Here is a 71,552-nt window from a genome sequence, read left to right on the forward strand (position 1 = left end):
TCCAGCTGAGAATCCACAACCAGAAGACTTCAGTGTGAATGAGACATTCACTTATCCAGGTAAGATATTGTGCTGAGATGTAAAACAAACAAGAATCATGTCAAAGAGAAAAAGATGCCATTATCTGTAATGATTATGGTCCAAGTTACATATTACATGTTTGTGATTTTTTAATCACAGAGTAAATCCATACCATTTTATTCAGAAAAAAAGAAAAAGTGGCACTTATTACCGTCAGGCACACACCACAGGTTTTTGTACACTGCTATGGTTCTTATATTGCCAGATTCCAGACAGTCTCCTTTCACAGATAAGTAAAGATATCCGTAATGTAAGGTTTCTGTGGTGAGAAACATATAAATATATTTTTTGTTTAGACGCAACATGTTTTTTTGTTGATTAAAAAAAAAATTACATTAAATTAACATAGTGAATTAAACACATTACACCAGATTCTAATAGCCCACTAAAAAACTCCTACAGTGAAAATGAGTAAAAATTGAGGTTGCCTCTATTATGCTGATTATGCTCCCCCACTGTTATATTGCAGGCTGTGCGGCTGCTGGATGCCAGACAGAGCTGACGATGGATGACATCGAGAAGATGGAGGATGTTTTGAGACAGAACACAGCAGAGCTGGTTGATCTTCGGAGCAAGGCTCTGGACACACAGTTCAGCCAGGAGGCTTATTAAAAAAATGAAGACAAGACAAAGTTCTACACAGGGCTCCCCAACTTCTTAGTTTTAATTCAGATTTTTGAACTGAGCGAGCCCTATATCACCTCGGGACCTATGTCTTTGTTGTCCAAATTTGAACAATTCATACTAGTTTTGCTGAGGCTGAGACTAAATCTGCCCCTGAAAGATTTAGCTTTCAGGTTCAATATTTCTCTGTCCACTGCTTCTAGAGTTTGGCATAAAGTAATTGACATACTTCATAAAAGGTTAGAGTTCCTAATTGAGTGGCCAGAGCGACATGTTCTTCAAGCTACGATGCCACTGAGTTTCAGACAGGCATTTGGATGTAAAGTGGCTGTGATTGTTGATTGCTTTGAAGTCTTTATTGAGAGACCATCTAATCTTCTTGCACAAGCTCAAACTTGGTCCAACTACAAGCACCATCACACTGTAAAATTTTTGATTGGTGTTGCCCCCCAAGGCTACGTCACTTACATATCTTCTGCCTGGGGAGGGAGAGTTAGCGATAAGCAGATCACAATAGAGAGTGGCCTCCTAAAGAACTTGTTACCTGGAGATATTGTCCTTGCAGATCGTGGGTTCAATATTGGCGATAATGTGGGGTTTTACTGTGCTTCACTACAGACACCGGCATTCACTAAAGGGAGAAAACAGCTGTCAGCCTATGAAGTGGCAGAGACAAGGAAAATAGCCAATTTACGTATCCATGTTGAGCGAGTCATAGGTTTAGTCAGGAGGAAATATCACATTCTGCAGAGCAGGGCTATGCCAATAGAGAACATGTCCACAAAGCCAGGTGAGACACATGCATTGATCGACAAGATTGGGGTAATTTGTTGTGCCTTATCAAATCTCTCCGAGTCTGTTGTCCCACTGGAGTAAGGGGGGTGGGTGGTAATCAATCAGTTAAAAAAAATTAAATGTCTTGTCACTGTCACGGCTCACAGAAGGGGGTGGAGAGGAAGAGTAGTGTCCAGTATCTGCTGCTTGGCTCTGGTGATAAGTAGAACAGGGTAGAGTAATAGTAGTACCTAAGTCCTGACTCCTGATTAGTCTGTAAATGTTTTCAAATGAAATATTTTTCTCCAACTGTCATATTGTGCTGGCAGTTTGTACAGTATTATACTGTGAGATGGATTGCAATCTATTTTGTTTATTTGTTTAAAAGTCTAATCTTGTAAATAAACCACCAATGTATTATTATGCTGCCTCAATAGCATTTAATCATTGTGTAGTGTTACACAACACTTAAATGACACAATTAAATGTACAATAAAATTAAATGACAATTTGTGCTCTAATGCTACGTCAGAGCAAATACAATAGCCAGAACTCATAATGACTACCATCAGGTCATAACAATATTCAAAATGTCATTATGTTGTCGTCCTTTTATCACATTACACATGTATGTTTGTAACTTGCTGTCCCAGTATTTCTGGGAGTATACTGTTTCTAAAAAAACACTCAACTTTAGGAATCGCATCATCCCAAAACTCAAGGTCAGGCAAAATCCTTTCAACAAATATGTCATTGCGGTTCCACACAACAAAGTCACAGTACTCTGCATTTGCAATGTGAAGCTGTGCCTGAATTTGGTAATAGTAGTCATGAGTTGGGTCCAGTGTGACATTATCCCCGTCACTGATGAGGCAGAAGCCCTTCTCCCCAGCACGCATGCGCAGGTTGACCGCATCTTTCTGAGAGTGTGGGCACTAAAATCACAGTGATGAGAACAACAATCAAGATTTATCTGATGAAACAGTGAAGAAGCAAAGATGATGGGTGTGGTCTGTGTTATCATAATCTCTCATTGCCCAAAACAAATGTCTATTTGAGACAGACAATAAAGCCTCATCTTATCTTAATTGAACAATAGATTAGAAATTAGAAAAGGTATTTCCTGCATTTTTACTCAGTTCACTGATTCTTATGGAAAGATGTCACACCTATGGCCTTGACTACAACAGAGTCAATACCTTAATCTCGCAGATGCCAGTTCCATGACAGTCACAAGTGACTATCCCATCAGGGGAGGACCCCATGTATGGCCACTTGGGGTTCAGCCAGAGACCGCTGTCCATACATGAGAAGCCTGCATGCTCCTGGCTCATAAGCTTCTCATATGCTCCTCTGGCTTGTGCTTCATGTTTGCATCCATAACTATAAACAGTACACATGCCAAACATGAAAAGGAAATTATTACTTAGTATTGGATGTGTAAAACAGTAAAGTGATGTATTATACAATATGCCATTACCCTAAACTATACTTAGTTCTTACCCTGTATAACCCTAGCCGTATAAGCCTATAACTAACCTCCATCTTCATAACACTTTTTTAGTTACAGTTATGGACAGTTTCATACCCCAAATCTTAACTCTGCCTTACCCTACATCAAACCCTAAATACCTTGTAGCAGCTGTGGTGAACCTATATGCCTCTGGATAGCATATGGCCTTGATCAAGCTCTTTGATGGTTGCTGGGGGTTGGTCTTAAGAACTTGTTTCAGCTTAGAGGCAGTTACGCGTCCAGCTCTTTGCCTAAACCAAATACTGCTTGCACTCTGACTTCGAGTCGCCCTCTCTACAGCCTGGACTTGGGACAGGGTGAGCTCTTCAAGCTGGAAGTCCAGGCATAGCTCTTCAAGGTCTTTGGGGGGGAGCTGCAGTGTCTCTGGTGTTCTGTACTCAGGCACAGTTTTAGGAAGCATGCTAGACTGGGGGACAAATTCTTTGTGGTAAGGTTCCCTAGACATCAGTGCTGCACTCCTTGGACAGTTTTTGCTTAAACTCTCAAAAAACCTACAGTATGTCTCTGAATCTCTCTGCACTCTTGGGCATGGAAGTGATTTCCCAACCTTTTGTGTACTTGTGCAGCCATCAATGGAACACTCAAGCTTTCGTTTTTTTGACTTTGCTGAAGAGAAGTCAATCAGAGTTACTGGGCAAGCAGGAATCTGGAAAAATTAAGCCAAAGAAGATCATTAAAATTTAAAAAGCTCTTTTCCAAAACGCTATATATTCGTTTCCAAAAATATTCGAAATTGAACAGTGATGGCAGTGGAGTGAGTATGTGTGTTTTAGGCTGGGTATAGTGGTTGGTTGGCAGTGAAGTGTGTGTGTGTATGTTGGGTGGGGATGGAGGTGCCATGTGCTGGGTATAAAAGGAGTGGAAAGTAAGCAGTTCCATGTTGATGAAAATGTGGTGTGAGGAGTTGTGAGTATTGAGGAATGCATGAGAAATGTGAATATATAAAGTGCTGCAGTCAGGTGTGTGTGTGTGCGCAGAAAACAAGTGCTAGGGTGTTGAGGCATGCATGAGAAGGGTGTGATATACAGTATACGGTTCTGCAGTCATGGTTATGTTAGTCATGAAAAAGGAAATGGCTTTTAAATGCTGTTATAGCGTTTTGGAATAGAACTCTTCATTTATTAAAGTACTGCCTTTTGTCTGACCCCTCACCTGCAACCTGCCCGGCTTGATTAGATCTACCAGGAGCTTGAAGCCCCCGCCGGTATAGCCTACAGGGTCATTGAGGCACTCAAGCTTCCCCACCACGACAAGGTAGCAGTATAGGGGAAGATATTTTATCCTACTGTCACATGAAGTCCCAATATAACATTCTTTATCCTTCATTTTGCTTTTTGGCTTACCTTTTTAACATGAGATGGCATCAGCCACTTGCACTGCTCTGATGTGCATGTCGCTCTCATTTTCACCCCAGCTTCAACTGCAAAAAGAACAACTCCAACGTGCGAGCATGATTCTGATAGTCTGGAAATAGAGCACATAATCTTTTTAACATGAAATGCAATATTTACAGTACATTTTGATGATGCATAGCTTACTAATACTAATGTGCAATGGCACTTTATTTGAAGTAACATGTTTATTTATTAACTCTTTCTCAACAGCCTATAGAGAAATCATTATCTAGGTGATGACATGACTGAATAGTTCTACCCTCTATCTGAAAAATGCATCTGAGTGTCATGAGGGATCTAAGGCAATCACACAAATTCTTAGCTGATGAATTCTTAGCTAAAAGAAAACACTCTCTCCCCACTACTACTGAAGTACACCTGCAAAATGCTAGCAGTGCCCTATATATGTGTGTGTGTGTGTGTGTGTGTGTGTGTGTGTGTGTGTGTGTGTGTTCTCATTGCAATAACATCCTACTTAATTAGGCTACTAACCCTGCCATACAATTGCAATGAGCTGCAATCACTTCTCCATCCTCCTTTGCAATTACCCAAGTCTTCAGAGGTGTCTCGTTAGACCTCTGGGAATGGTTTACCTTGAAACAAACAACTGTCACTCTAACGAAGTCCTAAGGATGTGGCATGTTTGTTGACGTTAAAGCCGCTACCGCTAACTGTTAGCGTGTTTAAGATAAAGCAATATAAGAACAAACACTCACCCTTGCAAACACCAAACTGTATCCATCACGGAGACGTTTTGTTCCAAGGTTGTGGACCCACCCGCTGACAAAAAAATTGTACGCCTCCAGACTCTTGAAAGCTTTCATTTGCTGCCTAGTGTAGTAAGAAGTCTGGAGGACCAAGTAGTTGGTGATATCCACAGCCTCGATAGTAGGCAAATCCTTTACTTCTGTGGTGTATTCGGACATTTTCAAAGAATACGGATCACGTCCGATATATTTTTTAACTATCTGTTTATATCTCTCCCGAGAAACGGGGTCTAAAGTTGCACAATAGCTGCTCTCCTGACTCTCCACAGTGTCCTCCATGTTTACTTCCGCCCTCCACTCAAAAATCGCGCTGCCTCCGCACGTCATCAGAACCACGTGACCGCAACCCAACTATTCTGGACAGGAGAGGCAGACAGTACCTAGTGATGCTAACGAGCTCTAGATTTATTTATGCAATACTTATATATAAAACTATGTTAGTTAGTCCAATTAATTTTAATCCTCTGAAAATATAAGACTAGGTAATAAGAAAGGTGTAATTCTTAAACAGTTAATGCAGTGGTCTTGTTTAACCCTTTGATTAAGTCTGCACACATGGACCTGACAGTATAGAGTACATACTGGAGAGTAGCACACCAGTACAATATGACAGAAGACCCAAACTTGAAGGCCATTAAATGTTATGCATTTGTATATTGATTTTCTGTCCCAGTCCTGTTCTAGGACACACAGCTTGATAGCAAGCGTGAGCCCAACCCAGCAGACACAGAGGACGGCCCCCAGGTAATGGCTGAGAGAACGAGGAACTGTTCTCAACTTCTTAAATTTAAAGAAACGAAAACAAAAACTAATCTGACAATGTTCAAACAATCAAACTGGCTGCAGAAACAAACCAACATTAAACGTGAGCTAAAATGATGATAGCTGTGGATATAAGTCTGGTCTCAGCCCTGGAACAGAGCATCCAGCTCTATGACTTTACTCTTGATAACTGACATCATTGCTCACATTTAAAGACTGCAGAAATTAACAGCTTCAGAAAGGCAACACACACAAGTCAGGATAATAAAGTTAGAATTTTATTTTATTAACACTTAATTACCATTATTATAGTGAAGACAAACGTGGGAGCATTTTGTCCGTGGATGTTTGTCTCTGGTAGACACAGAGTCTGAGCTGTGCACTCAGGTTTACTTGGTCAACAACATTCTGCCTCCTTAAGTCTCAGCTCTTGTCAGGTTGGTCCATGTCATCGGCTCTGAAACTGAACGGTTTGTCGTAGCCCATCAGATGATTGTAGTCGTGCGGGACGGGGAAAATGTCCGGGTTTACCAGGAACCCCACCTGCCCGGCGTAGAAAGTCGTGAACATCTTACTGACAGCCGGGATCCTCACCTGGCTCTGGTGGAACACGCTCTTTTTCTCGGTGAGGAACACGCTGTAGGTGACTGCTGTGTAGACATCTTTGTCTGGGTTGTGGTACAGGCGGATTATGTAACCCTTGGTGATGATGTGAAGAAGGATGGGGGTAAGGAAGGTAAAAAAGCCAATGACTCCACAGAAAGCTGCCTGCAAGGCAAAACTCTGGACTCCGAGTCCAGTTTTCAGGAGTATTTGTGGCATGAGGAAGAGGCTGGCTGCACTAGTGCTGTACGAGAACATCTTCACCCCTGCCAAAAAACAAGAGTCACATAGCCCGTGTTACTTCCAACAACAGTCCACATGTCCACACGTCAATGTCTAAGTAAAGCATGCCCCACTATCAGAGCCATGTTCAAAATATAATTCTACATGTTACATACTTACTTTCACAATTCAGTTTTATTAGTGTGCTACTATTGTGAATTACTGTAAAGACCCTGCAAAAGAAAGACGACAGACAGACGACCCAGTCTGGACAAGCATTCAGAGACAGCGGGCAGAAAGAACTCCCTGATAGGAGTCTTCTTCAATGCGTCCCCTCTTTGTCAGCATCTGTGCCAACATTTCCAACACAACAAACAATAGTGCGTACGCACTGTATACAACAGAATCAAGGCGTGATCAGCAAAGGTCCTGTAGGAGCTGACCAATCAGAGCAGAGTGGACTTTTTAGTAGGTGTCCACCTGGCTTTTTTCTTTTTTTAAAGAAAACATATGTTGAATGGATTAAGATTTTAAAATAAATCTCAATAGCTCTTCACCAACAAACTCACAGGTTTACTAACCGAAGTGTTTCAACAGCTTATATAACTCGATGTCATGGTTTCCTGGAGTAAAAGAGGAAAAGTCAGTCTTATTATCCTTTCTGACATTAGTCACAATGATGAAACATCCACACCAAGACTCAAACTTTGCCTAATGAGGGCTTGAAGACTAACATTTTGGAACAAGAGTTTAACTGTTTGTTTTTGTCTACAAGCTTACAGTTATTGGACGCACTGAGGCCTGTGGTGAACAACAGCTGTTGTTGTTATGATATTTCACAACAAGATGCAAGTGACTGACCCCGAACAGCTAAACCCAGGCTGCCAGTATAAATGAGGTTTCCGTGCTCGGAGGGTGGCGCCGTGGAGATGACACGGGTGGACGGACCGTGGGACTGCATCTGGTCAAAAACAACAAAAGGAACAAAATGTGTTTGGCACTGGGAGACGATTTTACAACTACAATTCCTCCAAAAATGGGACGTCGTGCAGGATGTAAATAAAACCAGAATGCAATGTTTTGCAAAAATCATAGCCACATATTACATCCACAATAGTACATAAAATGTTAGAGAAATGTTTCATTTTATGAAAAAAAAAGATCATTTTGAATTTGAGGACAGTAACACATCTCAGAAAAGTTCTAAGAACTCGGCCCGGTCCCTTACACACAGGTCTGTGCAGACTGTCAGAACCATCTGAGCTCTTTGTCCAACTTTACTTCTGAGAAACTTATTTTATAGGTTTATTTTTTTTAAATATATTAAATATATATATATATATATATATATACACACTGCCAGTCAAAAGGTTGGACACACCTTCTCATTTAATGGTTTTTCTTAATTTTTACGACTTTCTACATTGTAGATACAAACTGAAGACTAAACCATATTTAGAGTTATTTATCATTGTTTTCTTTGCTCATGGAGAGAGTGCATATATATATATATACACACACACATGAAAATACACATAATATATCTTGCTTGATATATTTGATGTCTTCAGATCGTGTACACACACACACACACACACACACACTCTCTCCATTTAAACATCTGATATATTTTCTATGTTGTACTGTCAATAAAACATTTATGACGTATAGAAACCGCCACTTGTCTTTCTTTTGAAACTGTTCATTTTTTTATTCGAACCTGGATTATACTTGTGTGTAAATATTTGCACTTCATTACAAAGAGCCAAAACACATCAAAGTATTTTCTACAGGCGATGGTCAAATATTTCTAAGAACATAAGGACGACCACTCTTCAAGAACAACACAACTCAACGAACTAAGGGTCCTAACATGTATCAGCTGATTCTGTAAATCTAATGAAGTGGTTACCGGATACTCAGACATGCTCATGTCACCGTTTATCTGTCTGTATTTATTGATGAGTGTAGTCTCCACGTGCTTTTGTCTGTTATGACCTCTGTAAATGTTCACCTCAGCACAATCTGTCACATGCTTCTGTCACCATCCAGCTGACATTACCCTCCCAGGGACCGCCCACGTCACTGTACGGCTCAGCTGACACATTTACGTCACTCACGCTTAACCTTTCAGAACAGCGGTGAGCATGTTACTGTAGAAACGCCGGTTAGCTGTTAGCTGGAGCAGTGCAGCACTGTTACTCATGACATCATCAGCGTAGCTTAAACGTATGCAGTAAAGCGTCACGATGCTGATGCAGCGCCCATGTGTCGCATCTATCCGTGTACCTGACGGTGAAATACCTCGTTGAGAGCCAGGAACGAGTGCCTGAGAGTTCGCTGCTTCCTCCTCGCTGCGCTCACACAGCACACGGAGAATGGCGCGCGATGCTGCGCGAAATTTAACTGACTGTTACTGAAAATCCGGGGAAGAGCGCGAGACCGTAACCGCAGGAAACGCACAGACAGCATCTTTGACGTTTTTCTTTACTTTCTTTTTTATTACTGCTAAAAGCGGCCCTGACTCTCTGACCTACGAACTCCACACACGCTGCAAATCTCGCCTCCGTTTCTTCTTCTTCTGTGAGGTTTAATGTGTCTGCTGCTGCATTAGCGCCATCCTGTGGAGACTAAGAGTATGTCTCCTTCTTTGTGGTTATCACAGTAAACACAGAAGCCTTTTCTCGATATATTTTCTTTCATAAATTGGTTTGTTGTTCAAATACAGATTTACTAACAAACTGAAACAGCTTCATGTGTGTTAACACAACACTTCATCACATTCACAGCTTGTTGTCTAACATTCTCAAACTTTTCTCAAAGATGCTCTCAGATGTTATTAGCAGTTCTCAATATGCTGATTTGGGTTCAAGTGGTCCCCTTTCTTATAAGTTTGATACTAATTACTAAGTTGATGTTGTTACCACGATCGTGACAGCTTTGACTGGCAGCTGCAGTAACAGAGAAACTTGCAACTGCAGATACAGTACAGCCACCATCCTCTCGCTATATCGGAGTTCCAGGGTTTTAAACAGTGTTTACTTTGTTGTTCTTAATACAGAAAATCCCAGTTCAACATGCAGGCTCTACATTTTCATTTCTTGTCTTCATTTTATGCACAAGACTGTTCATTTCAGATTAATCCCTTTTAATCCAGTTATATAGAATTATTTCTCTTTAAAACTGTTTGTTAAGCACAATTTACTCAATAATATCTCCTTTTTACCAAGTCATACACTTTAAAGTCAGACATTCAGAGATCAGAGTGTCCTGTGTGTCGACTCATTCCTCACACACACACACACACACACACACACACACACACACACACACACACACACACACACACACACACACACACACACACACACACACAGCTGTTTCTACATACAATGGGTTTCAGTTAGGCCTGAATTAAGCCTGTCTTAGTTTATATTTCCTTATTTCTTATTTTATTTAAAATAAGTCTACACACACAGGGCTAGACTGGGACATAAAATGGGCCCGGGCATTTTGACTGGAGACCGGCCCACCAGGTATTAAAGCCATAAAGCCTTTGAAGGAAAACAAACGCTGTTGTGACAGTGATGTACAGTCTTGTTGGTATATGTATGATTTCTATACATTTTACGTCAGATAAAAACTTTGGTTGTAAGAGTCAGATAATTATTTATTAAAAGCGAGACATTTTAAGTGAGAATAAGAAAGTATGTCTTTGTGCCCCCCTTTCCCTGTTAATGCCCTACCTGCCCCCCTGGCAAAACTTTGCTAGCCCCGCCCCTGCACAGTTACCAGCTGTCAGCTACTTAGAAAAGGATCCTGGTGTTATTTGTCTCTCAGAAACAGTTCATAACTTCAACTCATTCATGTCACCTAAAAGGTAAACCTGTTTCTCCATCACCTGTTCAGCTCTGATGGTTCAGTAAGGACATCTCCTGGTTTCATCTTCATGTTTCCCTCTCACCACATATCCAAACCGACATCATGACCAGCAGCTTTACAGCTGTGGCTCCAACAAACATCAGCTGATACTAGAAATTAATATTAAATACATTCTAACAACAGCTGATCAAGCTTAAACGTGCTGCTGTTGTTTAGCGCGACATCCGCTGGTTTCCTCTTTCTGGCGCAAAGTGGGCGATAAACAAACGAGAGACGATCAGCTGATCATTGATCAGTTTCATGATTGAAGTAGAAACAGGAGAGAGAGGGGGAGAGAATGAGAGGAGGAGAGGCAGCTGTGCAGCAAAGACAGAATGAATCCAGCTTTGTTTCATTGTAGCTGAAGTCCGGGACAAACTGTGTTCCTTTTCAGCTCAAAACGAAACGCGTAATATTTTCTCTGAATGCGAGACGATTCCGTTTGTACAGGACGGTTGGCAACTCTACTAACTAACCTTATGAATAAAATAAAGTTCACTATCAGTAACATCATAGCACCCACCCAGCTGTATAGAAACTCCGTCATGCTAGCTAGTACGCAGTACGAGTTATTGTAACTGACTGTAAAAAGTCAGCACAACGAAAATAAACTCCACCTAAACTTGGTTTATATCTGACCCAGATAGACTGCAGGTCATAACTTCTTACCTGAAGTTCAGTTCACCTGACACTCGGACCGGCGGCCGCCTCGGGTCTCTCCTCCTCCTGCCTCCCCTTTCTCTCATCCACCTGCTGGCCTCTGTGGAAGCTCCAAATAACTGAGTTATTTTTACACATCTGCCAGCATCTGGCCAATCACTAAAATAGAGGATGAGGATGTATGTTGCTCATTGATTTTTATATGGCTTTCAACTCTATTTAGCACCTGTTGATCTTTTAGTGTTTAAAGCTTTTGGATTTTGTTGATAAATTTAGAAACATTTCGATCTCACTATGAAAATACTAAATTCTTGCTTCCTTAGCTGGAGGTACTTTACAAGCATAATCAAACATGGAATTAAACAGGGCTGCCCTATCGCTCCATTTCTCTGTATAACAGCTGCTGAAATGCTCTCAATTTCTATCAGAAATTCGGCTATTGCACCATTGAATGTTCTTGGTTGTACATTGCCAACCAATCAAACAAAAAAATTATGAAACACCTTTCTGAATTACCACAAATTTTAGATGCAGTTTGCATCATTTACTCAGTTGCAGAACAAGTTCTCTCTCCCTGCGTCCCATTTTTTTCATTATTTACAGATAAGAAACTATGTTCGTCAGAGTATCCTTAATTTTCCATCTCTTCCGGAAGAGGGGTCAATTTTTACACTCCTTCTGAGTTCCCCGGATTCTAAAAAGTTGGTTTCTGGTTTTGTGAAAGCTTTTTCAGAGTATTTAAATCTTAAATCTGACTTTTTGAAGATGGCATGGGAGGAGGAGCTTGGTTTGCAAATTGGAGCTGAGGTGTGGGAGAGGAGTCTGTGTAGGATCCATTCTTGCTCTATAAATGCAAGGCATCAGTTAATTCAATTCAAAGTGCTTCACAGACTTCATTATTCAAAAACTAAACTGCACAGGATTTTTCCTTCTATTAGTCCGACATGTGATCGTTGTAAACTTGGAGAAGGCTCTCTCACTCATTTATTTTGGACTTGTCCTAAATTGCATAACTATTGGTTGGACATTTTTAAATGTTTTTCTGATATCTATAATTGCACATTAGAGCCGGACCCAATAATTGCATTGTTTGGATCTTCCTCTTCCCTTTTACACCTCAGCTCTGCTGCACAAACTACAGCTTTGTTCGGAAAGGTAATTGCTAAGAAAATTATCTTGACTCTCTGGAAGTCGGATATTGTACCTCAATTCAAAATGTGGCTGACAGAACTGACTGCTTTACTGCATATGGAGAGAATTAGGTACACATTAGCAGACAAACTTAGTAATTTCTTTGATGTGTGGCAGCCATTTTTAGACCATGTATTAAAACAAAGTCCTGTTTGATCGATCACCAATAACTCAGCTTACCACCTTAGCGTTTTATTTCTGTTTATTGTCAGTGTTGAAGTAGTATTTTTGTCGTTGCAGTGTAATCTTTTGCCTTATTTGTGTGTTTTTGCCCTTGCTGTTGTGTTGTCTGTTGTTTTTTTTTTGTTTTTTGGGGTTTTTTTGTCTCTTTTTTTCCTTATATCAAAAAATCTCAATAAACATACTTAAAAAAAAAACAAATAAAAAAACCCTCTGTGTTTGTTCGAAATCACCACCCTTTCAGCTTGTTCGTGGCCAAAAGTGGCCACCAACAGATTAGGTCTGTTGGTGGCCACTTTTTTGAAGATTTGAAGACAACCTCAAATCTCGCAATTTTATATAATTGCATTGCTACTGAAATTTCTTGTATTATTAATAGTAGAGTCTGGGACATGTAATTGATTCACATCAACATTGATTATAATGCATTGTTATTTTTTTGCAGGGAGAGCAAAAACATAAAAACTCCCTCTCAGCTTGTTCGTGGCCAAAAATGGCCACCCCTTGTTTACATTTACAAAATGCTATAAAATTCATATATATTAAGAAAAAATTCCACTTTTTTTGACTTGACTGAATTTTTTAGATTAGCATCTGTGCTGTTCATCAAGACCAAAATTTCAATCAAATCCATAATTTTAACCCTTTAAATACCAGTTAAATCACATAATTTTAATGATTTACATAGGGATAAAAGCATAAAATCCCCATTTCTTTTCCTAAATAATACATGCAGACTGATTTATTTTCTAACCATGATGGAGGTTAGATGCGTAGCAATAATTAAAATATCAATGAGTTTTATGCATCTTTGTTTTTTTTTTGTGCAGTAACAGAAAAACAAAAAAACTCCCTCTCAGCTTGTTCGTGGCCAAAAATGACCACCCCCTGTTTATGTTTACCAAATGCTATAAAATTCATATATATTAAAACATTTTTCTACTTTCATTGACTTGATTTTTTAAATTAGCACCGCTTCTAGTCATAAAAACCAAAATATAATTCAAATTCAGATATTATACCCTTTGAATGCCAGTCAGATTATGTATTATTATAGTAAAAATAGTAATAAAGTTCACATCTTTTAGCATATGAATGATGAAACCTAATACTTTTTTGATCATCGTTGCAGGTCAGTACCAGTAACAGTAACAATGATTTATTTTTACTTTTTTTTTTTTGGGGGGGGGGGGGGGGGGGGGGGGGGGGGGTATGAATGGCCAAAAAGAAAATCACACATGGTGTGTTAATGACCAAATAACCACTGAAATGACCAATAAAATGATCAAAATTTATATTCCAGTGTGTGTGCTTCTGTGTGCATCCTCATTAGCAGCAAGATGTGCTAACCACAGTAGAGTGGTCTTTGTAGGCACACTTTCTACACCTGGTAGAAGGGGCTGCTGTTCCAATTCTGGAGGTGCGCCTTTTGCATCTTCTTTTCATTTTTGCATCTTCTTCTCATTTTGTTGGTGGGGTGTGGGTCACACTCTGGTTCAGACTACTGTATCTTGAGATCAATGGCAGAAGTGGCTGAGAATCAGGGACAAGGGTGTCTTGCAGTTGTTGAGGTCACCAGCATGTGCCCCAGCTCTCCCAGGATCACTCTTCATTTGTTGGTTGTAGAGGACTCCCCCACTTCAGTGAAGTTGTTTCCAGCGGGACAAAGACATCGTTTCCCAAGACATCCAGGAAATTAGAGAAAAGAGCCAGCAGCCATCAGCTGCTGTTGCTAACAAGCTATTTCTGAAGAAGAAGTACTTCCGGTGTGAAATGAAGGAAGGAGAACATCTCAATGATCATTTAAAAAGGATGAAGGAACTTACTGATCAGCTAGGGGCAATAGGTTCTGTAATTGAAGAGGAAGATCAAATTGTCATCCTTCTAGGTAGTTTGCCACCCAGCTATGCAACTGTTGTTACTGCTTTGGAGACAAAGATCGACAGTCTGACACTACAGTTTGTTCAACAAGCCTTGATAAATGAGGAACAAAAGCGAGTGCTTACTGACAACACTACTGTGTCCAGTAGTGTATCAGCTATGTCATCTCAGATGCATAGAAATGAGCAGAGTGGATCAAAAACAGTGGGAGCAAAGAGCTCCGACTCATGGAGATGTTACAAATGTGGGAAGGAAGGACATATCAAGCGTGATTGTCCAAGCATTAAAAAGAAATACAAAGCCCACAAGGCTAAAAACGCGGTGTATAAGGACAAAGAGGACTCATATGAGGGAGCTTTTGTTTTAAATGAGTCATGTCAAAGTTATGCACAACAAGAAGAATGGTTAATTGATTCAGGAGCGTCAAAACACATGACATGGAATAAAGAAGCTCTACAAAACTACCAAGAGTTTTCAGAACCACAAACAGTGAAACTCGGTGATGGCAGAGTAGTCGAGGCTTTAGGTCTGGGCAACATAACAATGAAAATGTCATTCAGAGTTAGTGATGGAAAAGATGTCACAATGTTTGATGTGCTGTATGTTCCCAAATTATCAATGAACCTTTTCTCAGTGGGAGCTGCTGCCAAGAAGAGAAACACAGTGAAGTTCAAAAGGACTCATTGCTACATAAGAGGAAAGAATGGAGCTCTCCATGGAATGGGAACACAACGATCTGACGGATTGTATCAGCTGGATATCGAGGGAAACTGCACAACTTGTCATGGAGCGTCAACTGCATCAGTTCCAGCAAGTATGTGGCATCAGCGCCTAGGTCACACTACAAATCTGAAAAAACTCAAAAACTTGGTAAAAGGAGTTAGCTTTACAAAAGAAGAGGAGGACATTTTTTGTGTTGAGGGCAAATTATCAAGAAAGCCTTACAAATCAGTGGGAGAAATACGATCAAAACGCAAGTTGCAATTAGTGCATAGTGACGTTTGTGGTCCTTTTCAAACTGAGTCACTACACTGTAAAAAAAAAAAATCCTAAAAAAACAGTAATATTCCGGCAGCTGGGGTGCCAAAATAATACCAGAAAATACCAGAAAATAACTTTCCCATGAAAATACGGTTATTTTCAGTAATGACAATACAGCTTGTTGCCCTAATTTTACATGGGATTTTGCCTTTAACAAGTGCTTTTAAACATTAAATTAGGAACATTTTAATGTGATTAAACAATGAAATTACCTATAAACAAGGTCAATGAATGCGGCAATATGAATAAAAATACTTAAATGTACAGAAATATACAGTTAACAGTTGGTTTAAATAATAATGGATTGCATTTATATAGCGCTTTTCGAGACCCTCAAAGTACTTTACAATTCCACTATTCATTCACTCTCACATTCACACACTGGTGGAGGCAGCTACATTTGTAGTCAGAGCTGCCCTGGGGCAGACTAACAGAGGCGAGGCTGCCATATTGCACCATCGGCCCCTCTGGCCATCACCAGTAGGTGGAAGGTGAAGTGTCTTGACCAAGGACAAACGAAGGAGAGTGTCCGAGCATTTTCCATAGCATTACATTTGAATTTAATAGTTCAATCTTTCAAATAACGGACAAATATTTGTGAAATTATGATACATTTGTGAATGTATTTTAACAATCTAAATATGCATATGTACAGACAAATACATTTAAAAAACAAGAAAATTATGTTTTATTACATTTACAGTGATTTTACGTTAATTTACATTTGAAATGTGAAATCACAGTCTATTTATGTAAATTTAATGAGATTCTAGAAGAACAGAACAAAACTGTAAAATACACAGTAAAATACTTTTATATTGCATTTTTTTTTACAGTGTAGGAGGAAAAAAGTACTTTGTAACTTTCATTGATAACTACTCCAGATGTTGTAAAGTCCATTTCATAAGAGAAAAACGGAAGTCCTGAGCAAGTTCAAAGAGTTTGAAAGAACCTTCTCAAATGAATGTGGACAGGGAGTAATAAGACTCAGAACTGACAATGGTGGGGAATACACATCTAAAGAGTTTCAAGAATATTTGAAAGCTCAAGGCATCCACCATGAAATGACTGAAATGACACCATTGCAGAGAGAAAAAACAGAACTCAGCTAGAAGTATGCTGTCACATGCAAAGTTGCCAAACACATTCTGGGCAGAAGCTGTTGCTACTGCAGCTTACATACAGAATAGGCTCCCAACATCTGCTTTAAAGAACGAAACACCCTATCAGAGATGGTATGGAAAAAAACCAAACATTAGCCATATGAAAGTATTTGGATGTGTTGCTTATGCTCATGTTCCAGACACAGAGAGAAAGAAGCTGGACAAAAAGGCAGTGAAAGTTCCTGGGATATGCAACCAATGCAAAAGGCTACCGACTGTGGGATGAGGAAAAAAGAAAAATACTGATTCGACGAGATGTGGTCTTCAATGAAACAGAGTTTAAATGCAAACAAAGTGAAAATGACCTCTGTTTGGGGAATGAGGTGACACTACACACGGGTGAAAGACAAACAAGTACTGAGGAGACTGTCGCCAGTGAGGCTGCAAAAGGAGATCAGCGGAACAGAAGACCTCCAAAGAGATATGGATTTGAGGAGTTTGCTGACGTAGTTACAGTTGACCATTATGCAAACATCTGTTGTGTCACAGAACCAAATACACTGGAAGAGGCTATAAGAAGCAGCTGATTTGGAATATGAGTCACTGCTGGAAAATGGCACATGGGATGTAGTGGATCCACCAAATGATCGCAAAGCAGTTGGATCAAAATGGGTCTTTAAAGTTAAGCATCACAGTGATGGACAAGTGGAAAGGTACAAGTGCCGACTTATTGCCAAAGCTATTCACAGATTTATGGTGCAGACTATGATGAAACATTCTCTCCAGTTGTACGATTTGGTTCAATTCGTACATTGTTATCATTTGCTGTGCAAAACAACCTGAATGTGCATCAAATGGATGTTGTGACTGCATTCTTGAATGGACACCTGGAAGAGGAAATCTACATGGAGCAGCCGGAGGGTTACATCAAACCTGGACAGGAACATCTAGTGTGCAAACTAAACAAGTCAATATATGGACTGAAGCAGTCTCCACGTTGCTGGAGCAAAGCTTTTACAGAGTTCATGAAAATTTTGGGTTTTACACAGAGTACTTCAGATCAGTGTGTGTTTGTTAGAACAGGTCAGGAGTTGGAAATATTGGCTGTGTATGTTGATGATCTGATTTTGATTACAGAATCAACAGAGAGCATGAAGAACTTAAAGGACACTCTGAAGAAACACTACAAAATGAAGGACATGGGTGAGCTATCCTACATTCTGGGCATCTCAGTGGTCCAAGACAAGGACAAAAACCATGTAAAAGTATGGAATGGACAGTGCCAATCCAGTAGCAACTCCAGCTGACACAAATGTCAAATTAAGAAAGAGTGATGATGTCAGTGAACCTGTAAACCCAAGCATGTATCAGTCAATGGTTGGAAGTTTATTGTATGCTGCCATGGCCACACGACCAGATATAGCACAAGCAATGAGTGTGGTGTCAAGGTTCAATGGAACCCAAACACTACACACCTGACAGCTGTGAAAAGAATCCTGAGATATTTGAAAGGAACTCTAAACCTGGGGCTCAAATATCAAAGGACAGAAACAGGAACCTTGATTGGGTATTCAGATGCTGATTGGGCAGGTGATCAGGACGATCGACGTTCTACAACTGGAAACATCTTTCTACTTGCAGGAGGTGCAGTTAGTTGGCTTAGCAAGAAACAAGCAACAGTTGCACTTTCAACTGCAGAGGCTGAGTATATTGCTTTGAGCCAAGCCGCACAAGAAGGAGTTTGGTTAAGACAACTACTAACTGAGCTTGGAATGGAAACCACAGCAACAGTGATCCTGGAGGACAATCAAGGAGCAATTGCAATCGCAAAAAATCCAGTTGATCATGCAAGAACAAAGCACACAGACATTCGTTACCACTACATTCGTGAATGTGTGCAAAATGGACAAATCCAGCTGAAGTATTGCTGTACAGAAAACATGAAGGCTGACATCTTAACCAAACCACTGCCTAGACAAAAGTTTGAGTATCTCAGAGAGAAGATTGGACTGTGTTCAGTTTAAAAGGGCTATCATATGCTTAACATGCCTATATTATGCTTATGTTAAGATGTCAAGCATATCTACACCGCATTCATTACTCCAAGGCAAGACTGGCCAAAATATTTCCAAACATAGATGCAAGCTGTGAGAGATGTAGAAATCCCTCTGTAGATTTAACACATATGTTTTGGTCATGTCCGACTTTAAAAGCCTACTGGTCAACAATTTTCAAAACATTGTCTGAAGCATTGAATGTTGAGCTTCAACCCAATGCAGCTATGGGTATATTTAGTGTCACAGATAGAGGACATAGAACATTAAGGAAGAGTCATGAAAACATAATCGCTTTCACTACACTGCTTGCATGTAGAAGGATATTATTGCATTGGAAGTGAAAAAAGCCACCCAAAGTGGCTTTGTGGTTCAGTGACCTGACACAATCTGTACAGCTGGAAAAGATAAAGTACGCTCTCAAGGGGTCGAAGGAGAGATTCTTTGCCGTTTGGGATACATTGCTAAAACATTTAGAGAAAATTAAAACCATACCCACCTGATAGATGCTTGACAGCTGCCGTACATCCTTTTTCTGTATGATTGTGATTAATTTTGTGCAAACTATTCCCCTTTAAGTGCACATCTTCAAATATGGTGAATTTCCTTGTACCTCATTTAAATTCACTTTATTCATTTATTTATTTAAATTTTTTTCTCTTCTGGATCGGTGTCCAACATGTTCTTGGGGTGGGGTAAATATATAAAAAGGAGCATTGTGGCCTTGCTACATGTATATCTTTGTACTACCATTGTTGATGCTCAATAAAAAAAAAGAAGAAAAAAAAGATGTCAAGCATATTGTAATGCAGAATAATAGTTTTGTCTAAGATGGACACAGTACATTTTTTTCTTTTGTGTGAGTTCAAAACAAAAGAGAAAATGTTTTATTTTCTAGTAACACTGTGATATAGGTGCATATTTTTGGGGGGAAAGAAATAAGCAATGGCAGTCAAGTAAGTGAACTCCACGGTAAAATTAAGTGGGAGTGTTGTAATAGTAATTTTACAATGTATGTTGAAGGGATATTACTGCCCTCTGTTGGTGTGTCTGTGCATTACATGCAATAAAAGGTGTTCGTTAAAAACATCAAACGTTAACCATCGTCGGCCTGATCACTGCTGGAGAGGAGACGGCTTACAGGGAAGAGATGGCTCAGCTGGTGTCCTGGAGCCTGGAAAATAATCTCTCCTTAAATGCTGAGAAGACTAAGGAGATGATTATTGACACAAGAATGAGGAAAGACTAGCACGCCCCACTATGCATTAACGGGACTCAGTTGGGTGAAGACATTCAAACTCCCCGGCACCCACATCAGTGAGGATCTCACCTGGACCCATAACACACGGTAGATCATCAAATAGGCTCAACAATGACTCTTCTTCCTAAGGAAGCTGAGAAAATTTGGACTCACCTCAAAACTTCTCAGTAACTTTTACAGATGCACAGTGGAGAGTATCCTGACAAACTCCATCATAGTGTGGTACAGGAACAGCACCACTCAGGACAGGAAGGCTCTCTAGCGTGTCGGCACAACTCATCTGTGGAGTACCACTCCCACCACTACAGGACATTTACAACACTCCTACCATCTAGCAGACGCTACAGGAGTGTGAAAGCAAGGACAACCAGACTAAAAACCAGTTTCTATCCACAGGCCATCAGGCTACTGAATCACTGACTATGTCGAACTGTTTATCCATAACTGTAAATTTGCACTTTTGCACACTTATACACAACATAATACAACTGCAATTACCCCTAACCTGTAAATTTGCTATTCTGTACATAGCTCTACATATACACTGTTGGGATTAAGTAATTTGCAGTGCCTCAATAATGCTATGCTTTTTACTAATAAGTGTTATAAAGTTATATAGTGTAGTATTAAGTGGACACAGCCCTGAAAAATAAAGGCATGAGACCATGTGTCCTTGTCCTGTAGACTCTCGCTCACGCTTTCCTGGGAAAATGTACATAAGAGGACCATCTCTAGTGGAAAGTTACTGAGACACTGTTGTTCAGACTAGAATGAGAGAGCTTCTGTAATAAAACTGTTAAGCGCGCGTCACCATTTTGAGATCCGCGGCAACGTGTCATGCAGGACGCATCTCCCCTCTAGAAGTAATGTGAAAGAGAAATAAAGTGTTAAATGGTCTACTGAGCAGTGTTTTGTCTTCCATTGGATGCCTCTGAGGAATCAAAAGAACTCAGTGAAGTGTTGATATTTAACAACACCTTAATATTGCATACTCTGTATAAATTATCACTGTGACATTGTTGCAGCCATAGCTGGACTGGCCATGTGATTTTTCGTTTTTATGGGCCGATGATTTGTTTTTTGGTTTGTTTGTTGTTTTGGGTTTTTTTGTAACGGTATAAACAATGAAAGGTGGTGGATTGGCCAGATGCTGGCCGATGTGTAAAAATAACTCAGTTGTTTGGTGGTGGCTATGGTGGAGCTTCCACAGAGGCCAGCAGGTGGATGAGGGAAAGGGGAGGCAGGAGGAGGAGAGACCCGAGGCGGCCGCTGCTCCGAGTGTCAGGTGAACTGAACTTCAGGTAAGAAGTTATGACCTGCAGTCTATCTGGGTCAGATATAAACCAAGTTTAGGTGGAGTTTATTTTCATTGTGCTGACTTTTTACAGTCAGTTACAATAACTTGTACTGTGTACTAGCTAGCATGACAGAGTTTCTATACAGCTGGGTGGGTGCTATGATGTTACTGATAGTGAACTTTATTTTATTTATAAGGTTAGTTAGTAGAGTTGCCAACTGTCCCATAAAAAGATGGAATGTCTCGCATTCAGAGAAAATATTACGCATTTCGTGTTGAGCTGAAAAGGAACACAGTTTGTCCCGGACTTCAGCTACAATGAAAAAAGACACAAAGCTGGATTCATTCTGTCTTTGCTGCACAGCTGTCTCTTCTCCTCTCATTCTCTCCCCCTCCCTCTCCTGTTTCTACTTCAATCATGAAACTGATCAATGATCAGCTGATCGTCTCTCGTTTGTTTATCGCCCACTTTGCGCCAGAAAGAGGAAACCAGCGGATGTCGCGCTAAACAACAGCAGCACGTTTAAGCTTGATCAGCTGTTGTTAGAATTTATTTAATATTAATTTCTAGTATCAGCTGATGTTTGCTGGAGCCACAGCTGTAAAAGCTGCTGGTCATGATGTCGGTTTGGATATGTGGTGAGAGGGAAACATGAAGATGAAACCAGGAGATGTCCTTACTGAATCATCAGAGCTGAACAGGTGATGGAGAAACAGGTTTACCTTTTAGGTGACATGAATGAGTTGAAGGGAAGTTATGAGCTGTTTCTGAGAGACAAATAACACCAGGATCCTTTTCTAAGTAGCTGACAGCTGGTAACTGTGCAGGGGCGGGTCTAGCAAAGTTTTGCCAGGGGGCCAGGTAGGGCATTAACAGGGAAAGGGGGGCACAAAGAAATACTTTTCTTCCTTATTCTCATTTAAAATGTCTCGCTTTTAATAAATAATTATCTGAATCTTACAACCAAAGTTTTTATCTGACGTAAAATGTATAGAAATCATACATATACCAACAAGACTGTACATCACTGTCACAACAGCGTTTGTTTTCCTTCAAAGGCTTTATGGCTTTAATACCTGGTGGGCCGGTCTCCAGTCAAAATGCCCGGGCCCATTTTTTGTCCCAGTCCAGCCCTGGGCACAACACGCAGTGAATTAAGCAGGTGCATTAAAAAATAAATGGCCGGGCCAGCGGTGCACATCGCAAATTAGCTCGCATAGACACATTAGTTGTGCTGTTTCTTAATGATGGTATCTTAGCTAACAACCCCAACTACCAGATTCAACTTGTAATTGGCTAAAAATAACTTAGCCTACTGGTGAGAGGGACGTTGCTAGCTGGCAGTTTTTTCAAGCGATGTTGAAATTTTCACATTCCAACACTTCAAATGCTTCAGGAGCATTTGAAGTGTTGGAATCGGCTATGGTCGTGCCATCAGTTAACCCTTCGCGTGCCAGCTGTGGCACGTGTGCCCAGTCCTGTCCTGGACTGTGGTGCTGACACTCACCAGTTCCCGGCCCCCTTCCTTCCGCTTAGTGTACAGCCTCAGGGTGCTGGACTTGGGGTGAAACCCTCCATGCATGGTCAGGAGCTTCCTTGTCTTGATATCAGTGGCTTCTATCTCCTCCTTTGGCCAACTTATTACCCCAGCAGGGTACCTGATCACGTGCAGGGGGTAGGTGTTGATAGCCTTGTTCTTACCGTTCAGCTGACTCCTCAGGACTTGCCTGACCCTCTGCAGGTACTTGGTGGTTGCAGCTTTCCTAGCGGCCTCTTCATGGTTCCCATTTGCCTGTGGGATCCCCAGGTACTTGTAACTGTCCTCTATGTCTGCAATGTTGCCTTCTGGTAGTGCAATCCCCTCAGTTCTGACTACCTTCCCTCTCTTTGTTACCATCCAACTACACTTCTCCAGTCCGAACGACATCCCAATGTCATTGCTGTATAGCCTGGTAGTGTGGATCAGTGAATCGATGTCTCGTTCACTCTTGGCATACAGCTTGATGTCGTCCATGTACAGGAGGTGGCTGACAACTGCTTCATTCCATAGTCGGTATCCGTAACCAGTCTTGTTAATGATCTCACTGAGGGGGTTCAGGCCTATGCAGAACAGCAGTGGGGACAGAGCATCTCCTTGGTAGATCCCGCACTTGATGGTGACTTTTGCAATGGGTCTTGAAGATTCCATAGGTCCCTCATCCTATTAATGACTGTGCCACATTGCAACAATAATGTTGCGAATTCTGTTTATTCAAAGTGTCTTTACTGCCTTCTTCTTACATGAGAAAAAACATCTGCCGTTACAGATGAGAAAGCACTTTATACAATGTTTTAACCTACACCTCGCACAATGTCTCAAAACATCTTACGATTGCTCACTTTGAGACCAAGAGTTTAATGAAATGAACCAAATTTATTCTATAATACTGTCTGGAACGTAACCTTTCAGAAGGTGAGTTGTGATATTAAAAAGTCCCTGCATGTTATAAATGAACTGTTCCTCATTTTAAAAAGAATTTGAATGAATGCATATTGAAGACTAATTGCTTGCAGCTTCAAAATGTAGCATGTTCTTATTTATAGTATGATATCGTATAATATAGTATGTTATTCTTACACAATTTCTTTATGAATATTTATTGTTAGAATACATATTTTGGATCACAAAAACAAGTACTGAACACTTTGTACTATATCATCATTTAGTTATGATGATGCTCATTGTTACAATAGTCATTTTCATATACATTTCTTAAACATCATTTTGAATTCGTATTGGAAAGACTCATTTTGGAAAGCGTTGTAAAAAAGAACAAAAAAACATTTGTACTTCACTTATATAGCACGCTTGACAATACTGCAGATAATGTGTACACATCTTCAGTATGCTAGCCTCACACTGAAACACAGTTTATATAATTGAACAGATACAAAATGAAACAGGTTCTAAAACATTAAAGTCTAGTTATCAGGGAGAACTCTATGGTTTCTTTGCATCATAATTCTAACACTACTGAGGTAGAAAGAAAACTACCAGATTTAGACAGTTACACCTCTGACATGTATTGACAAAAAATACACTTGTGGAATTTTGTACATTCCATTTTTCAATAAAAATAACATTCAAAAAGTTTGTTTTGCTCTCATAAAGAAAACAAATCCTAGATGTCATGCAGTCATGCAGATGCATGCCATAAGCTGAAGAACTCTCACTCTGTTCTCAATTTTATTATACTGCCAAATTTCCATCATTACTGAAAAAAAAAAAGGGGGGTCATTAACTCCAGAACTTACATTGCCGGTAACCTGGTAATAGATTATAGTAGCAAAAACAAGCCCAAGGTTTAAATTGTTGAATCTAGGACGAAATTTTAAGTTAAAGTTTAGACCTGTTAACACACACACACACACACACACACACACACACACACACACACACACACACACACACACACACACACACACACACACACACACACACACACAAGCTTCTTTATATTTTGTTTACAAGTAAGGCAAAAACAAAGTCTTTAGGAAAAGTTGCTGTTCAAGCACAGCTTTTGAGAACAACATCAAAAGCTTTTCTTTTGATGTTGGCTGCCTTTTGTTTCATTCGCTGCCAACACAATCCCTGGATTCTGGGATTGTGCTCCACTGTGTGCTAAAAAGGTATGGTTTTATTGGTTTATTCACTGGTTTGGAATCACCGAGCCTCAGTTACAAACAGTGCAAATGCACAAATTTTTTACAGGAAAATCTGTGATTTATCAATATTTTCATAACTGAATTTCTTTGTATTTTGCAAACAAATTATTATAGCCTTATTTACAGTTTTCCAAATGATCATATACCACAAAATAAATAGCACAGGTAAAGAAAACAAAAACACTAAATGAAAACAGTGTATTCAGTGCATGTATAAACTGACAGCTTAGAGTACCCAGCCTTCTTGGAGTACCTGGGTGTGGTGCTTGAGGGTCGTCCTACTGTGAGACTGCAATGCTCATGTGGGCAACGAAAGTGAGACCTGGAGGGGCGTGATTGGGAGGAATGGCCTGCCAGATCTGAACTTGAGCGGTGTTCAATTCAATTCAATTCAATTTTATTTATACAGCGCCAAATCACAACAGTCACCTCAAAGCGTTTTATATTACAAGGTAGACCCTACAATAAGTGTTGTGTTGACTTCTGTGCAAATAACAATTTGTCCATAACAAACACAATGTTCGAACATAAGGACGGACTGTGGCACCAGGACACCCTAGGCCGCAGGTTGATGATCGACTTTGTAATCCTATCATCAGGGTGGCTGTAGCTCAGGCGGTAGAACTTTTACAAGTTGTGTAAAGCGCTTTGAGTGCTCAGAAGAGTAGAAAAGTACTATATAAGAACCAGTCCATTTACCATCTTTGGCTATATGTTCTGGACACTCAGGTGAAGAGAGGCGCTGATCACCACCTGGTGAGTTGGATCAGGTGGTGGACGAGATCTGTGGGGCACATGAATATATAGTGATGTTGTGCTGGGAATGCCACATCTTCAACTCCCACCTTGAGCAGAACTTTGACAGCATTCCAAAGGATGCTGGGGAGAAGAGTCCTATTGGGATTGATTACCAATTGAATTGAATTTTTTTGATTGATTGGTACCAACGGGCCAAGTGGAAAAACTGGACCAGTTCTTTATCCTCTCAAGGATACTTGAGGGTGCATGGGAGTTTGCCCAACCAGTCTACATGTGTTTTGTGGACCTGGAGAAGGCATTCGACTATTTCTTAGTGTTGTGTGGGAGGTGCTTCAGGAATAAGGGGTGTCTGGCCTGTTGCTATTAGCCATTCAGTCCTTATATGACTGTTGCAATTGCGCGGTCCACATTGCCGGCAATAAATCAGACTAGTTCTTGGAGGGTGTTGCCAGAGCTGCAATTTTTCAGTGATTCCATTCATAATTTTTATGAACAGAATTTCTAGGAATAGCCAAGTGGCAGAAGGCTTCCACTTGTGCGGCCTCAGAATCTCATTCTGCTTTTGCAGATAATGTGGTTCTGCTGGATTCATCAGGTGGGGGCCTCCAGCCTGCACCGGAGTGGTTTGCAGTTGAATGTGAAGCAGTGGAAATGAGAATCAGCACCTCCAAATCCGAGGACATGGTCCTCAGCTGGAAAGGGTGGATTGCCCACTCTGCCCCAAGGAGAGGAGTATAAGTATTGAAGTCTTGGGGAGAGGGGAACGTGAGATCGACAGACAGATTGGTGCTGCGGCTTCAGTGATGTGGACGCTGTACCTGTTCGTAATGGTCTGCGTCCCTAACCCTCAACTATGGTCACAAGCTTTGATGGCGGAATAAGCTTTCTCCAAAGGGTGGCTGGCTTCTCCCTTAGAGAAAGGGTGAAGAGTTCGGCCATCCGGGGGGGGCTCAGAGTAAAGCTGCTACACCTCCATATTGAAAGGCGGCAGTTCAGGTGGTAAGGGCAGCGCCTCCTTGGTGAGACAGAGGGGCAGACCCAGGAATCCTAAAGAGATTAGGAGGAGGTGGCTGGGGAGAGGGAGCTGCTGCCCCCCGCGACCCCGGATAAGCGCAAACAAACAAACAAAAAATATATGGATGCAAAGAGGTGTGGGAGTCAACCTTCATCCACTCATTTTCTTCCACTTATGTGGGACAGGGTCATGGGGCACAGGCCTAAGCAGAGCAGCCCAGACCTCCCTCAACCCTGCTACCTCCTCCAGCTTATTTGAGGGAACACCAAACCCGTCTTTACCACAACAGAGTGGCGGGCAGCATCCACAGCCTCATCTATTAATTTAAAAATATTCCATTAATCTGTGTTTTATTGTTTCTTAAAAGTTCTTATTTTTCCACTGAAAATGACTTCTACCATTGCTGGATGTGATCATTTACAATATATATATTTTTGGTACTACACCCTTGATGCTGAAGAATCTGGATTTTCTGTTTTCATTGCAGTGAGCTTCTCATATGAGGCTGACAGATTACGCCGTGTGGTCCTTGTCCTCCGTCTGTTAGTCTTTTGTCTGTTAGTCATAGCGCCTTTTTCAAATTTTCTTTCTTACTTGAGCGACAATAAGTGTTTCAGAAGAAATGAACTCCTGCTATTTCAGACTCAGTATCGCTTTTTATTTATCTTTAAAAAGTCATCACTCCCGTGGAAACACTTTGGAAAGCTTCCACCTTGGACCTCAGACATTTTTATTTAATTTTGTACAGTCACACTCTCCTTATTTCCTGCCTAGAGGTGCAGGCTTCTCTCTTCTCTCTTTACCACATCATCACCACTTTCTCCACTTCATCTGGAGGGAAATGCATCCTTATGTAGAAAATTGGGGCGGGTCAGTCTGCAGATAGTATGCAAACTGTATGGAGATTCTACAAGGCTGTTGATTCCAAACACTTCAGATTTATTAACATAAGCAGTAAGAACTAAATAGGCCGGTTGTATGTTTTATAAATCCAACAATAATTTTGCTTGGGAACTTTTTTTTTTGTATTACACAGAGTAATTCTACGTAAACATTAGTAAATGAGGCCCAGTGTCATGCTGACACTTTACAGCTTTACAGATGCACAGACACTTCTTTAATAGGTTCATAATTTCATCAGTTTTGACAAGACTGCCAACATCAGTGGCTGAAATGCAGCTCCAAACCAAAACAGAGTCCCCACTGTGTTTAACGATGGCTGTAAAACACTCACTGTTGTCTCTTCTTGACCTTCTTCATACACACTAGCAAGCTGAATTTTTCACATTTGGACCTATCGCTCCATAAGACTTGTGGAGGATTTTCTCCCCGCTTTCCTTCGATTGGCTTCTTGACACATTTCCTGTTTCTGACGATGCATCTCTCCCCGACCATTTCTTAATAACATGTGACATAATTATTTGAATACAATTTCTCTTTGCCATGTGATTTGTATCAATGTTTCAGTGACAATTACTTTGACATCTTCACCATTTTGCAGTTTTATATGCTTTGACAATGGTGGCATTGAACCTCATGGAATGAACCTCTTCTTGCAGGTTTTACAAACATACTTCCTCTCACTTGTGCAACTTTTTGTGTACACTGTCAGTCACTACTTTGACCACATCTTGTTGTAGTTTCGTTAAATTTCATCCCCTCACCCATGTGGATTCTTGTTTGATCCGTCACAGAACTGAAACCTTTGCCGGGAGATTTGCAAAGGTGCTGCCTCTCAGCTGTGTGATTTTTCACGTGAACACTCCCACCACTTTGAGTAAAAACTTCTCCAAATGTTTTGCAAGAACTCTCACTTGTGTGAGACCCCATGTGGACAGTCAAATGACTATTTTGACTGAAAGTCTTACCACAAGTTTTGCAAGAATATGGCCTTTCACCTGTGTGAGTTCTCATGTGGACATTCAAATGACTGTTCTGACTGAAGCTTTTACCACAGGTTACACAGGAATAGGGCTTATCACCTGTGTGAGTCCTTATGTGGACAGTTAAATCCCTCATTTGGACAAAACCTTTTCCACATGTTTTACAAGAATACGGCTTCTCACCTGTGTGAGTTCTTGTGTGCCTTTGCAACTTTGATAAGCAGGTAAATTTTTTCCCACATGCGTTGCATTGATAAGGCTTTATACGTGTGTGAGTTTTCATGTGGGCAGTCAAATTACCGCTTTGTGTAAATCTTTTTCCACACGTGGCACAAGAATATGGCTTCTCACCTGTGTGAAACCTAACATGACGTATCAAATTTGACGCGTCCCTAAACGGTTTCCCACAGATCTTGCAGGGATAGGGCTTCTCACCTGTGTGGGTTCTCATGTGGTTCAGTACTTTGTCACGTCTTCTGAAATTTTTCCCACATGCTTCACAAGAATATGGCTTTTCACCCGTGTGAGTGCTTATGTGGCTCTTCAACTTTTCCAAGCGGATAAATCTTTTTCCACAAGTGTTGCAGTGGTAAGGTTTTATACCTGTATGCGTTGCCATGTGCACAGTTAAATTGCCTTTATGATAAAATCTCTTCCCACAAGTTTCGCAAGAATGTCGCTTCTCACCTGTGTGATATCTAATGTGACATATCAGATTTGATCTGTCACTAAATGCTTTCCCACAGATGTTACAGGCAAAAGGCTTTTCACCGGTGTGAGTTCTTACATGGACCAACATGTTATCCTTTCTCCTGAATCTTTTCCCACATGCGTCGCAAGAGAAAGGCTTCTCACCTGTGTGAATGCTCGTGTGTACTTTCAATGTTGAAATGTATTTAAATGTCTTCCCACAGGTGTTACAAGAATATGGTTTCTCATCTGTTCTTCCCTGGCATAGAGAGTCGTGAGAAAGAAGCTGGCTGTTTGGCTCTTCTTTACAGGAACTCTGTTCCTCAAAAACTGAAGAGATCATGAAGGGATTGGTTTGCTGCTCCAGTACAAGCTGCTCTCCCTCCAGTACAAGCTGCTCTCCCTCCAGTACAAGCTGCTCTCCCTCCTGATTTGTGAAGAGTTCCTCCTCTTCCTCTTTTATTTGTAGAAGTCCTAGGTCCTGCTGGTTCAGACCAGATTTATTCTCCAGGTTAAAGAGCCATTTGTCATCGAAAATGTCCTCCTTGCATGCATAGTGGTCTAAAGGAATAAAGGGACACATAAAAAACATTACTACTGTGATGAGAGGTAAATACATTTTTCACCACCAATAATGACCTTAGACATTGTTGTATTTGGTGTATGATATTGTGACTTTTTTCTATCAGTTCACCATCTAAATGTATTTGCTTCCACCAATTTGTGTGTGTGCAGGTGAGGCTGACAGCTGAGGCTTGTGAGTTAATAAACACAAGCCTGCAGTCCGCGAGTCCTCTGTTGGGATAGTATGAGTAGTATGAGGTAATTAAGATATAATGGGGCCTGATGATTCAAGACTTCGTAGGTGAGAAGAAGGATTTTAAATTCAATTATGGATTTAATAGGTAGTCAGTAAGGACAACCCAGCATGGGAGAAATAGTTCCTATTTCTAGTTCCTGTTAGTGCTGCTGTACGTTTGCTGCAGTGTCTTAGATCCACTTATGCTTTTCTGGGAACCTTTAAAATAGCCAACAACAAGGAGTCAATATAGTTCAGCCTTGAAGTAACAAATGTGTGCTGTAGTTTTTCACCATCACCATTAACTCGGACATTAAAGGACATATGCTGGTTAAAAATGACTCCGAGACTCTTCAGTGTTTCTGGAGTCGTTGTGTTAATCCAAAGTAAATGTCATGTTTCTAAAGCTCCATTTTGTCTAAATTTAGGAGAAAAACAATTACTGGACATGCAGACCTTTATGTCTTTCAAACAAACCTGCAGTTTAACTGATTTCTGTTATCAGGTCTCATTTTTTAAAAATAAATAGGTAGGCTGGAAATCAATCTGTAATGACCTGAGGCAGCTTTATCAGCTAAAGGCTTTGAAAGTAATGGTTAATTTACAGCAGCATAAAAACCCGTGGTACATAATGTTTTTAATACTGATAAAATGATCACTTTTAATATCAATGCATTGTATTTCTATTGGGTCTAATAGACACACTGATGGTTTGGAGAGATTGAAAGAAGCAGTCTAAATAAAAATCAGTGGATGTTTAAGTTGAATACTTGAAACTGCATCTCATGGAAGGATGTGATCGTTTCCTCTCTTGAATGGCTAAATTCTTTTGCTTGTGAAGAATTTCATGAAGTTATGACTACTTAAAGTTAATAGGTTATTGGGCTGTGCAGAGCTCTGACTGTCAGCATAGCTATGGTGCAGAAAAGAGGAGAGAAGTGGTTTTTATTAGTGAGCGAGTTTTTGTTAGAAAGGAACAAACTACTTTTCCAGGACAAACTCTAAGTTAGAGTTATCTCCATGAAGGCATGTGTTGGTGAGTTATATGAAGGAAATATCAGCCAAACTGCTTTGATTTGCCATTTTCTTTCTTTTTAGTAGTAATGTTACATTCACGCTGAGGAATGGGAACATTGTAACCTTTGTTTCCGTGTTGTCTCTTCTTTGGCTTCAGCTTTGTGCTGGTGTCCACACGGTTGTCTACTTCCTGGTAATGATTCTTAGATCCAGGAGAGCTGTGACAGATGAACTGGTCAGAACTTATTTCGGGTTCATTATCATCACTTTCCTCATTAGTGCAAGGCACCATGAAGGTGTCAGTTTCCTGCTTCAGTAAAAGCTGTTCTTCATTCTCAGTGAAGCAGTGTTCCTCGTGTTCCTCTTTAATCAGCAGAGGAACCGTTTCCTCCTGGTCCAAACTGGAGATGCTCTCCTCATTGCAGAGCTGCTGGTCTGTGAGAACCTCCGTATTGTAGACATGTTGTGGAAGATCTTCAGAAAAAAGAAATAAAAAGGTACACATGACAAAGGTTACTCCTGTGATCATTGGACATTCATGTTAGTGACAGAAACAGGTTTCTTTATGATAAAACAACAATAAAAATGCAAAATTTAAGGTTCTACAGTGAGAGCATGCTGCTCACACTGTTTCATCAATTGTTGGACAGCTTTAATTGAAGCAGCTTTTTAAAAATGTACATTAACCATCCATTTCTGTTCTCAAACTGATCTCCCTGTTGGAGCTCAGTGTGGGGGGGGAGTTATTTTTTCTCCTCGTCTTTCTTCATGTTGTGCATTTTCTATGGTTTCGGTTCGGGTTGCTGCTCGTGTGGTCGAGCGGCCAGTGCTACCTAGCCTGACCTGTTTCCCCAATGTGATGTTTGTGTATTGTATGTATGGTTGGCAAGGTATCATCTACCTTAATTGCCCCTTGGGATAAATAAAGTCTCTCTGACTGAAATACAGATCTTTTTGTTCTTGTCCTCCATTTTTAGCCTAAATTAATTGGACAAATTTTCAAGAAATCTTTTTGATACTTGATGAAAATCGTTTGCAGTGAATGTCTAAAGTCCAAGAACTTCTCAAAGGACTCCGAATTCACAAACAGGCTGCTCCTGGTGCCAGGTATTAGCCTTAGCACCAGTTTGCGGGCCTCTCTTGCTCGTGTTGTTGGTCCTTGAGCCGCCAAGTGGAAACATACAAAGAGCTGAAGTGAACCCGAGGGTTAAAAACAATGAGGTGGTCACTGGTTTTCCCACGGGGGTGAGACCTGTGTTCCCTCTGTCCGACACAAACATGATGGACACATGGATACATTTGCTGGACTATAAATCCTGCTGAAGAGAGCTCTCACCATCATCAGCATTACAGCAAATTTTTTTGTCACACTTTGGGTGAATTAGGTGACAATTCAAAAGGCTCACAGATGGCCAACGACCTCCAAACCCCAAATATCACCGTGTATGTCCGGCTGTGAGTGTAACGCAGTACGTGGGCCTCTTTGCAGGAAGTACAACATTTTGTCCTTTAATAAAATTAATCACAGAAGATTTTTTTAGACTACTGTTAAAATCCAGTTCTTAAAAGTATCAAGTCCAGTGTTTATTAATAAAACTGGTGTTAATTACAATTTCAACATGATGATGTCTTGAGTGTAACTTGAAAATAAGCTGAAGTTATTACTGGAATGATCTGACAGGTCAAAATATGCCTGTTTAGTTTATTTAGCTTCGCCCAGAAAGACTTGCTGCAGAGAATAACTCTTGGACCGGCTCCATGTTTCCCTGGATAAGCTGGTGGAGCCGGTGAGAGGAAGGTCTGAGCGTCCCTGCTGCTGCACCCACTACCCGACGTCAGGTCAGTGGAAGGAAGCAGCTGGATGATTTCTTATTGAAATGGTTTTTCGAACAGCATGCATCAATCATAACGCACAGCACGATGTGCCACACGCTTCAAATGTTATTTGTTGTCATATTTTAGTAATATGCAAACATCTTTTGTAGTAACATGTTTTCATGTTTGACATCAGTTTATTGTGTTTTTCCTCTTGGGTGTCTGTCTGCAGTATAGTGTGTAATGCTCATAATGCACAATGCCAGGTATGAAGAATGTGATTAGTTGTTCAAATGTTATTCGTTTTTGACATGTTTACTTAACGGTTTTCAAATGTAACATAATATCTGAGTGTTTCTTAGTTTTAGACGAGTCAGTCTGTTTTTCTTTTCTTAATCGACTAAGACGTCAGGAACATCCCTGGCTTCCAGTGGAGAGCTGTGTTTATGAAAAATCCAATATCACTCTTATTACCCTGGTGTGTTTCTGACTCTCCTCAGAGCACACGCTCCTCTTACAATTAGTTTCAGCAAAATTGTAAATCAAGTAGGAAAATTACATTTATGGAATTGACAGAGTCTAGACATTATTTTATCGGCAGTCCTCTAATGACCCGTTTTCTGAAAGGCACCATGTGGTTGCTTTGTTTAGTGCCATGTCGCACATTCACAGCTCCCACAAAGCTCACCCTGAACTCACCCCACAACAGCTGATTAAAGTCACCCACCCATATCTACACTGCTCTAATACACTTCACATTTGGATGGCTGCTAGGTTAAAACAGGGTTTGGAAAAACATTCCTCTTCTGGTACAGCATTGGACTGAAAATGATTTTAAAATCAGCCAGTGGCCAAAGAACAAAAAAATATATCGCAGTAGGTGAAACTGTGGCCTCTCCTATGCAAAGTATACATAAACCCTGAGCAGGTTAAGACTTTTGCACAATATTGAGTTTTTATACTTTACCAGTCTTGGTAGCCGGGAATCGGTCCGCCAGGACCATCGCTCCTGGCCGCCGCCCGACTCACATTGCACCGACCCCTATGGTGCCTCCTGCGTGTGGTGGGCCTGCAGGAAGATGGGCCCATGTCCCCTTTTCGGGCTGTGCCCGGCCGGGCCCCATGGACTAAGGCCCGGCCACCAGACGCTCGCTCTCGGGCACCCTCCAAGTGGAGGAGTTTAGGTATCTTGGGGTCTTGTTCACGAGTGATGGGGGGAGCCGGAGATCAACAGACGGATTGGTGCAGTGATGTGGACGCTGTACCGGTCCGTCTGTCGTGGTGAAGAGAGAGCTGAGTGTAAAAGCAAAGCTCTCAATTTACCGGTCGATCTACGTCCCTACCCTCACCTATGATCACGAGCTGTGGATAGTGACCGAAAGAACGAGATCGCGAATACAAGTGGCGGAAATGAGCTTCCTCCGAAGGGTGGCTGGCATCTCCCTTAGAGATAGGGTGAGAAGTTCGGCCATTCGGGAGGGGCTCAGAGTAGAGCCGCTGCTCCTCCACATTGAAAGGAGCCAGCCGAGTGGTTCGGGCATCTGACAAGGATGCCCCCTGGGAGCCTCCTGGGTGAGGTTTTCCGGGCAGGCCCCAGGGCAGGCCCAGGACACGCTGGAGAGATTATATCTCTTGGCTGGCCTGGGAATACCTTGGCTGGCCTGGTGCATGTTGGAGTCTGCTTAAGCTGGAGGAGGTGGCTGGGAAGAGGGAGGCCTGGGCTTCTCTGCTTAGGCTGCTGCCCCCGCGACCTGGCTCCGGATAAGCGGAAGAAGATGGATGGATGGATATATTTTACCAGGTGAAAATATTTAAGAATGAAAGCTCTCAAAGAGAACATCCCAACAATCATCCTCCATGGAGCAAGCATTTAGGTACTCGTGCACTACACAAGTAGTTACCTGCACGAGTAGGTTTTTTTTGAAGAAAGCATCATCTGTTGTTGACACTCAGCAAAGCGGTGTGTTTATAGTGGATGTAGAGCTGCAGCCACTCACTACTGTATTAACTCAATTATAAAACATCATCGTTGCAAACTCTTTGCTTCAGTGCTCACCCGACGGCACGTATATGAACACGCCGTCGGGGCTGAAAGCCGACAGCTCACTGACTCTGATGCGGCGGGTCCGCGCTGTGTTTACGTCTTTTTTGCGCTAGATTCTGATGCTGCAGGTTTTATCTCTCTCCAACCAAAATTCACTGAAGCAGCAGCAAAAGAAGATCCAAACTACGCTTCACATTTGATAAATGTTGTCATTTATTCCCTCTGACTTTTGCTGTTTTGCTTCCACCACGATAAAAACTTCATGCACAGCTCTCTCTCTCTCTCAAATCTCTGTTTTCTGCATTATTCATTCACTTATTACCCACCAGTCTACCGTTGTTTACAGCGCTGTCGGCCGCTGTCTTTTTTTTCTTTTTTTTACTTAAATGACCTCGGACGAGAAAGCCTCATTTCTGCTGTTCAATACTGAAGAAATTTAAACTTTTTAAAATTATGCAATATTGCAGAATATTTTTACCGTTATCTGCTATACAAAGCCAGGCCAGGAAAATCTCCTTCATGTTTTACTGAGTTTTATCCTCAGTTACTTTGACACAAAGGCATCTGCTGTGATGCTCACACCTCTGATGAAGTCTCACATGTATCAGTACGGATAAATGATCAGAATTATAATATTTCTGACTGTCTGAGGCAAAATTGAATCGAATCGAATGGATAATAGAAATCAGTGTTGATACCCAGCCCTAGTGAGCAGCCTAGGCCCGACAAAAGTGGATGTAGTTGTGGGTAATAAGAAAAGATGAAAAGAACGATTGATAACTTTTTTGTTAAGTCAAGGCCTGATCCGTCTGAAATTCATAGCCAGCTCTGACACGGAGCCATCAACCTCTGAACGCTGAAAAAGCACAGTGTATCCAGAAAACAGATAATATGCAGTGATAAATGCACTGCCCAAGTCTCCCCTCTCCCCACTGCCTTTCAGCGGCAGCAGCAAACAGGTCGTCAGAGGCCGATGTGATGGTTAAGTTTAACATTGTCTACAATATTGCCAAAGAGTGCCAACACACTTTAAGCACAAGCAGTTTTTCAGTAACTTATCTTTCTTGTAGAAATGTGCTCTAAATAAAGAACTTTGTGTTGACATGATTGTTAGTTAATCATTTACAAATCAATATTGTCTGAATGGACAGCAATTTTCCCCAAAAAAAGTGCACATGTAAAACTGCGGTGTTCAGCAATACGGTTGAAAAATTTGGGTGCGCCTAACTTTTGTGCTGGTGCATGTTGGAGTCAAATTGTTAAATGTTGTCACTGTGTTACTTAAATTTGTAAGTCTTGGTTCAAACTGTATGATCAAAGACATTCTTCTGTTTCTGTTGACCTCCCCAGTCTGTTGGTGGGGGAGGCTGTAGTGTTTTATTATAGGCACATCCTATGTGAGGGTTCTGTTTTCTTGGTTAGTAAACTTCCTGCTTTTATGACCCTTTTGTGGGCAGGAGGTCACACAAACGCACCCCCAAACACAAACACACACACACACATGCATACACACACATTCTCGCACATACATGCACACACGCACACACACGCAGTGTTTTAACCTTTTGTGACCATGGGTTTTTTTTTTTTACAATGGGTGGTGCTTGTGTGTACTGTAACGGTTTTCAATAAAAGGCGGCAAGCGGAGGCCGGGGTCGAAGTGGTCTGACCGAGGGCAGAAGGGCTGCTCTGAGATCCTTCCCTTGCGCAAGTAAAATCGCTGTTTCTTCTTGCTTCCTTGTCGTTAACAGGAATAAGTTTCTAAACCAGCGGGGCCTGTGGAACGCAGACCCAACAGTTCACCAGTGCAACCGCAGCAAAAAGTTAGTCCAGAGCCCTGACCTGCAATACAAACATGTTTAGGAGCCCACACAGCTGCTAGGAGATGATGCAGAGGTGGAGCTGTTACCGAGATGGTGAGCTCAAGTGGAGTGAAAGAAATTAACGTCCAAAACAGCAGCACCATTTCTGTAATCACCATGTAAACCTTTAGTTAAAAAGCTGGCAGAAAACCTTCAAGAAACCACCCGATCAACAAACTCATGAAGAAAAACAAACTTTGTAGCTGTTTGCTGTACTGAGTGAGTATCTACAGTAAAGCTACAGAGGCATTAAATACGCAGACAAACTCAGTCTGATACATTGTTGCTGAAAACCGACAGCATGCAGTGACCTGCAACACCTGCAACAAACAGGGGTGAGTCCAAAGGGGGGTATGGGGTGTACTTAACCATATTTATTTCAAGGCTTTTTTTAACATTAATTTTCAGATATAAAGTGAAATATTACAAAATATTATATTAATGAAATTGTAGCAATATTTAAAAAAAATAAATAAAAATAAAAGATTTTTTTCCACAGACTAATAAAAATGAAAAAGTGCTGGTAAAACTCTAAGTCACTGAACTGGGGCTGTTAAGCTGGACACTGAATTATTATCAACATTAATTTAACATCTGCGCCATTATAACTGTTTTCTAGCACACACACACAGAGACACACACAGTCAAGTGTTTTTGCCTCCTACTAATATAAGAAAGAAAGATTATATATTTAATTTTTATTTTATTACTAGAATATGTATCTTACTGTACTTGAGATCATTTTTATTTAAAAATAAAATTTGAAAAAACTATTTAACACTAGAATTACTGAGCCTTTTTTTCCCTGGTGCAACTCCCTACTACTAGATTTACTAGCCTGCGCAAATTTGCGTAAATTCCCCCCGACCTTAACACCTCTTGGCACCCCGCTGAGATTTTCACAGGTCTTCAGCTCCATTGTTCTCCTGCTTTTGTTGTGCAAACACACCCTCCCCCAACCCCTAACCATGAGAGATTCAGGTCTTTCCTTCCCTGCAAGGCTACTTTCCTTCCTTACCTGCAGCGTACTATACACCATGGTAGTTTCTATGTGCAATATTTCTCATATGCAATATTAGTTCTTGTCAATCCTTGTCACTACATTGCATGCCTGTCCATAAACATATATACACAGAGTTGTACATATATTTATATATTTATATAGCTACACCTTTTATAATATGCATAAAGTCTAGTTATACACACAGACACATCTATATCACATACATATATATACATATATATATATATATATATATATATACATACACACGGATAGATAGATATGTATGTGTGTGTGTGTATACATACACCAAAATTTTTTGAATACTCGTGTCCATATATATGTTTCCAGATTGTTTGTATAGTGCACTTTCTATACCGTGCTCTGTCCACTTTTTTGCAATGACAATGCAGATTTTACACTTGTGGGACAAATAAATGCAGATTTGCTGTGTGTGTGTGCGTGCGTGCATGCGTGCGTGCGTGCGTGTGTGTGTTTGTGCAACAGTGGCATTTGTTTACTCAGATCCAAGGCAGGCCAAACCTCTGTGTTACAACCTACATACAAAAGACACACATTCACAATATATGGGTACACAAGTCTGTTTTATTTCAAAGTGTTTCAAACTTTACAGCGTTTGCAGACCCAGTGTCCATCATCCCTGCATTTGGCACAGGTAAATTTCTGACATGTTGCACAGGTAAACCTGCTGCGATTCCTGTTGCAGCTCTCTTGCACCTGGCACTGCGTTGTCTTTACAGTCCCTGGCACAGGAGCTGCAGCAGCTTTAGCAGCCTGCCTCTGTGCTAATATTTCCTTGTGCTGCATGAATCGGCAACGAAGTTGCTGAGCTAGAAGACTCAGAAACAATCTTCTTTTGCCTGTCCACCCTGTACATGCCTTGTACAAAATGTAGGCATTCACTGCCGCCAGGTCCAGCATATTGTAGAAAACCGCTACTGGCCACCTGCGTGTTGCTGATCTTACAGAATACATCCGTGCCATTTGGTCCAACACGTCTACACCACACTGTAAAAGCAGAGAGAGTCATGAGTATATGTTTTTTTCTATAGGCATGTATAGCACACATCAGAAAACATTGTAGCACTGGTGTAAAATTGTACACACATTCACATACCTTCATGTGGTTATAGTCTGTTATCGTGTTGGGTTTCCTCTTTCTGCCGTCACCGATCGTCACGTCTTGGTGCATGGAACTTAGAAGACACACAGTCTTGGTTTTTTTAGGTGCATAAACTGTCAAGGAGACACTGCCACTTCTAAGCACTGAAGTGGAGAATACCTCTCGCTTTGCAGTATCTTTTCCAAGTTGAGGAAGTTCACGCCGGACTTTATTCACCGTGCCCAGTAACGTTGTTTTGCGCTGCAGCAGTCTGTGCGACAGTGACAGTGAAGTAAAGAAATTGTCCGTTGTGACGTTTCTCCCATCATCCAAAAACGGCTCCATCAGTTTCATGACCACGTTCTCTGCCAGCCTCTCTCCCTTCTGACGACTGGGGTCCTTTCCCAAGTAAGGAGATGCACTGCAGACATATTTGGTGTCCAAATCCGTGGCCATCCAGAACTTGATCCCAAATTTGTCTGGCTTGGTTGCGATATACTGTGTGAATGGACAACGAACCTTGGTAGGGAACAGCTGTTCATCTATGGTCATGTGTTCCCCTGGAGTGAAACTCTTAGATCAGTTCTCGTTGAAGCGTGTCCAGATGTCGGAGATTGCCGCAAATTTGTCTGTTTTCACCCGTTCTGCCCGCGTGTCCCTGTCATCAAATCGAAGGTGTTGCATAATTGAAATGAATCTATCTCGGGGCATTGTCTCTTTGATTACTGGTACCAGAAATCCTTCTGACCAGCAATCCACAATGGCACCAACAGGACACATGATTGCTCTTACAAACAGGATTGAAATGAATGCCATCAGTTCATGAACTGACAAATTCCAGTCCGGCTCTGTTCTGCGGGCTTGATGTACCGTGCACTCTCTGATGGTCTGCAGCATTCCCACGTCTAACAGGCAAAGGAAGCTTTGGAGCACACTTGTAATCTTGCGCTGTCGGAAGATAAACAAATAGAGAATGGTAAATTCACATGAACCTCACTCTAAATGGGTTTATATAAATATCATATCTACTATGGCAGTGACAAACCTTAGCAGACTCTGTGGGTCCAGCTTGCGCAGTGAAGCACGAACGATTTGCTACTGCACTGGGCATTCCAATGTCCTCCTCAACCCACACAGTGCTGTCTTTTGCCGTGTGGCTCTGGCTGGGCTTCCCAGTATCACGGGGCCTCTTCTGTGGAGGCATGTTGGGTTCTTGTTCCGTCTCCTTTTCAGATTCTTCTGAGGAGGTATCAGTGGCCTGCTGGACAAATGAAACCTCTCCTCCATCAGAATCTGCTTCGTCCATTTCCTGAAGCAAGGCCAAAGCCTGTTGCGCGGAGAGGTTCTTCCTGCGTGGCAGTGATACGGAGGCCATCCTGATGTGCGTTCTCAGAAATGTGAACAAGAAATGATTCTCCCGCCTGGGTCGGTCTGCTTTTATGCACAGCACTGTGCTGTAGTCAAGCAATACCACTCCCTCACATACACAGTGACGATGGAACAATGGAAGATCTGTGCTGAGAGTCAAGGAAGGTGTGAATGTGTGTCTTTTATATTTGCAGGTCAGTCAATGTGTGGGATATTTTGTATAGATACGGCAGGCATTTCTGAAAGTTGTAACACAGAGGTTTGGCCTGCCTTGGATCTGAGCAACTCTGAGTGAGCAAATGCAAATGTGCCAGGCCTCAAGGATAATGGGTGGTTTGCACAACAAAAGCTGGAGGAGAAACGAGCTGACGACCTGTGAAAATCTCAGCAGGGGTGATTAACACCTCGGGACTTGCACCAGAAAATAAAAAAGCCAGTAATTCTAGGGGGTGTTGGGTTTAGGGAGGTTACGCAAATTTGCGCAGGTTTAGTAAATCTAGTGTTAAATATGCCATGTAAATACTAGATTAGTTTTCTGACAGATGTTGTTTGCAGTTAAAACTTAAGACACTGTAATTTGGAAAATGGAAACCAATGAGCAGCTCATTTTAAAACACGGGTGTTTTCTCTACTTTGAATACTTATTTCTCATTAATAAGGCAAAAGTATTTCTTATCCAATTACTCGATAAATCGACTGTATCTGTGCAGGTACATTTTCCCCAAGTGCTTTTTTAACCCTGGAAGACATTTTCAATGTAGCATTTCTAAATATATTAGTTTTTTGTACATCTGTTTATAAAGCCATCTTGCGTCACAAAAAGATGCCTTAAATAATGTTTTATTACTAAAAGAAATCCTGTCCACCCAACACCAACACATCTCAGACATCTTCAGGCTCTCTGCCCTTTGTGTGTTTTGGACCAGCACTTATGACATCAGTACTTGGCAATGTTCCCTCTAATTTTTCATGTGTCTGAGCGAACACACAAACTCCCTGAGCGATCCCTTGGACCACTGTGAGCAACAGCAGACGTGTGCACTGTGGTCACGCCAGCATCTAATCCATCCAAGTTACATGGTTTATTAAAATAATCAAATTACAGCATTTATGTTAGACTACTTTTAATTAACTGCTTTAGCCCACTTACAATGAAAATGTAAAAAAATCTTGTTCATGACCTGTGTAGTATGTTAACACTATTGGAAGTAAAAATAACTTGAACTCCAATTTTGAAAACACAACTTTTTTTTTTTTTTTTTTTTTTTTACAAAGCTCTGACTTGTATTATGAGTCTGAGTCTGTGGTCTGGGAGAGAGTCCTGTAACTCTGTCTGCAAAATACAGGATATAATGACCAATGTTGGGCAATTAATTATATAGTTACTTCTTCAATAAAGTAACTGAGTTTTGCAAACAACAAAGTTTTTTGCAGCTGTTTACCTAAAAATGCAGCCAAGGCGTTTTTAAATAAACATTTCAAACTATTTACAGAACAATCAGCTGTTCTGCATCAAATTTGATGCCACACAAATTATTTGTGCCACTCCAAAAATAATTTCTGTCCACTATGAGATAAAGAAGAACAACAGCCTGATACCTGCAGGTCTGACAACAGGAGATGTATCACTGCTGTAACACCTGTAACATTCAGCAGTCGCCTCATTGTTCTGACACACACAACAAAACTATTGACTACACTACACACTAACTACACAAGATTTGTGCTAAACGTCGCAAATCTCTCACATCTCAAAACACCACCGTCACTCCTAAAACTTCCCCCTTCCTAAACAACTAAATGCCATGTTGCCATATCATTTTTTGATTGGTCGACATGGTACGTATTTCCACCAATAGGAAAGGGTGGGGGTTGGGAGAGGGGCTGTTTTTGCTCACAGGCGGAGAGTTCGAGCGTTTTCCTTATAAAACGCTGTTTTTACTGTTTCTTCCCGCAGTAAATATAAACAACGATAGAAAAAAACCAAACATTGCATATATTTTTTTATCATAACTCTGGTTTTACGTGGCCTATCAACACAACTTAAAAACTGGTATAAAGTCCACACTTTTCCCGTCAATTGTTCCATCTGTCCTGCTCACATCTCCAATGGTTGTACACGTTGCCGGTGTCGGCACGCTGTCATAGCCTGTCAACGACGTTGATTAGCTGCGTATATACGAATGTGAATCGCATCATTGCCTGGAGCAGCCAGTCACCGGTCACTTACTGACTCACACTGCAAAACAGAATGAATTGTTAACATATTTATTTTAATTGCAATTCAGGTTAGATTTTTTTTGTGCGCAACACAGATTTTCTGTGCGCAGAGACCGTGCCAGCAGTGCCCGATTGCGCACGCGCGCAGCTTTGAGGGAACATTGGTACTTGGCATCATTATTTTAACAAAACAGAGACTTCTCACCAACTATAACTGCTAAACATACGAAATGTCACAAATCTCAAAACCTGCCATCGATACTGTCCTCTCCTTTGCCATCACTCCCACAACTTTCTTCTTTTCCTCAGCAACCAAAGGCCATGTATAAGTTTGTGATTGGTTGAAGGGGGCGATTTTGTTCCCGCTCACATGCACTTTCTGCTTCTAAGGGCTTTCCTGTTTTTACCATTTGTTCCTGCACCAATCCCATTATTTATTATAAGCCTATTTTTACTTTGCTTACCAACACAATTTAAAAACTGGTTTATAGTATGAAGTTCGCATATTCGACAAAAGTCCTGAATCGGTCATGTGCTTTGGAGCGCGGGCACATCCATCAACTCTACAAGGTTAACTCTGTAATCATCAAAGCTTGTTACGTTCAAACTGAGGGCTATCTTCCAATGTACACACACTAACAGTCCAGCAAAGGTTTGAGCTGTCTGAACATCATGCCAAAAATAACCAAAGACATTTAGACTTGAGAAAAATAACTTTTGTTGCTCACAAATCAGGAGATGGCTAAAAGTTATTACAGCGTTTCCAGGTTTAAAGAATTGGAATTAGAAGCAACATCAAGAAATGTAAAGTGTGCCACACAATACAGAAAATGCCTGAAGAAAGATCCAGTGGTCTAAAGACCCAGAACAGCTGCCGAGACACTTGAGTGAATGACTTAGCCACGTTGTGAAAAGTAGATTCAAAGAATACAATCACTAAAACCCAGACAATGGACTGCAACGTCTCCCTCACCCTCAAGCCAGAATGAAGTACGCTAAGGACAACATGGAGAAAGATTATGCATATTGGAAATGCCTCCTGTGGGCAGATGACATGAAACTAGAGCTCTTTGGCCGTAGAGACGCCGCTTATGTTTGGAGAAAACAAGGAGTGCATACAACCCAAAGAACACTGTTCCCACAGTGAAACACAGAGAAACGCAGAAACAGTGAAACACAGTGAAACACAGAGAACCACAGTGAAACACAGTGAAACACAGTGAAACACAGAGAAACACAGAGAACCACAGTGAAACACAGAGAACCACAGTGAAACACAGAGAACCACAGTGAAACACAGAGAAACACAGAGAACCACAGTGAAACACAGAGAACCACAGTGAAACACAGAGAACCACAGTGAAACACAGAGAACCACAGTGAAACACAGAGAACCACAGTGAAACACAGAGAACCACAGTGAAACACAGAGAAACACAGTGAAACACTGAGAAACACAGTGAAACACAGAGAAACACAGAAACACGGTGAAACACAGAAACACAGTGAAACACAGAAACACAGTGAAACACACAGAAACACAGTGAAACACACAGAAACACAGTGAAACACACAGAAACACAGTGAAACACACAGAAACACAGTGAAACACAGAGAAACACAGAAACACAGTGAAACACAGAAAAACACAGTGAAACACAGGGGTGGGTGTTTTTTAGTGACTCTGGAACTAAGAATCTTGCCTTTGTTATGCAGAAAGGAAGATGTGTGAAGACTTGTGAAGATGCTTCTGGTGAAGAATTACCTCCAAAAGACCAAAGTGTTTGTCACTGACTGGCCTGCAGAAAGCCCGGCTTGAAAACCATTGAAAATATGCAGGATGAACAAAGATCAAGGTCCATGCCAGAGGAATATTAAATCTGCCGAGCTTGAAGCTTGAAAGATTCGCCAAAGAAGAATGGGCTGTGATAGTTCAGGGGATATGTGTAAGCCTTGTTAAAAACACAGGCCACCACAACACAGTCACGTCCCTGTATGCCTGCTGTTAGGGCGCAGGAACCTGCTGGACAATACGAGCACATAAGCACTGACACAGGAAGTGCTTTTGTGTGTGTGCCTGTGTTTAATTGTGTAATTTCTGTAACTGTGAGATATGTGCTGCTACCTATCTTGGCAGGTCTCCCTTGAAAAAGAGGTTTTTAATCTCAATGGGATCTTCCTGGTTAAATTAAAAATAGAGGAAGGGAAGAAGTTAAAAACTGGACACAGAGACGTCTGAGTGTTTGTGTCTCTGTGTAATCTGTAAAGCTCTGAGCTTCTGTACTCATGCATCAATAAAACAACCATAAAACCAACACAGTCGTACACGTCTGCACCAGAACAGCTTATCTTCCATTATTACCAACTCAGCCTGACTCGACTCTGTTACTGTTGTTTTTAATTACTATTAAATACTAGAGATGGACCGATCCGATATTACGTATCGGTATCGGTCCGATACTGACCTAAATTACTGGATCGGATATCGGCGAGAAATAAAAAATGTAATCCGATCCATTAAATATCAAAAAAGCACCTCACAAAACTTGGTAACTCGTAACTCGGCTCATAACCGTAGCACGTCGCAGCAGTATGCGTCACGTGATAGAGCGGCTGTGTGTAACCAGCATTTCATCTCCGAGGAAGTTATCCCAGAGAGAAGTAAAGCAAGTGTGTAAGTTCATCTCTGAATGTTTGTAAAGCGTTCCCATGTGAAGCTTAACAACCGATATATGGAGCAACTGCCTCTCTCTCTCCCCTTCCTGCTACTACTTCAATCGTGAAACTGCTTAATGATCAGCTGATTGGCTTTTATAATAATAATAATAATAATACATTTTATTTATAGGCGCCTTTCAGACCCTCAAGGTCACCTTACAGTAGCACATAAACAATACCATAAAAAACATTAAAAAAGATGTATATATAGCAAACATGGTAGATAAAATTTAGACATAAACAATCATAAAAGTATAAAAGCAAATATAAAAACTGAGCAAGGTAAAAATGGCCTAAGACAGATCAGGTGTATGCAATTCTGAACAGATGGGTTTTGAGTAGTGATTTAAAAGAGGTGAGACAGTGTGTGGTCCGTAGAGCAAGGGGAAGTGCATTCCAAAGTCTCGGGGCAGAACAACTAAAGGCTCTGAGTCCCATGGTAGCCAGGCGAGCAGGTGGAACTGACAGAAGGGAAGCTGAAGAAGAGCGGAGTGTACGAAGTGGTGAGTATGTATGGAGAAGATTGGATAGATATGGAGGAGCGAGGTTATGAAGCGCTTTGAAAGTGAGAAGCAGGATCTTGAAATTGACACGGAGGTGAATTGGGAGCCAATGGAGCTGTTTAAGAACAGGTGTTATGTGTTCAGTGGATCTAGTTCTGGAAATAATACGAGCAGCTGTATTTTGAACCAACTGCAGTTTATGGAGGGATTTATGAGGTAGACCATAGAGAAGAGAGTTACAGTAATCCAGACGAGATGTGACAAGAGCATTGACAAGTATGGCGGTACTGTGTGGTGTGAGTGAGGGACGAAGACGGTTAATATTACGGAGATGAAAGTAGGAAGACCGAGTGATATTATTTATATGTGCTGTGAAGGACAGAGTGCTATCGAGAATGACACCAAGACTCTTAACCTGAGGGGAGGATGTGACAACAGAGTTATCAATGGATAATGAAGGACTGGTTGGAACTGTAGTCAGTTTTGATCTGGTGCCTATTAAAATGAATTCTGTTTTATTGCCATTAAGTTTAAGAAAGTTGTGGGTAAACCAGACCTTGATTTCACTTAAACAGTCAGAAATGGATGTAGGTGGGAGAGTAGCTGTGGGTTTGGAGGATAGGTAGAGCTGGGTGTCATCTGCGTAGCAGTGAAACTGGATGTTATGCTTCCTAAAAATATTACCTAGGGGTAGGAGATAGATGATAAAAAGTAAAGGACCCAGGACAGAGCCTTGGGGTACACCGGAATTAACTGGAGTAGATACTGATCTGTGAGGGAGTAATTGAACAAACTGTGAGCGGCCAGAGAGATAAGAAGTAAACCAGGCGAGTACTGTACCATTGATGCCAATAGATGCTAATCTGTGAAGGAGGATGCGGTGGGAGATAGTATCGAAAGCTGCTGTAAGGTCAAGGAGAATGAGGATGAATATAAGTCCAGAATCAGCTGCAAGCAGAAGATCATTGGTGATTTTTACTAGGGCTGTTTCTGTACTGTGATATGAACGGAAGCCGGACTGAAACTGTTCGTACAAGTTATTTCCAATAAGATGATGATGAACCTGTGCAGCCACTATCTTTTCAAGAATTTTTGCTAGGAAAGGGAGATTTGAAATTGGCCTGAAATTATTTAGATTGGAGGGATCTGAACCATTCTTTTTCAGTATTGGAGTTATTATTGCAGTTTTAAGAGAAGAAGGAACAGAACCAGATATAAGAGAGGAGTGTACGATATTAGCAATAAGTGGGGCAAGAGACGGGAATGAGAGTTTAACAAGATTTGTCGGCAGTGGATCAAGTTTACATGATGATGACTTTAAGTTAGTAATTATGGAAGATAGCTGAGTTATTGTGGGAAGTTCAAAATTGGATAGAGAGGATGACAGCTGAGAAGGGCAGAAAATGCAGATAGAACAATTGACCATTTCACAGGACGAGGGCAATTGTTGATGGAGATTCTCAATCTTGGTGTAAAAAAAGTCCATAAATTTGTTGCAAACTGCGGCAGAGTGTGTATGTATGGCAAAGGTATCTGGGGGTTTAACAATATTGTGCAATGTAGAAAACAAAGTGCGAGTGTTTCCTTCAGCAGATTCAATAACAGAGGTGTAGTAAGCAGATTTAGCATGATGAATAGCTTCTTTATAGTGTTGTATATGGCTGAGATACATGTCCTTGTGAATAGTAAGTCCTGTTTTCCTGGAGAGACGTTCTAGGCGGCGTCCAATAGCTTTAAGTTGGCGAAGTTCAAATGAATACCATGGCGCAGAGCGAGAGAAAGAAACAATTCGAGTTTTTTGGGGAGCCAAGGTATCTAAGAGGTCGATAAGTTCATTGTTATAGTGAGATACCAGGTCGTCTATGGAAGCTGAGGCATCAATGGTAGGTAAGTTATTAATGCCATGGGAAAGAGCTGATGGATCAATGCCCCTAATATTTCTAAAAGTAACTGAGCGGTTTTGTTTATTTTTGTATAGTGGGAGACTAGCATTGAATAAAACTAATTTATGGTCTGAAAAAGGCATGTCCAATACAGCACAATTTTTAGGGGTGACACCGATACAGCAAACAAGATCCAAAATGTGTCCTTTGGAGTGTGTGGGAATGTCCATATATTGGTGTAAGCCAAAATTGTCCAGACAAGATATAAAATCTCTTGTGGCTGAATTTGATGTGTTGTCCATGTGGATGTTAAAATCGCCCAGCAGTAGTATATTTGGAGATAAGAGTAGGGTTTCAGCGAGAAAGTTAGAAAAATCAGTTAAAAAGTCAGAGTTGATTTTAGGTGGACGGTAAACAGCAACTAATACTGTGGGGGTTGGTCCATTAATTTGAATCAGCATGGATTCAAACGAGGAGTAGGCAGGAGCAGAAAGAGAGGTTACCTTGTACTTGCTGTTGTACAGGATCGCAAGGCCACCCCCACATCCCGTCACACGGGGCTGGCAGGTGTAAACAAATCCAGGCGGAGTAGTCAGGTTGAGATCGGCAAAATCATTTGGACGCTGCCAGGTCTCCGTCAGACAAAGAAAGTCCAGATTATGATCATTAAGAAGATCATAAACAAGAGGTCCCTTGTTGGAGAGGGATCGGACATTAAGCAATCCGACGGAAACGGGATAGTCACCGCAAGCTTTGCAAACCGACCGGGCAGGGCTAGCAAGCACACTAGGGTCAGCAGTCCGTCCACCAGGCTTCCTAGCGGAGCGGCGGTGAGATGACCACAGGGATGGTATCGAATTCCTGCTGTCAATCCTGTAATTCCGTCTGGATCCGCGGTGGATATACTTTCGACGCGGGCGCCAGGCGATCGCAGGGTGTAGCAGTGAAGCTGGCGGAAAGGTCGAGAGGTGCTGGAAGCGCAGGAAGAGTAGCTCTGATGTCGAGTACCTCAGCGTGGAGGAGACGGGCCGGAGTATGGACTGCAGAACAAACCCGGAGGAGAAGAGCCCGGAGGAGCAGCAACTTAGCAGTAGGGCTAGGCTATATCATACAGTTCACGATAATACCGGTGTAATTTTGGGCAACGATAGGAAAATGAAATATCGCGATAGAATATGGGTAAAACGCGCATGCGCAGTGCCTATGTTTACATACGCACATGGCAGCGACGCAGAATGAGAAGAGCAAAAGTGGATTGTTGAATGAAACGGATGAACCAGAATTGGTTTGTAAAAATGCTGCAACCTCAGTGGTGTAGAACTGGTTTAGCTTTCGTCCGTCAGATACACAACAAAGCACTATTTTTGGTAGAGCATGGTAGCGGGCCGTCGTTATTACCGTGTTGTTTGGAAAATACGGCACACTTTAAATCAATCCTTTGATTTTTCTGAAAATCGACAGTGCCCCTTATAATCCCGTGGGCCTTATGTATGAATTCTGGTTGTGTTTACTGACCTCAAAACGATTTTATGTGCTACACGGCGCTCGAAAATCTGTCAAATGTTTTAGTACGACTTTGCTAAGCTACGAACCGCTTGATGGATTGTCGGAGCATTACGGCTATCGTAGGCAGGAGCCTCGCGGAGTGATACGTACTGTGCTTCAACATAATATTACCGTATTGTGTGTGTATAACCTCTTTTTAAGTTTTGTGGATGTTATACATGGTTATGCTGAGGACATGTCGGCCAGTTTCCACTGGAAATGCCTTTTGGTTAAACTGTCAGCAAGGAATTTGCACTGTTACATTTTTATATAACTTTAATGCACATAAAAAACAGCTGCTTGTTTAAGTGAAAATACATTGATGGGGTTTTTTGCACTAATAAAGTTGTGGAGTTGTAAAGTATTTTGTCTAGTGTCAATTATATCGTCAGTTATATCGTTATCGCAAATTTTCAAATGTATATCGTGATAAATATTTTTGGTCATATCGCCCTGCTCTACTTAGCAGTAGTCATGATGTAATACCGGCTATCCAAAGACAGCGCAGCTGATGCTGACAGCTGATGCTAACAGCTGATGCTAACAGCTGATGCTAACAGCTGACAGTAAATGTGTCCAAAGCACACCGGCCAAAGAGGTCAGGCAGGGAAGCACTTTACCTGGGAGACAGTAGATTCAGAGAACAAAACAAACAAACTTTTGTAACTATACTAAGCAGTAAGTATAGATGTATGCAGAGGGGAGCAGCGGCAGCCAAACGCGCCAGCGTCCACTCCTCATCACCTAAGACATTTTCTGTCGGGAGTCCGTCTCTCTTCTTTGTTTTTGGCCCACTTTGCACCAGAAAGAGGAAACCAGCGGCGGAACAACAGCAGCACGTTTAAGCTTGATAAGCTGTTGTTAGAATTTATTTAATATTACTTTCTACACCAGGATCCTTTTCTACGTAGCTGACGGCTGGTAACTGTGCAGGGGCGGATCTAGCAAAGTTTAGCCAGGGGGGCCGATAGGGCATGAACAGGGAAAAGGGGGCACAAAGACATACTTATCTTTCTTATTCTCATTTAAAATGTCTAGCTTTTAATAAATAATTATCTGAATCTTACACCCAAAGTTTTAATCTGATGTAAAATGTATAGAAGTCCATTACTGTATATATTAACTGTTAAGTCTAATATACCCTAGTGAGCTATAGTACTTTTTCCTTTGGGAAAGTACCATCTGTGAATTCTGCAATTCTGTTGAAGAAAGATGTTGAATCTATTTAATTATTCTTGAAAAATAATTTATTTCTGTGCACCCTGCATCAAATTAAAGTTGATTACATTGATTAAGCATCATGAGGTGGAGGGTGGGGGGGTGGTTCCCCATTTTCTTTTGCTGGGAGTTTGCAACCCTATTAGTTAGGTTGCTTAATATTTCTGCTAAGTACTCTTTAAAATACCAGAATAGGGAGGATGGAGTAGGTTTAAGTTTATTAGATTGATCAGTGTTTCTGAACTATGAAATATTTTGGCCGCAGTGTTTTGTTTTTTTTTTTTTTTTTTTTTTTTTGTTTTTTTTTTTTTTACACACAGGTATAACAGAATATATTTAGTGTTGTTGTTTATTTAAACTTGAGTATGAACTTTTACAAAATGCAGCAAGATATTAAAAAACAGTTTTATTGATTAAAAAACACTATATCGGATTCATATCGGTATCGGCAGATATCCAAATTTATGATAACGGTATCGGTATTGGACATAAAAAAGTGGTATCGTGCCATATCTACTAAATACCACCTCAATGTGTGTCGGACGTCATAGCAACGCAACTGCAAGTCCTGTGATGTCATTTGTATGTGACACAACCACAACAACAGAGGACGCTGCGGCAGTATAGCTGCTGCCCACACACACAGACCACTACCTCCTCTTTGACTCCCACCACCGTCTGGAACACAAACTTGGACCCTACAACACTGGGCAGAAAACAAGCCCAGGGCAGAAGGCAAAGAAATGGAACACACACGTCAACAAAGCTTTCAAAATGTGTGGTTATCCCAGCTGGGCCTTCATCCAACCAGCACAGATGCAGAGTAAAGAAGGTCAGACACCAACGAGCCACACACTCATACACAAACTGGTTCATCCCAAACACAAGCTAAGCAACACAGTGTATGCTGTGGAGTGCAACTCGGAGAGCTCAGACCTCTGCAATGAAGAAATTAAACAGCCACTGCATAAACGCATGGCACAACATAGAAGAGCCACCTTGACAGGACGAGACTCGGCTGTACATCTGCATCTAAAGGTCAAAGGTCACTCTTTTGAGGATGCCAATGTCCACATTTTGGACAGTGAAAACAGATGGTTTGAAAGAGGAGTGAAAGAAACCATCCTTGAACAGAGGGCGGGGCTTACGACACCAACTGTCTGCTACCTACAACCCAGTTTTGAGATCCCTTCCCAGGCACCTCAACCCCTACTCACATCTTGTCAGTTGATCTAAATAAGTCACATGATAGGGCAAGGCGAGGTCCCACGATGGTTTCACCCGAAGTCTCTGCCGATAGCGACCTACACCCTTTTTTGACACCTTGGCTCACATGATGAATAGTGGGTCAACGACCCTCTTAAGGGACAACTGGGACCTGAACAAACTGAGTACCGTGTACTGATTACATGAATACAGTTGAAGTTTCAGAGCAGTCATGTTAGAAATAAACACACTACTGCACTGGGAAAATATAACTGGGATAATACTGTGTTTCCTGCTCGCTGTGCTTGTTTCTGCTGCTCCTTAAATGTCTCCATTGTCCATTAACTTTATAATTTCTCCAGATTTCTCAACGCAGCTAACACAAAGACAACTTGAAAGGACAGATGTAGTAGTATCCCACAGAGAGAATGGGGGGTGGGGTTATATAAATCAGTGTGTGGCCAACAGCAGAGACACAAAGAGACACGCACTGCTAACAAAAGAAGCGCGTTATGTGATCGATATCAAACTATAAAGTTACCTTCTTTATGTTACACCCACGCCTGAAATGTGAATCAATTTTCCACGCCATCTGGAACCTGCAGTTAACCGTTTCAGGTATGCGCTCCTTCACAATAACCCGACGGCATCAATTTATTTTCAGTGAAGTTTACAGCAGCATTTTCGTGACCTCGTTACATCTACCTGTCCGTTTCACCCCTTTAAATGCATGCTGCTGATCCACTAGTTCGCAGCTTTATCATGCAGCGGTGGTTTTGTTACGTACCTATTCTCTGTAACTTTATTTTGGGGAACTTAACGGTGATATCCCGGAGTATGCGCTGCCTGGCATCGGCCTCATTCTGGACGATCGTTTTTACAAAGGCTCCGAATATCTCTTCAGCAGCAGCCGTTAGTCGCTCATTAACAAAGTCTCTCAAATACTCGACTGAACACATCGTTACTTCAGCAGCTCAAATATTTATCTGCTATAAAGTACACAACCGTTTTCAGCTTCGACTACCGAGCAGAGCCAGAAACGTTCTACGCATGTGCAAAAGAACTTCTTCCTGTTCCTTCCTTTCACAATAAAACCCATCGACATTTTTAACAAGCTTTATTTAAAAATGACAACCTATGCACCACTGACTGTAGAAAGGACTGTTATCCTGTGATGTTTATACAGCCAGTGGAGCATACAAAGAAACTTAATGCCATAACAGGAAATGAGTGTGTACAAAATAATAATACAAAATCACTAGTTTTAAACTCAGTGATTGCAAATAATGTAAATTATTATTTGGGAGTAACAGGCAGAAGTTAGACAAAACATTCACGAAGAAGATGAAGATGGAGGCTTGGATGGAGCTCTGTGTAACATGTGAGAGGCTGAGATTAGGAAGAGCTGGGCTGCACGAAGAACTGCGAGGGAAACTAACATATAAGCAGTGAGATTTAAAGTATGCAGAGTGGATGGCTCGAATGAGTTGGGCAGAAAGATAATTGGACTAGACCAGTGATGTCAGCAGTGAGCTTGACAGAAAAGTGGAAGTGATGAAAAGGATAGATTGGCCAACAAACACAGACAGATCTGCGATACAGATCTTCCTTATTGAACCATGTGTAAGCTTCATTTCAATAAGCAGAGATTTTTGGGATGAACGGAACATGATTTATTGATAAACAGAAAGCAATCAAACAATTCCACAATTTTATTGTAACAATAATTCTATTCTATTCTATTCTATTCTATTTGGTGATTGGACTCCAATGGCCCATCACAGCTGAACGGATTCCCGGAGACAGAAATTAGGCAGAACCCCCAAAGAAAAAAGAAAGACAAAAGAAAAGCTATCTTACTCATGCAGTTCCACTCTATAGAAAATAATACACAGTACTGCTAAGCTTAGAAGTGGATCATGGTAAATGAGACACAGAGCGGGCAGAGTAAAAGGGCCATCGGTGGCCAGAAGAGCGTTAAGGAGCTGAGACAGAGCTCATGATCTGTGATAGAGATCAAGGCCAGTGAAGGCTAGGAGAGAAAGCAGAGAGCCTGCAAGAGGCTGAGCGCTAGCAAAGGACAGACGAAGGAGAGAGCCTGCATTAAGGCTCAATTCAATTCAGTTTTATTTATACAGCACCAAATCACATCGACAGTCACCTCACAGCACTTTATACTGTAATGTAGACCCTACAATAATACATACAGACAAAAACCCAACAATCATATGACCCCCATTATGAGCAAGCACTTTGGCAACAGTGGGAAGGGAAATCTCACTTTTAACAGGAAGAAACTTCCAGCAGAAACAGAGGGGAGGTTATCTACCGCAACCGGTTGGGCTGAGGTCAGGAAGACGGGACAAAAACATGCTGTGGAGGCCAAAATGGACCAGTAAAGGAGATCGGAGCCTGCAATAAGCTGTAATATGCTATAATAATAGAACCTGCTAATTTTTGGTTGGAATGTTTTAGTGATAAACTATAGTGGTGAAAAGACAAATCGGAAAAGATAATGTCATATTTTGGATTGAATAGATTAGAAGAGGAAGTAAATTCACTGCACCTTAAAAACCCTTAAAAAGCTAAAAGGAATATGCAATCCAAAAGACATTCAACATAGAACTAAACATGCCTTTGCAAAGACAAATTGGTATCTTATGAAGAATCGATAAGGTTATTGGTTCTGGACTCTTTCAGTCCAGAACTGAAAGAGTAACCTTTGCTATACCTTTATCCAGAAGTTAAATAGAAGATTTGAAAAAACTTGGTAACCCTGGATCGTGACATCTAGCACTGAACTGTATTCCAGAAATTAAAATTTCAATATAAGAAACTCCTCAGCCACATGCTGCCAATGTGCTGGAAAGAGTTCATTTGTTAGTCCTTGGATACAGCAGGAACTATAAGGTTTTTGTCTCCAGAATGTGAACTGGTGCGAATGAGAATTAGCACCTCCAAATCTGAGGCCATGGTCCTCAGCTGGAAAAGAGTGGAGTAGCTCACTCTAGGCCCGTGAAGAATTGCTGCCCCAGGTGAAGGAATGTAAGTATGGGGGTCTTGTGCATGAGTGAGGGGAGCAAGAGGTTGACAGATGGATTGGGGTGGCAGTGTTGCAGACGCTGTTCCAGTCTGTCGTGGTGAAGAGAGAGCTAAACACAAAACCTAAGCTGATGATTTATTGGTCAGTGTACATGCCTTCCCTTACCTATGGTCATGTGCTCTTGGTAGGAAAAGGTTGGTTCTTGTGAAGCGTAGCGACGGAAAGAATTCAGTCAGAGGTGGACTTGCTGGTGTGTTGTGGATCGTTGTCCTGGTGCAGAACCCGAGTGCTACAGGCCAGAAACAGATGGCTGCACATTCTCCTTCAGGATGTTTTGGCAGACAGAGGAATTCATGCTTCTATTTACCACAGCTTTGTGCTAAATAAGTGTGTATGCAGCGCTATGACTAAGTGAGGCAGCAAAACAGACTCAGACCATCAGACTACCACCACCACGTTCGACTGTTGGTATGATGTTCCTTTTCTGAAATGCTGTGTTACTTTTACACCACATGTAATGGGACAACTTCCAAAAATGTAACTTTTGTCTCGCCTTGGGTATCATCAAGATGTTTTCTGGCAATACCGAGATGAGCCTTTATGTTCCTTTTTGCTCTCAGTATGGTTCCCCGCAGCTTTAGATATGGCGTTATAACCTTATCCAGACTGAGAGATCTCAGTTACTGTGTTTCTCTAGGATCTTTAAGTCTACTCCACTTTGTCAGGCAGGTCCTATTTAAGTGATATCACATATAACAGCATTTGTAACAGGCCATATATAATTTATAGAAAAACTTTATATATATCTTTTTTCTTCTTCTTGAAGCTTATGTGCAATTTCAATAAGGAAGATATGTAATCACTCATCTGCCTGCTTTTCTGGGTGTTAGTTTGGTTTTCTGTTCTCTGCATCACTACCATTTTTCCACTCTGTCAATCTTAATACTGTCATTGCTACTTTAGTTGTTGAAAAGCTGTTAATATAACAATATCCACTTCTTAAGTCTGAGGTCCAAACCAACGACTGTCCAAACTTTCAAACAAAAACTGTGTCATCACAGAGAATTAAAAATGGTCCAAATTCTTTCACGTTCAATAAAATGATCAGTGTGGCTCTTCTCCCAGATGTAAAGTTTAACATCCAGGGATCCATGAAAAAGAGGATAAACTACAAAGTCCTGCAGCTGAACGAATTGGCTTCATGTGTGACCATGACGAGCCACTGCCACTTGGTAAATATGCAGATAAAGTAAAACAAAGAAGCTTACGCTATACAAATGTGGCACAATTTACATTCAGCTGTCCTGTGTATTACTACTGTACTGAGAAATGTCCCTTAAGTAAAAAGTGTAAAGGGCAGTGAAAAGTTACACATTTAAAATGCACCAGAATGTATCTGTAAATAAATGTCAGTATTTCTTTCATACGGAAACATACGGTCAAAGTTAGGTGACCTCCACCTACTCTGCCTCCAGCAATGCCTCTGATCGAACCAGGGTTTGGTTGACTAGGGTCTGCGTGCTGCCTGAGTCCACCAAAGCCGGACATATACCCCTGTGAATGATTCAAACGCCACACGACGTTAATTGGCTGTTTTGCCACTTTTATTTAGGCACACACACACACACACACACACACACACACACACACACACACACACACACACACACACACACACACACACACACACACACACACACACACATGTGTGTATTTATATCCTTGTGGGGACATCTCATTGACACAATGCTTTCCCTAGCCCCTTACCCTAACCCTAACCATCAAAAATGAATGCCTAACCCTGACCCTTACCCTAAACCTAACCATAACCTAATTGTAACCCTGACACTAAAACCACATTTTGAGGCTCAAAAATGCCTTCAAACTCGTGGGGACCGGGATTTTGGTCCCCACAAGGGCTGTTTGTCCCCACAAGTATAGTAAACTACCAATTTTTGGTCCCCATGAAGATGTTAATACCCGTCCACACACACACACACACACACACACACACACACATGATATGCTTCAGCACCAAACGTCTCTCCTGTGGTCAGCTTTCCAGCTGACTCCACACTTCCCTCTCGTCTCCGGTCCCCGGCGACACTGAAAAGGGAAGATAGCTCATCAACCTAACTACCTCCACCTGCACCTCAACCTCCCCTTTGAGCCCACTGCACCGTCCCTCCAGTGCAGCAGAGCCAAAGATCACACCCCTGCCACAACCCCCTTGGCACCTTATCGGAACGTTGTATGTCCCTCCTGGACCAGTGGTAGGTGTTGGGAGGCTGTGTCCCAAACGCCCACACCTCCAACACACCTGGAGTCTGTGTGGGCCGGGTCATGGGGAGAGGAAACAGGAAGGAAAGGGTCATTACTTATTAGTAAATTAACCCACGATGTTGCCTGACTCTCAGTACACAAGCATCATGTCCATATGCACCATAATTAACATAACATTAACTTATCCAAAAAATAAAGATATCATTATGGTACATCAGATCAAATACATAAATACAAATAAACTAACATTTTGGATTGAAATAAATTTAAATTCTCAACGATAAAATTATGTACATTTTTTTTTACAGCGTAAACATTTTTACTTTTAAAATTAAGTTTAGGAAAAAATAACTTTGGACATCAATTTTTAAAGTAGAGCCAAGAGAAATGTGTCTTTCTTCTGACACAGAGTGGGCCTCAAATAGTTGTGGCTGTTTTAGCCCACTGAAGGCTCTCTCATCACATGCAAGTCATAGGCAGAGTGCAACATATACAGAGAGCAATGCACACTTCTCCAGAAACGCTTTATTGATGTGGGATGCAATGATAAGGTATTATTTACAAATAAATAATATCTAGAATCAAAACAACTTTCCCACTCACCTACTTCTCCAGATATCAGTGGGGCTGGTTCAGTGTTAGGAATGTGGGTGTGGGGAGATGGGAGTGGGACAGCTAAGCCTGACCCAGAAGCTTGATCTTTTTTGCCTGGCACCAAGTCGGCAGATGCAGGGAAAGGTGATATACACATGTACACAGTGTTTGCCTGCATTGATTAGATGTTCAGTGAAATAACAAAGAGACACATTAAGTAATCTAACTAATATTAAATTAAAATATTAAATATAAAAGTCACAGATTTTCTTTCATGTGGACTTGGCTGTGAGTTTCACTTCACCCACAGACAAGGCCAACCTTTTTTGGTAAAAAATAAATAAATAAATAAAATTGTGTCATCCTCTCTTTTGTCTTTTCTTTGGAACCCCAACTTTACTTTTCATGGTCCCATCCTACAGTGTCGTTCTGGATAAGTGGTAGAGGATGACTGGATTTTATTCTTTTTTGCCAAAAAGAAAAACAAATTAATGCTAAGAAAAAAAATATATAAGTAATAAGAGTATAACACTCTTTTATGGCAGTAGGTTTGCACCTTTTGTACAAAAAAGGACTGATTGACTGTTCTCCTATTTTGTCAGTCATTGACCATTAGAGTCATCGTCACTTTACTCCCCCCTCCCCCTTGGGCCCGGACTTGTTTAAAGACGTTCACTCTTAACTAGCTTATCAGTTAAGAGTCATCCTAGTTGCCCTAGTTCAGGGTGAAAGTGATCGGCCCCAGGGGCTCATCCATCAAAGAGTTAACCACAACAACCCAAGAGTTGTTTTCACCTCAGTGAAACCTCGTACCCTCTACAGACGATGTGTGAGTCCGGTTAAGGTTTTAAAGGATTCCTTCCACTGCCCTCAGTTGAATTCAGCAGCACCTGGACTATATTGATTGATTGATTGATTGATTGATTGATTGATTGATTATACTTTATTCATCCCGAGGGAAATTGGGTTAAGGCTGCCAGCCGTGCCAGCGCCGTCTTACCCATCCGACCATAGATACATTACACAAACATCACATGGGGAAGACAGGTCAGAGGGGTATAACATGGAAAAGCACAACATGAGGAAAGATAAGGAGAAAAAAATAACTCCCCCCAGACTGAGCTCCAACAGGGAGATCAGTTTGAGAACAGAAAAAAACACCTCTGCACATAGCACATGAAAAAAACTCTTAATACACCAAAGAAACACATGACAAGCAACAGGGGTGGGTAAAGGGTGAGAGACAGCCAATGTAGACAGCACATCCGGGCCTGCAGCCTATGCGCTGGTCTCCATGATCCACCGTCAGCATCGGAAGGAAACAAGCGTCGAAGGCATTTGGAGGGGGGAGGGGGGATGAGTGTATATCTGCATGTGTATATATGTCTGTGTGTGTGTGTGTGTGTGTCCAGAGTTCAGCTGAGACAGTGTCCTTCACCCTGCCAGGCTAAGTAAACAGTCTTCCAGCCAACCCAGGTGGCCTTGCATAGAATGGGAAGAACAGTCTAAACACAGTCGTTATCAGGGTGCTGTTGTTCAGCTCCAGCCTTGAGACCACAGCTGGCGCCAAAGGGGTCTCCGCATAAAATGATGATGATTTTTACTTTAGTGCGAACAACTCATAAGAATTTCAAAGCTGTTCTAACAGTCCAACACTGGTCTCTCAATCTCCCGTTGGAGAGCCGTGAGCTTTCTATGATGTTATCAAACTTACGTTCCGTGATGTTGTCATTCTTGTGGTCAAAGAGCAGGTTCTGAGAACTCACGACTGCAGTGCGCTTCCCAAGATGTGATCAATTTGCGCCCAGAGGTGTTATTCCGAGCGAGCCCCTCCAGATGTAATCAGTTTGCACTCAGAGGTCTTGTTCTGAGTATTCACAGCAGCCGTGCGGTTCTCCAAGATCTCATCCGTGCTGCACTCAATGACCCATTTCGAGAAACTCACGCCTCGTCCCATCGTTTCAATCCCAGCGGGCAGCCTTGTGGGGGTTTGAACAGCCGGTTCCGCTTCCTTAATTCTTCGATAAGCCAGGGCCAAGCCAGCTCCGATCAGCAAGAACCCTGTTATCATGGTTCCGAATAGGTAGATATCTTCAGCACTCAGGCTCACCCGAGCCCAAACTTCTCGATGAGAAAGGGGTGTCAATTGCATTCAGAGACCAGTTGATCAAATCCATAATTCCTCTTTTAGGTTTTAGAGAACAGACTGTGAGAGAGTGTTCCAGGGAAAAGTAATACAAAAAACACGAGACTAGACAAGGACACAAGAGGCTAAGCAGGGAAGCTAAGGGAGAGGAGAGGAGGAGGAAAAAAAAGTGTGACCGCCTTCGCCAAGAGCAAGAGAGAAAGGATATACCATGTGGGGGGAGAGCACGGCTTTACCCTCCTGAATTGCCTGAAGTTTTGTTCAAAATGCTTCAAGGCAGACCAAAAGTCTTTGTCCATGGCCTCACTGAACTCCTCCCAAACCCAAGTTTTGCTTCAGCCATTGCCCGAGCTGTGGTTCGCTTGGCCTGCTGGTGAGCTGTCTCCGAAGTCCTTTCACTTCACACTTGATGGCTCCTTTCACTTCCGGTCTCCACCATCTGGTTCGGGGATAACCACCAGGCACCAACCACCTCTGCAGCTCCTTGCAGCAGCCTCAGCAATGGAGGGTTAGAAAAATGGTCCTTTCGGACTCAATGTCCCCAGCCTCCCTCGGAATGCTGTTGAAGTCCTGGGAGTTAAAGAATTTTATGGGCATTTCCAGCATACCCTCACTATAGGTTTAGGTGTGCCAGGCCTGTCCGGCATTTTATCCCCACCAACTGATCTAACTGAGCACCAGGTGGTAATTATTTGATGGCTCACAAGGCCACAGATCAGATGATACAACTGCAAAATTCATCATCAACCAAAGAATAATTTCAAACTTGTGCACCCAAATCTGTTTTGGAAAGTAGGTAGTCCTTCCACTCTAGAAAAAGAACTCATTAAATGAAATGGAAAAAAATCCCAAATTACCATTTATGTCCTATACTTTTTTAGTTCTCAGCATAAGAGCAGTGTGGTGGAATTAAGGCACAACGGGACCACAGATCTGCGTTTTCAGCCATCTTTATTCAGCACTTCTCACCACGACACCCCACAACCCCTGAGTCCCGTGTTTTAACACGGTGGGCGTGATTGCGGATGCCGTGCAGGTGCGTCCGCAGGCACCGCAAACCACGTCCAAGCATGCTTGTTGCTCAATATGTAGGGCGTGCTGACGGCTTAGTCTGTAGCGATTTTAGGCAACTTATTATTATTTTTTTTATTAAGAAAATAGATTGAAGACAGGCATATATGAGGGTGCAGACAGAAATGGTGGAAGAGGTGGAAAAGGGGTGGGGTGAGGCTGGGGGTGGGGTGCTCTGGATAACTGTCATGTAAGTGGATTGCACTTTGTCAGGCCTCTAACCTAAAACCCTGACCATTCTGCATGTCCCACCTGAAGGCTAAGCTTCTGCTGGTCTAGCTTTCAGGGTCACTGAGGCTCGCAAACCCCCGATCATGTTAAGGCGGCAATCCCTCAGGGGGAAAACTGAAAAATAAAACAACAAAAAATAAAACAAAATATTCTTCATCAGATTATCACAACTAAAAACATTTACTTTAATTGGATGGCCTCTATCGAATATATTCAAACCCAATATTAACAAAACTAAAAAGGGCCAAGTTATAAAAATAAAGTCAATTCACCAAGTCTTGAAAAATAAAACAGAAAAATAAAATAAAACTATCATCCAGATCTTTACAACCAACAACAGAAAATTTATCTTCATTGGGTGGCCTAATTCTCAAATAAATGTGCAAAATAAAGTAAGAATAAAATAGGATTAAATAAAATTTCGAATCACCATGTCTCTTCCATATCCAAGTTATATGTCATGGACATGTCAAGATCACCCAATTCCTCTTTCTTGTATGTAACATGGCGTGACGACAGGGGTTTGGGACTTCCCTTTGTGAGCTGCTGGAAGTGTGTGTGTGATTACTGTGATTACTTTAGTATATGAAATGAGGGAACTGTTGATTGCAGAGCTGAAAGCTGGGCAGCTTTGTGTCGGGTCTGACAGACACAGGTCCTCCAGCAGACAGGCTCACAGAGACAAACACTTCTGTACTGAAACAATAGTCACACACTGTACAAATATAGATGTATTTTTTAGTTAATTATCTCACGAGACGACAGAGATTTGCTGCTCTTTTGCTCTACCCTGTCTACTGAGAAACCTGACACAGGCTCATTTGCATACTGACAGTGATTGGATGCTTAGCTGGGGGGAGGGATCTCTGCTGAGTGCTGTGTGAGCCTGCACACAGAGTACGGAGGAAAAGAGTGAATGAGAGCTACTGTAGTAAATGCACTAAATCTTGTCCATATTCAGTTTGTGGGAAGTCTATTATTTTCCTTCAACTTCTAAAAGTTTGACTTAAGGGGGCAGGATGTTTGTTTAAGGGGCCGCTGCCCCCTCTTGCCCCAGCGTAGAGCCGGCCCTAATCACAATGTATGCACGTACACATCTGTACGTACCCCATCTCCTCCTTAACGGCTGGGCCAATCTGAACGAAGATTTGCACAAACATCGTCACACATATGGGGTTTATTTCAGGATGATTTATTATAAATCCCAGTTTGCTTGATTTTCCTACATAGTGTTTATTTTTATTGGACCCCCGTGAATGTTACGTTTTCCCTTTGCATTAGTATCAGTGTACGCTGACCGTACAGAACTTAATAGTCACATGAATTTGTATCCAGTGTTGTTTTGTTTGAGTCAATACGAAACACAGAAAGAAAGATTTGAAGTCAGTCCATCAGAAAAGGAAGTAAATATTGAAACCTCGTTGACAAAAGGAAGTTAGTTTAAAAGGCAGTTTTGACACAAATCAAGTTTTAATGTTATACTCAAAGTCTGGAACAAAGTGGGACAAAAAGGTTCAGAACTCACAAAAAAACAGAAACAAAAGATTTTCAACAGATAAATGTTTCCAAGATTCACACACTTTTCAGTTAGTGTTTGAATACAAATTTAGCACACAGTGACACCTCAGACTATGACCTACACTGGGACCAATACAGTACATGTACCATACTGGTATATACATATGTATATATATATTTACATACAATGGCTTCAGTGTATATGCATATATACACTGCAGCCATGTTTTAAAAGGTTTAAAAGATGATCCCACACAGGATCCCTTACACCACTGCCTGAAATGCAGCTCCAAATCACCACAGAGCCTCCACCATGTTTTACATACATGTATAAACTGGCTTTTGTTACCCTCTCCTGTATGTATGGATGACTTTTGACCCAAGATTTGGAGTCTCACCCCGAATGCCCTGGTGCTGCTGATTTTCAGTCTAGTTCTTGTGTAATTTAGCATCCTTGAAGTGTTCCTTTCTAAGAATGGCTGCTTGACAGCCACCCTATTACTGCCACACTTTCTTGTGCAGTTTCAAGTTATTTAAGGACACACTGCACACTATGCTACTTTTTTAGCTAATGCTCCTTGTTGGTGCAAAATACTCTTTTATGCCTGTCAAACTCTGCTGTCATTGGCATGTTCCACAGATTCAAGTAAAGAAGCTAACGGTGTAGAGATCCACTTTAATGTGGTTCTTTGCTAACTGCTGACATGAAACTGAAACCTTTGCTAGATTTGCAAAGGTGCTGCCTCTCAGCTGTGTGAGTTCTCATTTTGACTAAAAGTTTTTGCAAATGTTTTGCAGGAACTCTCACTTGTGTGAGACCCCATGTGGACAGTCAAATGACTATTTTGACTGAAAGTCTTACCACAAGTTTTGCAAGAATATGGCCTTTCACCTGTGTGAGTTCTCATGTGGACATTCAAATGACTGTTCTGACTGAAGCTTTTACCACAGGTTACACAAGAGTAGGGCTTCTCACCCGTGTGGGTCCTTATGTGCACCGTCAAATCCCTCATTTGAATGAAACTTTTTCCACATGTTTTACAAGAATACGGCTTCTCACCTGTGTGGATTTTTGTGTGGAATTTCAGATTTGTACTCTGACTAAAAGTTTTGCCACATGTTGCACAAGAATATGGCTTCTCACCCGTGTGAGTCCTTGCATGAATTTTCAAGTTTGCTAAGCAAGCAAATCTTTTTCCACAAATCTTGCAGTGGTAAGGTTTTATACCTGTGTGCGTCGACATGTGCACCGTTAAATTGCCTTTATGATAAAATCTTTTCCCACACGTTTCACACGAGTATCGCTTCTCACCTGTGTGAAATCTAATGTGATATATCAGATTTGAGCTGTCTCTAAACGCTTTCCCACAAATGCTGCAGGAATATGGCTTTTCACCGGTGTGAGTTCTTATATGGACCAACAAGTTATCCTTTCTCCTGAATTTTTTCCCACATGCGTCACACGAGAATGGCTTCTCACCTGTGTGAATGCTCGTGTGTATTTTTAGCTTTGATGCATATTTAAATCTTTTCCCACAAGTGTTGCAAGAATATGGTTTCTCATCTGTGGATGTTCTTTTTTGATGTAGAGAGTTGTGAGAGAGGAGCAGGTGACTGCTTGGTTTCGGCTGGCAGTAGTTTTTTTCCTCATAAATACAAGTTACTGTTAATGGATTGGTTTCCTGGTCAATTACAAGCTCCTGTCTCTCCTGACTTGTGCAAAGTTCCGTCCATTCTTCCTTAATCTGAGCCGATCCAACGTCCTGTTGATCCAGACCAGAGTTCTCCAGGTTAAAGAGGTACAAGTCCTCGAGAACCTCCTCCTTGCAGACATATTGCTGGAGCTGATCTGGAGAGACAAAGTGGCACATAAAAACAGTCAGTACTGTATTCATATACAAATGAACATCTAAGCAAATTTTTTTTAACCCCAAGTGACGGCCAACGGATCATTAACACCAGTGGGTTCAGGTTTCACTTGAGGTTCAGCTGAAGCTGTTTGGTGTACAGTATGTTGTAGGTCCAGGTTATGGTAGATGTTTTATATATGCAGCTTTCTAAGTTCAAACTTCAGCGCTCTAATGTGTAGCTGTCATTTTAAAAACAAACAGCAGGATTAACACACGAGTATCGCTCAAGTTGAAATATTTCAACTCGAGTTGAAATATAATTATTTTACTGCTTCGCGCTCAAAATCCCAAGATGAATGACTCCCTGCAGAATGAATTTTCTCTTATTTGCAACACATTTTTTATATTCTGTACAGATCTTTAATCACCATTTTATTATTTTCATCTGATAAAGTTTCTGATTGGAGTAATCTGTGTATGAAACACCTCATTTTATGTGAGCGCACACGTAGCCTGAAGCAGAAAGCCAGGCTGGACAAAGAAAGTTTAACTATTATCAGCTGGTCACATGTAAACAAATGAATTCTGGCTAACTGCAGTCCATTTTATATTCTTTCCACTGGCTCCCAATAGATTTTAAAATTCTTGTTTTAACATACAGAGCACTAAATGGCCCCAGATTATTTATCCAAGCTTCTTATAAATACACTGCTGCTCGCTGTCTTCGCTCACAGGCTCAGAGTTTGTTGGTCGTTCCCCGAACACGACTGAAGACGAAAGGGGGCGGAGCCTTTCAGTCTGTGGAACAGTCTACCACCACAGTTACGTTTGGTTGACTCTGTGGAATCCTTTAAAAAGCAGTTAAAAACTTTATTATTTAAACAGGCCTTCTGTTAACCAACACTTTTGAATTTGCAATATTTATATTGTCTATTTTGTTACTTAATGTTTTCTTTATTTAACCGCTGTACAGCACTTTGTGACTGCCTGTCTACGAAAAGCACTTAATAAATAAACCTTACTTACTTACTACTTACAAAGAAACACAAAGAGTGAACAGTGGACGGAAATTTGAACATGAACCTACAACAAACCACAAGATGGGTTTTCAAGATGGCTGCCAGTGTTTTCCAACCAGCTTTTCTCTGCGTATGAAGGAGCTCAAATGTCCTTCCTGAATCAACACATTTTTGTTGAACCATCTATTTAAAATTTGATTATTGCTGAGAGTACGGTGATGTTATAATTCTACTTTTGACCATTTGGGGTTTCTGGGAAGAAAAAACGTTGAGGACAAAAGCATATGGTGACGTGGTGGCGACAGAGAAATGTTCCTCTAACCCTGACTTAATATTGTAGATATTTTGTTTTCTCTGACTGAAAAACAAAACGAAACATGTCTAAGAAACTAAGACACGAGCTTCTTAGTTGTGGTCAGCACAGTGTAAACCAGCAGGTTAACCTCATGAGCCTAACGGAGGAGGACACAGTCAAAGGGATCAGTAGATTGAACTGAACAAAGGATTGATGAGTCGGAACAATATTCCCGTTCAATAATCCTGATGATCTTATTCTCACTGGGTTGGACACACTGCAGCTATGCCAGGGCTACAGCTGGTGATGAGGACGCAGCATTTAGAGAGAAACACTACAGGAACAAGTCGTCCAATTCTTGAACAGCAAGAACATTTGTTTAGAAAAGCACCAAATGTCTAATTGCTACACTCTGACTGATTTTCATCTAGGCACCAAAGACACTTAATACTTGATATTTTAAAAGTTGAGCTTAAACATGGTTATAATCCTGCTGCTGCTTGTCCGGGGCCGGGCCTTGGGAACGATCGTTATATGTACAGATTTCTTACCTGTGTCCATGTCACAGTGACTCCCTGACATGGGAGAGATGTCCACATTGTAATTTTTGGTTCTGTGACATTTCTTCTTTGGCTTCAGCTCCTCATTGGTGGTTGATTCCATTTCTACATGTTTAGTTCCTTGCCGGTCTTTGGTGTCCACTACAGGAGAAGTTTGAGAGAGGAACTGGTTAACGTTTGGGTCGGGTTCATCAAGCACTCCTATTTAGTTAAAGTCACCATAAAGGTGCTGGTCTCCTGTTAATACAAGCAGCTTACTGGAACAGTCTTCCCCTTGCTCCTCTTTCATCAGGAGAGGCTCTGCTTCCTCCTGGACCAATCTGGAGTTCCTCTCCTGGTTACAGTGCTGCTGCTGCTCTATAAGAACCTCATCTTTATTATTAATGACAAGTTGTTGTGGGAGGTCTATCGAGACAAAGGGACAAAACAAGGTTACATGTGTGATGATAGAAAAACACTCATACTTAGTACTGAGACACTGATCTATACTGATAAGGAGTATAGAGTGTTAGGACCAAGAGGATGCCACATCGTGTGATAGAAATGAAAATGATCAGCCTAGGGCTGGGCAATTGGACAATATATCGACTACTGACAATAGTGTTTACAAGGGCGATTTATTTATTTATTTTCCCATGACTAGGTTTGCTAATCATGATGGAGTTCATAGAAGTCAACAGAAAAAAAATAATAGCGCTGTTTTAACAGCACCCTCTTTAATCTGCGAGCAAATGCACCCTCCTCAGAGTGCACCCAAATGCTTGTTGATGGAGCTGCAGAAGCTGGTGATAGCCTAGCATACTCAGCCGGATGGTGGACATGTACATGCTCATGCCAGTTAGTCGTGTTTGAGAGCTTTGCTCGCACTATACGTCTGCACAAGCGGCACACCGCTTTGGTTACATCCTTAGGTTTACCTCTTTTATTTGGTTTAAAGCCAAAGAAATCCCAAATTGGCGACTTTATATTTTTTTTAGTGCTGTCAGCGTTAATGTGCTGTCATCACAACTAACACGTTTAACAATTAACCCATCTGGAGCGCAGACGGAGTCTAAATCCCTGAAATGTCTCTGTCAATGCATTTCGGGCAGTTTGTCCAAATTTTGTTCATTCAATTTAAATCGTGAGGATGATTAAGAAATCTTGTTCTTAGAGTAATGTCAAAAAGATAGAAACCACTGCATGGTAGTGTTAGTGGTCAGTGACAGTGATGGGATGAATCCGAGTGTCTGTGATAGTCATCATATTAGCGATCCTAACTACAAAGTGGTGTGTAATGTGTGGCCCTTTAAAGAGTTGATTTCGGGTTTGTGGCCCCACCTCATCCCAAGATAAAACAAACAAAGGACTACCTTAACCATGCTGTGTTTTAGTTAAATGTGCTCTCATCCTGCATAGAGCAACAAATAACAAGACTGACAGTGAATAGAGAAACACTCACCCAGTTTCTGTTCTGTTTTTGTCATGCTTATATCATACAACCTGAACATATCAGCAGGATTCCATGTCCCGTTTCCCCTTTCTCTTTGTTTAAAACACATAAAACAAGTCCATGCAATTCTAACTCAAAATTGTGTTTTCTTCTTGCAAGTTAACTGATACTTGATAAATGTTTGCTGCTGTTTTTGGTCAACTGCTATTGTTGACTTCCCTCTGCAAGCGTCCAGCTGCAAGGGGAGAGATGAAGGACTACGATTCATCAAGCAATGTGATCATAAATAATCCTCCACACTAATTTTTTTATGCCCGCGTTTAGATTGCATATAGATTTTGACCATACTTGAGATTATTTATATTTTTTTGCATTTAAGAAAATGTTTTCTTTCAAGAATTGTTTTTATTAAATATGGCACGTACAAATAGATGTTGTATGTAGTGTAAAACATTGCAATTTCTAAAATGGAACCGATGAGGAGTTTATTCTGAAAGACCAGGTTTTTTTTCTCTTTTGAATATTTATAACTGCTCATTAATATGACAAAAGTATTTCTTATCAGATTACTCAATGAACTGATGGTATAATCATTAGAAAATAATCGATAGCTGCAGGCTTAATAATGTAGGAAGTTAACATTAGCGTTGGGTAAAGTGAGTCAGCCCATGGCCGTGGTGAATCATCACAGGACATTGAAACATCTCAATTTTCTCCAATAAAAGTCATAAAATAAAGATTTTCTCTATTTCTGTCGAGCATGTTGGTCACCAAGGGTGTAAAGGCTACTGTCACGGTTGCTAGGCAACAGGAGGCGCGCGTCTGAGGTTAGACCTACAGAAGCCGCTAACTTCCGGTCTTCCCGGCCTTCGTGCACGGGCAGGCCGGGTCCTTTAAAGGATGCAGCCCCTGCACTTGGACACACCCCAAACCTCACTAATGCGTACCTAAGAATCACATCACAGACGTGAGCATGCTCGGTAGCGCCGTCCATCAGCTCACCAGTACTCAAACACATAGCTGTACCACTCTGGGTTCATTAACACCATCGCAGCGTTACCTACCGATTCTGTGTAACTTTATTTTGGGGAACTTCACAGTGATATCCTGCAGTCTGCGCTGATTGATCTCGGCCTCATTCTGGACCATCGTTTTAACAAAGGCTCCGAATATCTCTTCAGCAGCAGCCGTTAGTCTCTCGCTAACAAACTCTCGCAAATACTCAACGGAACACATCGTTACTTTGACAGCTCAAATATTTCTCTGTTATACGCGAATGCAACCGTTTCCCAGCTTCAACAAGCGGCTGACTTAGACGTAGCGCCAGGACTTCTGTTTCCTCTTTGTGTCACATTATAAAGTTCCGGCTATAAAAACAGCTGAACTTTTTGTTCCGTCATATATATCAGTGTATGGATCCCTATAGTCTATTACAGGGGTAGGCAACCTTTCTGATGATGAGTGCCATCTAAAATTTCCTCAGAAATCAGTGTGCCATATGATTGCATTAGCAATAAATTTAATAACCCTCTATGTTAACAGTTACACACTATATAGAGACAATAGAATTATATTTGTTTGCAGATGTTGGCAGCTATCAGTGAATAGTTATCAGCTATTTTGAAACAAAAAAGACACTTTTTGTCCATAACAGCAAATGAACTGTACAACAGAAAATGCAAATGCTATTTATGGTCTCCTCACAACAATGATAAGAAAGATAAACTGGGCCAATGTTTGTTAATACAGAGATACACATGTTAATGTGATCTCTGGTCTCCCACTCAGAGACACAGGTCTCCCAGTGTCCAGCATTCAGACGGCTACCTGAGGACACTCATGTGAGAGAAAATCTGCTGTAGAGCCAAATACTGTAAATAAAGCCTCTGCAATGTTCTGAAGACAGTTAAACTCAGGTAGTGATGTCCAGCAGGTGAAAATGCAAGCTCCATGAACACGCACAGCTGTGGATTCCAGCTGCGTCTGTAATTCTGCAAACTTTGACCCCCACAGAGTCGAGCTTTTCAGTTCAATCAGCTGCATTTCGATGTCCTCTGTGTCCAGCCAGTTAATGCGAGACAAATCCAGCTGCTCATTAAAGCTTTTTGATTTGATTAGAAAAGAAAACATTGGTCCATACACCTGAAAGTCCCAAAAACGCATTGTCTGTCTCGAGTCTACGGATGTATCCATGTATTTCTGTGGTGCTGATGCTCCTGAAGCATTTGAAGTGTTGGAATGTGGAAATTTCAACATCGCTTGAAAAAACTGCCAGCTAGCAACGTCCCTCTCACCGGTAGGCTAAGTTATTTTTAGCCAATTACAAGTTGAATCTGGTAGTTGGGGTTGTTAGCTAAGATACCGTCATTAAGAAGCGGCACAACTAATGTGTCTATGCGAGCTAATCTGCGATGTGCACCACTGGCCCGGCCATTTATTTTTTGATGCACCTTCTCAGATTAATTCACTGCGTGTTGTGCCCAGGGCTGGACTGGGACAAAAGAATCGACCCGGGCATTTTGACTGGAGACCGGCCCACCAGGTATTAAAGCCATAAAGCCTTTGAATGAAAACAAACACTGTTGTGACAGTGATGTACAGTCTTGTTGGTATATGTATGATTTCTATACATTTTACATCAGATGAAAACTTTGGTTGTAAGATTCAGATAATTATTTATTAAAAGCGAGACATTTTAAATGAGAATAACAAAGAAAAGTATTTCTTTGTCCCCCCCTTTCCCTGTTAATGCCCTACCTGCCCCTTGGCAAAACTTTGCTAGACCCGCCCCTGCACAGTTACCAGCTGTCAGCTACTTAGAAAAGGATCCTGGTGTTATTTGTCTCTCAGAAACAGCTCATAACTTCCCTTCAACTCATTCATGTCACCTAAAAGGTAAACCTGTTTCTCCATCACCTGTTCAGCTCTGATGGTTCAGTAAGGACATCTCCTGGTTTCATCTTCATGTTTCCCTCTCACCACATATCCAAACCGACATCATGACCAGCAGCTTTACATCTGTGGCTCCAGCAAACATCAGCTGATACTAGAAATTAATATTAAATAAATTCTAACAACAGCTGATCAAGCTGAAACGTGCTGCTGTTGTTTAGCGCGACCTCCGCTGGTTTCCTCTTTCTCAGCTGGTGATAGTGTTTGGAACCATTCAGTCAGACGGTCAGCATACCGTCCTGCTGCTGATGGAGTACAGGACCAAGGATCTGCTCTAAGGCATCCTTTGCAAAAGCAGCTAAATCCAGTTGCAGCCTCAGAGAGGAGTAGCATTCCCTCCAGCTCCTCTCTGAGGTAAACAATTTGGTGTAGGTGGGGAAGTGGTGGCACTCTGAATCTTTGTCTCTGTTTGGGAGTGAGTCAGTTTTAACCGTTTTCTAATGGGCTGGATACTGCCAATCAAAGATTTTCAAGGTAGATTAATGTCATGTTTTGTCTGGTTTCCTAAAGGCAGATTCACATTCAGCCATGAGAGCAGTTCCTTCTTCTGAATGTTTGAACACTGAGCTAATAGTTGTTTTGCCATCAGTCTGGATGCTGGGTATTGAAGATTCCATAGGTCCCTATTCATCTATCCCCTTCCACTGGGATTCCTTGCGCAGTACCATTCTAACAGCGCCCTGTTTTCATGTCTTGCCTGATGCTGTCGTGTTCCAAGAAAAGCTCCTTTAAGCACACTACCTGTTGGGGTCCCCTTGTCTGGAAATGTCTGTCTGTGTCTCAGAATGAAGTGGAGCCTTGTTTGGTGGAACTCGTAGATGTAAGTTGTGC

The 71,552-nt window shown here is 41.4% G+C and overlaps 4 protein-coding genes and 1 long non-coding RNA gene across 8 annotated transcripts in view; 1 reads left to right on the forward strand and 4 right to left on the reverse strand.

The window, feature by feature from the left end:
- The window catches only part of LOC134617227 (uncharacterized), a 2,534-nt gene extending 651 nt beyond the window's left edge, over window positions 1-1,883 (forward strand). The window contains exons 2-3 of the mRNA XM_063462428.1: window positions 1-59; window positions 551-1,883. The exon at window positions 1-59 is cut by the window's left edge and continues 223 nt beyond it. Of these exons, the coding sequence (XP_063318498.1) occupies window positions 1-59; window positions 551-693 (202 nt within the window). The 3' untranslated portion in view covers window positions 694-1,883. The remainder of the gene's footprint in view (window positions 60-550) is intronic.
- A 144-nt stretch (window positions 1,884-2,027) lies between these two features.
- On the reverse strand, window positions 2,028-4,185 carry LOC135932229 (uncharacterized). The gene is made up of 3 exons (XR_010573340.1): window positions 3,561-4,185; window positions 2,679-2,862; window positions 2,028-2,414 (listed from the first exon to the last, which is right to left on the reverse strand). It is a non-coding gene; the product is annotated as an uncharacterized LOC135932229 (long non-coding RNA).
- A 2,032-nt stretch (window positions 4,186-6,217) lies between these two features.
- On the reverse strand, window positions 6,218-9,337 carry tmem70 (transmembrane protein 70). 2 transcript variants are annotated; one of them, XM_063461834.1, is made up of 3 exons: window positions 9,066-9,337; window positions 7,623-7,722; window positions 6,218-6,805 (listed from the first exon to the last, which is right to left on the reverse strand). In XM_063461834.1, exons 1-3 carry the CDS (start codon window positions 9,231-9,233, stop codon window positions 6,360-6,362), a joined length of 714 nt encoding a protein of 237 aa, XP_063317904.1. In that variant the 5' UTR covers window positions 9,234-9,337; the 3' UTR covers window positions 6,218-6,359. The 2 variants fall into 2 exon arrangements, with proteins under 2 accessions (XP_063317904.1, XP_063317903.1); XM_063461833.1 differs by having other exon boundaries at window positions 9,051-9,337.
- A 14,684-nt stretch (window positions 9,338-24,021) lies between these two features.
- LOC134617563 (gastrula zinc finger protein XlCGF57.1-like) lies at window positions 24,022-52,757 on the reverse strand. Of its 3 annotated transcripts, XM_063462847.1 has the most exons (4): window positions 52,515-52,578; window positions 40,112-40,327; window positions 39,082-40,014; window positions 38,486-38,972 (listed from the first exon to the last, which is right to left on the reverse strand). In XM_063462847.1, exons 3-4 carry the CDS (start codon window positions 39,616-39,618, stop codon window positions 38,565-38,567), a joined length of 945 nt encoding a protein of 314 aa, XP_063318917.1. In that variant the 5' UTR covers window positions 39,619-40,014; window positions 40,112-40,327; window positions 52,515-52,578; the 3' UTR covers window positions 38,486-38,564. The 3 variants fall into 3 exon arrangements, with proteins under 3 accessions (XP_063318915.1, XP_063318916.1, XP_063318917.1); XM_063462845.1 differs by lacking the exons at window positions 38,486-38,972; window positions 39,082-40,014; window positions 40,112-40,327 and adding exons at window positions 24,022-29,964; window positions 31,343-31,693 and having other exon boundaries at window positions 52,515-52,757; XM_063462846.1 differs by lacking the exons at window positions 38,486-38,972; window positions 39,082-40,014; window positions 40,112-40,327 and adding exons at window positions 24,022-29,964; window positions 31,343-31,693 and having other exon boundaries at window positions 48,262-52,618.
- A 9,548-nt stretch (window positions 52,758-62,305) lies between these two features.
- On the reverse strand, window positions 62,306-69,100 carry LOC134617564 (zinc finger protein 260-like). Its single transcript, XM_063462848.1, has 4 exons — window positions 68,834-69,100; window positions 66,596-66,742; window positions 66,329-66,478; window positions 62,306-64,462 (listed from the first exon to the last, which is right to left on the reverse strand). Exons 1-4 carry the CDS (start codon window positions 69,003-69,005, stop codon window positions 63,360-63,362), a joined length of 1,572 nt encoding a protein of 523 aa, XP_063318918.1. The 5' UTR covers window positions 69,006-69,100; the 3' UTR covers window positions 62,306-63,359.
- Window positions 69,101-71,552: the final 2,452 nt, after the last annotated feature.

Source organism: Pelmatolapia mariae, linkage group LG18, assembly GCF_036321145.2.
Source record: "Pelmatolapia mariae isolate MD_Pm_ZW linkage group LG18, Pm_UMD_F_2, whole genome shotgun sequence".
NCBI classification, from domain to species: domain Eukaryota; kingdom Metazoa; phylum Chordata; class Actinopteri; order Cichliformes; family Cichlidae; genus Pelmatolapia; species Pelmatolapia mariae.

Bases quoted from the DNA above. Each gene is read 5' to 3' on its own strand.
- LOC134617563 (XM_063462845.1), bottom strand. From the start codon at position 52,686: ATGTGTTCAGTCGAGTATTTGAGAGACTTTGTTAATGAGCGACTAACG. The intron at 31,694-52,514 runs GTACGTAACAAA...TTTTTTCTGAAG, and splicing joins AATAAAGTTACAGAGAATAG to ATCTTCCACAACATGTCTAC. The intron at 29,965-31,342 runs GTTACAATGTTC...TTATTCCTTTAG, and splicing joins GAGACAACACGGAAACAAAG to ACCACTATGCATGCAAGGAG.
- LOC134617564 (XM_063462848.1), bottom strand. From the start codon at position 69,005: ATGTGTTCCGTTGAGTATTTGCGAGAGTTTGTTAGCGAGAGACTAACG. The intron at 66,743-68,833 runs GTAGGTAACGCT...TTGTCTCGATAG, and splicing joins AATAAAGTTACACAGAATCG to ACCTCCCACAACAACTTGTC. The intron at 66,479-66,595 runs GTAAGCTGCTTG...CTTCTCCTGTAG, and splicing joins GCAAGGGGAAGACTGTTCCA to TGGACACCAAAGACCGGCAA.
- tmem70 (XM_063461833.1), bottom strand. From the start codon at position 9,233: ATGCTGTCTGTGCGTTTCCTGCGGTTACGGTCTCGCGCTCTTCCCCGG. The intron at 7,723-9,050 runs GTACACGGATAG...GTTTTTGACCAG, and splicing joins ACGAGGTATTTCACCGTCAG to ATGCAGTCCCACGGTCCGTC. The intron at 6,806-7,622 runs GTCAGTCACTTG...GTTTTTTGGCAG, and splicing joins CCTGGGTTTAGCTGTTCGGG to GGGTGAAGATGTTCTCGTAC.